This window comes from Rhinopithecus bieti, unplaced genomic scaffold, assembly GCF_001698545.2.
Source record: "Rhinopithecus bieti isolate Rb0 unplaced genomic scaffold, ASM169854v2 scaffold_13710, whole genome shotgun sequence".
In the NCBI taxonomy this organism is placed as follows: domain Eukaryota; kingdom Metazoa; phylum Chordata; class Mammalia; order Primates; family Cercopithecidae; genus Rhinopithecus; species Rhinopithecus bieti.
Genome location: NW_016807962.1, coordinates 1,666,388 through 1,736,750, shown reverse-complemented (window position 1 = coordinate 1,736,750; position 70,363 = coordinate 1,666,388). Strand labels below are relative to the sequence as shown.

Here is a 70,363-nt window from a genome sequence, read left to right as displayed (position 1 = left end):
CTTCCGGACCCGCCCCTCGAGGCCCCGCCCCCAGGTCTAACCTGCGGAGTTCACTTCCCGAGGTCCCGCCTTCAGGGCCAATCTTCCGGGCCCACCCCTCGAGGCCCCGCCTCCGTAGCGGCTGACACCCCAGTCCCGCCCCCCGAGGCCCCACACCCGCGGCTGACACTCCAGGCCCGCCCCTCGAGGCCCTGCCCCCACAGCACAGCACGCTGGGACCGCCCTCAAGGTCCCCGCCTTGGCTGACTGACACTCCAGGCTCGCTCCCTATGGGCGGTCCCCACCGCCGATTCTCGGAGACCTGCCCTGCCGCCCGGGGGGCCCCGACACCCTGCCTTACTCTCCGGGCCCGCCGCAGTAGCAATAGCATTGCTGCTGGTTGGTGCGGTGGGGCGAGTCCCACTCGAGCTCTTCGGGCTGGTAGGACAGCACCATCTTCACGGCCTGCAGCGTCCTGGCGATGGCGCCCTTCTTCAGCGCGCCGCCTTTCTGGGGGGAGACGAGGGCCCCAGTCAACCACCAGGTTCGGGTGGACCACACGAGTCAGGACACGGCTGTCTATCGAGGGAAGTGCTGCCAGGGTTTGGGGGACCCGCAGATATTCCAATGTAGTCAGAAAAGCAAGAAGTTTTTTCTCATTAATTCCAAACCCATCCCCTCTATCCCAGAAGGAACTCCGTTGATAACAGAATTAAGAGTAATAAGCGCAATAAAGGCAACAATTACCAACATGTATTTACATGGATTTTCTTTTTTAATAGTAAAGTATCATTTATTGGTCCTGTTATTCCCGACACCAAACCCATCTCCACTTTACAGTTGAGGAAACTGAGGCTCAGGGAGTCTACAAATCCTGGCCAAAGACAGTGGCAGAGGTGCTGTCTGTCTCCAAAGCCCAGGTGTGGCCCTTCTGCTTGGAGCTCAGGCTCTGTGATTGGAGTCTCTGGGCTGCCCCACTGGAGGAGGCAGGAGAGGCAGGGACTGGGGAGGATGAAAGGCTCACCCGCACAGCCAGTGCGAAGATGCAGCGTCGGCAGAACCAAGGTGTGAGCAGGGGCTGGTCGGCACTGCCCGCTATGGGGATGTGGCACTGCTGGTGGTAACCTATGGCAGAGGAGGGGGCAGTGAGTGCCCACAGGGACGCCGTGGCCCAAGGCCAGTTGGCCCAAAGGAGGCAGGACTGGGAAGGCTGAGGGAAGTCCTAGGAGCTCTGCCTGCCAGCTGCCGGGAGTCTGGCTGCTGATGCCCACCAAGGTGGCCAAGTCAGTGTCCAGGCTGGGAATTAAATGACAACATTGGCCAGTTGGAGCGGGGAGGGGGGGCACAGGAAGGTCTGACTTCAGTGCCTGAGCCCCATCTTCCCCACCCATCCTCTCCGTTTAGCAGGGCCCCAAATTACATACACCATCATACCCTCCCAGCTTTCCCCAGGATCTCCTCCCGAGCCCTCACTCACAGCAACTGGCCCCCTTTCACCCTGGAGTGCCAAGAGAAACAGGAAGCCAACAGAGGCCCCAACAGGCTGGAGCAGTACCTATCAGGGGCCAGTGCGTGGGGACCCATAGGTTGGGGCCTTCTCAGGGCCCTGCTCTCTCCACTCACCCAGGCCACACTTCCCGCAGATGAGGATCTCATTCAGCGGCCCTGATGTCTTCCCCAGGCAGATGTTGCACTTGGGCTCCTCTCCTGGAACGCCGGCTGAAAGAGAGGCCCTCGAGGGTCAGATCCAGCTCACAGGAATGAGAAGTTTTATACTCACTCTCCAGATGCCCAGCCTCTACTGTCTGCTAGGCCTAGCACTAGGACCCACATGCCACCTCACTGAATCTCCCCAACCACTCTGAGATGCCTATCATCATTACCATTCTAAAGATGGGGAAATTGAGGCTTTGAGAGGTTAAGTCCCTTGCTTAGCTAGCAAGGAGAGGGTGGGATTAAACCCATGGCTATCTGACATCAAACCCTTTGTTCTTTTGACCACATCATGCTGCCTCTCCCACCTTATTTAACTTGTTTTGTTAAATTGTCATTAAATAATTTTTTAAAACTTTATTATGGGATAATATACCTTTTTTGTTTTGTTCAGATGGAGTCTCACTCTGTAACCCAGGCTGGAGTACAGTGGCATGATCTTGTCTCACTGCAACTTCCGCCTTCCTGGTTCAAGCAATTCTCCTGCCTCAGCCTCCCGAGTAGCTGGGATTGCAGGTGCATGCCACCACGCCTAGCTACTTTTTATATTTTTAGTAGAGATGGGGTTTCACCATGTTGGACAGGATGGTCTCGAACTCCTGACCTCAAGTGATCCGCCTGCCTTGGCCTCTCAAAGTTCTGGGATTACACCCGTGAGCCACCGTGCCCAGCCTAGAAGTTATAATGAAACTCCATCTTTTCATCACTTATGAACTCATGGCCAATCTCGTTTCTACTATATTCCCACCTACTTCTCCTTCCTGTAATTATTTTGAGTCCCAGATACCCAATAGATTTTCCATAAATATTTCAGTATGTATTTCTGAAAGATCAAGACTCTTTTTAAAAAACATAATTACAACACCTTTACTGCACGTAAAAGTTAACATAATTGCTTAATATCATTAACAAATTCAGTTAATTTCTCATTTCCAATTGTCTCTTAAGTACAAATGCCTTAATACTTTTAAGTCTGTTCTTCTGAATCAAGGTCCCCAAGTAAAGTCCATACATGGTGACTAGCTGATGTTTTTAAAATTACTTTTAATCTACAGGTCCCCTCTCCATCTCTTTCTTTACGTTTTATTTTGGTTGAAGAATAAATATGTTTTTATGTGTGAAAGGTTTGTACATATACATTAAACACATTTTGATATGTGTTTCTGTCTTCTTTCTCCAGCACACTGAAAGTTTTGTAAGGGTAGAAATGGTATCTCTTCAGCCGGGCACAGTGGCTCACGCCTGTAATCCCAGCAGTTTGGGAGGCCAGGGTGGGCGGATCACAAGGTCATGAGTTCAAGACCAGCCTGCCCAATATGGTGACACCCCGTATATACTAAAAATACAAAAATTAGCCAGGCATGGTGGCGTGTGGCTGTAGTCCCAGCTACTCGGGAGGCTGAGGCAGAAGAATCGCTTGATGAACCCGGGAGGCTGAGGTTGCAGTGAGCCGAGATCATGCCACTGCATTCCAGCCTGGGTGACAGAGCGAGACTCTGTCTCAAAAAAAAAAAAAAAGGAGGCTGGGCACAGTGGCTCACGCCTGTAATCTCAGCACTTTGGGAGGCCGAGGTGGACAGATCACAAGGCCAGGAGATTGAGACCATCTTGGCTAATATGGTGAAACCCCGTCTCTACTAAAAATACAAAAATTAGCCGGGTGTGGTAGCGGGCGCCTGTAGTCCCAGCTACTCGGGAAGCTGAGGCAGGAGAATGGCGTGAACCTGGGAGGCGGAGCTTGCAGTGAGCCAAGATCACACCACTGCACTCCAGCCTGGGTAACAAAAAAAAAAAGAAAGAAAGAAAAAAAAAGAAATGGTACCTCTTCATCTCTGTATCCCCAGGACCTCACAGAGTGTGGCATGTAACAGGTGTTCCAAGACATGTTTGTTGAATATATGGCCAGGCAGGAACCTTGCCTCTTATTCCTGAACATGCTCCCAGGAAGGTGGTGTCCACAGTGCGTCTCAGTAAGTCCTCACTGGCTTAATGAAGCAATTGATCAATAACTACAGTGGTGTTCAACCTTATGCTCTAATCTCAGGAGATACCGGAGGGTCGCCATTCTGCCCAGAAGGGGCAGTTCTGGCTAGGAGACAAGCCATTCTTCAGCCGATCACTGTGGGTACCTCCAAGGAGCCTGATATGTAGTGGGCCTCCACAGGAGGTCAGCTAAGGTGCATGGTCATCTCCATCTAGCTCCTTATGCTTTCAATAAGGGGGTAAACCAGGAGAGGAGATCCTCATTGCTTTGGATATTTATATGATACATTTCAGGGGTTGGAGAGGAATCGGTCTGCACTGGCCACAATTTCTTGGAGAAGGGGGCAATTTGAAAGCTTTACTAACTGGCTGGGTTCTGCAGCCTCTACTTGGCAGGCTTCTTGGAATCATCTCTTACGGTAACAAATTCTTTTTTTTTTTTTTTTTTTGAGACGAAGTCTCGCTCTGTCGCCCAGGCTGGAGTACAGTGGTGCAATCTCGGCTCACTGCAACCTCTGCCTCCTGGGTTCAAGCAATTCTTCTGCCTCAGCCTCCTGGGTAGCTGTATTTTTAGTAGAGACGAGGTTTTACCATGTTGATCAGGCTGGTCTCAAACTCTTGACCTCAGGCGATTCACCCACCTTGGCCTCCCAAAGTGCTGGGATTACAGGCATGAGCCGCTGTGCCCAGCTGGTAACAAATTCTTGAGTAACAGCTTCTCTAAAACCAATAGCACTGAGCTAACCATTTTACATGGATTAGCTCACTTAAGCCTCCCAACCACCCTATGAAGCCAGTAATTTCACTTCATCTTTCACATGAAGAAACTAAGACTCAGAGAGGTCATATTACTTGCTCTGCAAATGCAGCTAGTAGTGGCAAAGCTGGTCCAAGGTCTACCTGACCCTAAAATCTGCTTCTTCCCCCTCTAGGGGCCATGTCTCTTCTTCTGTTAGAGTATAAATGGCAAACATGTTTCTCCTCTCATGCCAACTCTGATTGACAGGTAGTAGCTGCTTGGGGCTCCACGTTGAAAGCACATGTGTTGTCAATGGCTACTGATGTCTGTTGTGTGTATAGGAAGGGAGAATGGTGGCAAAGATGGCCCTGACTTGCCATCTCTGTAAGGGAGAGATGTCAGCTTTCTGAAGGCAGGGATGGCACCCAACCCAGATTCCTTTCAGCCCTGAAAGCTGGTCTAGCTCCATCCAGGCATGTCCAGCTTCACCCTGCCTGACTTATCTCTGCTTTATTGTTTTTTCTCGCATTCCTCCGGGCTCCTTGCCCCGTGGAGAGGGCTGCTTCCACTAGTTTTATTCATATGTTAAATCAGGGATGCTGTGCTTGTATCTAGAGCTGACAATTCTGATTACCTGGACACGCCCCCTTTTCTAGCCCAGACTGACCCAGAGCTTTGAGCAGCTGGAGCTATAGTGTAGCCAGGAAGCAAACACAGGCCTGAGGCCCAGTCTGGCCCTCCCAACACCTCCCTGAGCTACCTTCCCCACCTGCCCAGCCTCCCTCCTGGGGTATGAATCCTCAAGGGGATGACTGATGTCCTAAGTACCTTCCCAAGTCAATATACAACCAGATTAGATCATCATCACAGGGGGGCTTGGGGTTCATGGACAAGGGCAGATGCCAGGAGTAAGAGATGGAAGGAGAGGAAGAAATGAAGGCAGCAGAGGAGAGAAGACGTGGCGAGGGTGGGGGCTACCTGAAATGTTAGGAAAACTCACCATGCTGTATGTCCTTCCATAGGACCCAGTATTTGGAATTATCTTCGAAAGTCACGAGGCAGCTTTGCTTAGAGCTGCTGACCTGGGGCACGGATAGGAAGGAGCAAGTGAGAAAGGGTTGGGGAAAGCCAACCTGGAACATAGTCTTTCTCCCCCATTTTTGTCTCCATATGCTCCAGAAAGCAGGGCTAGAAGGGAAAGGAGGATGGCAGTTCCTGGACAGGGTGTACTCCTTGTACTCCTTGTCATTGGAGTTGCACAGCCAGGGACCCATGGATGAAAACTTGGTCAGAATGTTGAGGACAGAAGCACAAGTCAGATGCTCCTCTGTGATCCTCTCGAACCTGACTTTTTTGCTTTGCAGGCTCTCAGAGCACCTTTCTAAAGAACAGATTGGATGATGCTGACCCTAAGGATGGTTGGTGCCTGCAAGACCAGGCTCTGGCCCCTCCCACCATCAGCTTTGGGCATGAGGGACAAGAAGGGAATTCCCTGGCAATCCCCCTGCCCCCTGGTCTGACAGCCAGGCTGGAACATGAGCAGAGAGATGCTGAGCCTGAGAACAGGGGCCAGAGAGGACAGGTTTACCCTCTTGATCTTCCCGAGGTAGTACAGGCCATCTGTCCACCGGCACAGCACATACTGGCCCTCCGTCAGCTTGGACATCAAGTCTCTGAAGTTGTTCTTGACCTTCGCCAGGGCTCCCTTGTTGGGGAGGTGGCTGGTGGCACCATAGGAGTCCCGAGTCCCTGGATCCAGAGCTCGATTCTCCATCAGCTTCCCCTGACACTGGGAGAGACAGAACAGGGTTTTTACTTCTTGCTTCCCTGCTTCAGAAATCCCATTAGGGGAAGGAAGGAAACCACCATTTCTGTACACTGTGCTATAAGCCAGACTTGTTTATTATCTCACTGATTCCTTGTGGCCATCCTATGAGGGAGATATTATTATTCACGTCTTACAGATAGGGAAACAGGTGTGTCAAGGAGAAGAGGCTGATGGGCCAAAGGCAGAGCCATGGCCCATACCACACTGTCTTTTAAAGAGACTGGATCTCTCAACCCACACAGAACAAAGTCCCCTACCCAGCGGGCCTGAACCACTCCCTGTTTCAGGAGGCTGAGGTTTTATTCCTTAAGCAAACACACTCCATGTGCTCTGGATGGATGATCTTCTCCAGGGGAGCAGCTGGGTTTTATTTTTACCCCCAACCCCTGCAACCATCCCTACCCAGAGATCTGTCCAGAGAAAACTCACCTAGAAAGGAAAACTGGGTGGCTTGTAACTAGTGTAGCCTGGGTCATCTGTCTTCTGTTCTAAATTATGAGCTGATTGAATGGAAACTAATTCTGGGACATTTAAACCCACTTATGCTTTCACCCAGATACACATTTGCTCCAAGCAGTGAAGTCATCCATCCCCATGCCAGCCTCTCCACGCCTGTCTCTCACTATCCTAGTCAACGTCCAGTTCACCCATCGATTTCTCTCTCTCCCTGCTAGTGGCACTGCCTCCATGCATCTCAAACTTCTCTAAGCAATGAGTTGCGACAGCAGGCCATTTTAAGTGCCATGATTTCTGGTTTTCCAGCTCTAGCTTCCATCCTCCTGCCCTGGTCTGAGTTCAGGCCTCATCTTTTGCTTGGGCCATTCATTCATTCATTCATCACTCAGTAATAGTTTCCTGGGCCTTGTGCTCACCTCCACTAGGCATCTGGGGCGGGGAACGGTACTACCTGCACCCAGTGCTAAACAGGTCGCTCCTGCATTCCTGCTTCTCCACCGGACTCATCCGCAGGGCCACCAATGTCCTTCCAGAAACCTTCTGGGGCTCCCCACTGCCCTCACTGGTGCTCAAAGCCGTCCCTAACGCCCCCTCCTTCCCTGCTGGGCTCACCTGGTTCCATGCCCCTCCATACACTCTCCACTACAGCCACACACAGCCTCGCTCTTTCCCCGAGAGCCTACTCGGGTCTCCTCCTTGTGGCCATGGCGCTGGGCACCTGGTGTTATGACTATCTGTTCACAGGGAGAGAGTCCAGTGCCTGTTTCTGCGTGGTGCCTGTGTGTACTCCTGTGAGACTGGGCAGGATGATGTCTACGGAATTGTGCCAGGGAGTGTGTGAAGCTAAGTACGAGTTTACGTGCGGGGCGCTGGGGCGAGCCGGGCACTGCAGTGGTCTCGGCTCCCCAGATGGTGGCGTGGCCACGACCCTCTCCACCCCCACTCCCATCTCCTTTCTCTCCAGCGCAGAGTGCACAGGCTCCCGCGCAGGGGATTCGGTCTGAACCCCTGTCCTCTCCCTGCCACCTGGCTCGCCCGGCGCTGCGAGGTCCCCGCCCGCCAGGCCTGGGGCCAGGCCGGGGCCGCTGCAGGTTCACAAACTGACACTTCCTCCCCCGCTGCGCCTCTGGGAGCCGGCCGGGTCGCCGCACCCGCCTCCACCCTGGCCGGGAGGGGCCCCGGGTGGCGCCCCCCCAGCCCCGCCTCCGTCCTCCCGGAGCGGGCCCCCGCGGGCTGTGATTGGCTGATTCAAACCCATTTGCAAAGAAATGCCTGTTTGCGGGTTCACGTCTGCGTCCAGTTCAAATCCGCGGCACCGGGAGCGCGGGGCCGGGTGGGGGCAGGAAGCGAGGATGATTCATGCGCCGGGGCCTCTCCCAGGGCGGCCGTTGGCTTTTTAAAAAGGGTATTCAGGAGGGGTAAAATGCTTGCAGAAGCACCCCCTTCGGGTTCAGCGCTCCTCTCCTCAGTCGCTCGGACGCCAAGCCTCCCCCATCCCAACCCTGCTGCAGCCTGACTTCGGACGTGAGCGAAATGCCAAACGCTCGTCCGTCCTTCCCCCACCCCGACAGGAAAATTAAAGATCGGGGGCAAGGAAGAACGACCTGTCACCCACGCCCCCCGGGGCTCGGGAACCGGGGTGGGGCCCCTTTGCCCCGCAGGTACCCTGCACGCCCCGTCCCTACCCCCGAGCGCCCCGCTCCATGGGAGTCTCACCCCCCGGAGGCGTTCGGGCCGCCAAAGTTCAGGGAGATTTCGAAAAGAGAGGGATGAGGGCCGGGAGAGGAGAGCGTGGCGGGGAGTCCGCCCAACAGCGCAGAACTCACCGCGAGGCTGCGTGTCCGCCGGTCCCACTTGGAGTCTGGCCACCAGGCACATCGGTGGCGGAGGCGGCTGCGCTCGGCCCGCGGCTGCCCGGCCGAGTGTCCGCCCGTGGGGCCGGGGTCGGGGTCTCGGCGGGGGCGGAGCGGGGCGGGGGCGACCGCGGGGAGGAGGGAGGCGGCGGAGGGGAGGGCCGGGCGCTCAGGAAGGGCCCCGGGCGCGGGCGCCATCTTTTTCGCGTTTTCCCGCGAATTATTGACCGTCCCCGCTATGTAATTAGCGGGGGCCGCGCCGGCCTCGCCATTGGAGCCCGCGGCCGCCGGCCCCGCAGCGCAGCCCGCCCGCCCGCCTCGCGGGCGCGCATCCTCCGCGGCCACTTTCCCGGACTGGGCCCCCCCGCCGAGGAGCGCCACAACCGCGGCGCACACGGAGACGCCAGGCAGTGCGCATGGCGCACACTGCCGCTCGCACACTTGTTAGGAACACCAGCCTCTGCGCGCAGGCACCGGCGGACCCTGGCACAACACCACAGCAGGGCGGCGCGGACCCTTGGCGCAGACACGCAAGACCACAGACCCAGGACGGCCAAACGGGCCACACAACAGCTTGCACTCACAGCACAGGCCGTTCGCACAGAGACACAGCCCAGCGTATGTGATACACAAAACACACAGTGCAGCAGCGCCAGATAACAGGTCAGAACACACCGCAGCATGTACAGGACACACACCACAAAGAGAAGTACTGTACACACCAGCCATAGGCATAAGTACACAAGGGGGAACACACTGTACACAACAGAGACACAACAGAACATGCATGTAAGGTAGACGGACATAACACATAAAACCACAACGCAAGAACAACACAGGCAGGCAAGAGACACAAGTTTCCTGAAAAGGGGGCATTCAGATAGGTTGTGGAAATAGGTTGGTGGGTGTGCCAGGTGGAGGGAATTTAGTGGGCTAACAATGCAATTTTTAAAATATGGGTTAAGAATATCAAAAGGCAATTCACAAAAGAGGAAACCTACGTGGCCGAAATAACCCCAAACAACAAACTGCATAGACACAGTGCACAGAAATACATGGTACAATCGCAAATATATGCCACACGCATAACACGTCATGTAAATAAAGGGCACACAATGAAAGATAACATGCACAGAGTCATACGAATGGAAGATCGAGGCAGTGGGCAGAGCTCCAATCACAGGGTCCCTGCCCTGGGGGGGAAAAGGCAGACACGGTCTCACCAGACTCACTCTTGGGGGAAGGGGGGAAAAACACTTACCAATAACCCCACCCCCATCCTTGCCCTCAGTCCACGGCGCCCACCTCTGTGGCTACCATCCCACTCTGCAGACACCCCCACCAGACAGGGATGTGTCCTTTCATGGGTGTGGCCTGTGGCCTTCCCTGTTCACTGTCAGTTGCTCACTCTGGGCCCTCTGCCTCCTGGCCTTGGAGCATGATCTGTGCTGCCCCCCACCTCACCTTCTCAGCAAAGATCCAGGAATCCTCTCACCTCCTTCCTCACTTCCTTCCACTCCTTGATCCTCCTGCTCTCACCTGCCTCACTGCCCCGTTCTGGATCCTGGGCCTCAGCAGAACCTAGCACTGCTGAGCACCTGCCTGAACCTGGAAGGAAAGCCTGGGAGCAGCCTCATGGCACAAAATCTCCCAATCCTGGAGAGCACATTTCAAGTCCCAAAGGAGCCCTAGGATTGTTCTGCCCAGAGAACGTGTGTCCAACGCGGGTAGGGTTGATGATGGGAGCAGAACACTCCCACTAGCTTCTAAGCTGGCTGGGTCTGCCTTCAGGATGCTGGGGGACAGAGATGACAGAGGGAAGTGCTCACCTCTGAGGCTATAGGCCAGCTGCACCCACTACTGACCATGGGAGCCTGAGTGTGTCACTTCAACTCTTTTTTTTTTTTTAAACAATTCTTACTCCCGAGACTTTAACATCTTTTTTTTTTTTTTTTTTTTTGAGACAGAGCTCTTGCTCTGCCACCCAGCGCTGGAGTCGGCACGTGCCGGCTCTCAGTCACTGCAAGCCCGCCTCCCGGGTTGACGCCATTCTCCATGTCTCAGCCTCCCAGATAAGCTGGGCATACAGGCGCCCGGCCATGCTCGCCCGGCTGGTTTTTTGTACTCTTTTTAGTAGAGACGGGTTTCGTACTTAGCAGGATAGTTCTCGGATCTCACTGACCTCGTGATCGCCCATCTCGGCCTCCAAAGTGCTGCTGGGATTACAGGCTTGAGCTACCGCGCCCGGCCGACTTTAACTCTTAAGCCTCCGTGTCCTCACCTAAATAGAGTTCTTGGGAAGGTTAGAGTTAATATATGCAAAGCCCCTGGTGCCTGGTGGGTGTGCAGTAAGTGATCATTGTATTAATACTTTGTTAAGAAATTCTGTGTTCAGAATCTTGATGGCCCCACTGTGTGGGACTAGAGCACGGGGATGGGAGACACACAGGTGGATGGGAGACAAGGGACCGGCAACCTTGTGGAGGAGGTGGTGTTGATGCATAAATAAATAAGGGGATTGTGCTGTGAGCTGCACATGGAATTGAATTGTCCTGGCTTCAAGTCCAGCTCTGCCTCTGAGCCAGGATGGGGTCTTGGGTTAGCTAGACCCTCCTACACCATGTTTCTTTATCTGTTTAAAAGAGGGTAATAATACTACCCATCTCGTGGGGCTGTTGCATAAATGCTCAAATAATACAATGAAGGAGCAGGTGCTTTTGTAAACTAAAAAGTTTGATACCAAAATAAGAAGTTAAAACACTACAGAACAGGAAATTATAAATGCCACGAGAAAGGTACAGTGTCACCAGTGATTGTTTAGAGGCAACTCTAACTTTGAGTTGAGGAAAGAGAACAAGTTTCCCAGAAAAAGTAGCATTCAGTTAGGTTGTGGAAACAGGGAGGTGGGTGTGCCAGGTGGAGGGAGTTTAATGGGCTGATCAACGATCCAATTTTGAAAATACGGCTTAAGGATATCAACAGGCAACACACAAAAGAGGAAACCTAAATGGCTAAAATAACCTAAAATGTGAAAAGATGTTCAACCCCATTGGCCACGTGAGAGATGCAAATGAAGAGAACTGTGATACACCATTACACATCCACCAGATGGGCACAGTAGTCAAGTCTGTCAATACAGGGGAGTGGGAGGGTGAGGATGTCGCACGGTGGGAACCCTCAAATGCCTATGGAGATATGAACTGGCAAAACGATTTTGGAGAACAGTTTGGCAACATGTAAGAAAGTGGAAGACACTCATAGCTACAATTCAATGACTCCACTCCAGTCATTCAGCACATAATTGTGAAAATTTAGAAATTAATGAATTATCCATGAACAGCAGTCCAGATAGGCCAGGCAAGGTGGCTCATGCCTGTAATCCCAGCACTTTGGGAGGCCAAGGCGGGTGGATCACTTGAGGTCAGGAGTTCGAGACCAGTCTGACCGATATGGTGAAACCCCATCTCTACTAAAAATACAAAAATTAGCTGGGAGTGGTGGTGTGTGCCTATAGTCCCAGCTACTTGGGAGGCTGAGACAGGAGAATTGTTTGAATCTGTGAGGCAGAGGTTGCAATGGGCAAAATCGTGCCACTGCACTCCAGCCTGGGTGACTGAGTGAGACTCTGTCTCAACAAACAAACAAACAGACAGCAGACCAGATAGATTAACTGTGATCTAGTCATACAATGGAATAATATACTGGGAGTAAAAATGAACTAAGTCTGTAGCCTCAACATAGTTACACTCTAGGAAAAAAAACTAACATCAAGATGTGGCATAGGTACAGTGTGACACAAATGATACAAAATGTTTCTTAATGCATTCAGCTGGGCCCCGTGGCTCAAGCCTGTATTCCAGCGCTTTGGGAGGCTATGGTGGGAAGATCGCTTGAGGTCAGGAGTTCAAGACCAGCCTGGACAACATGGCGAAACCCCATCTCTACTAAAAATACAAAAGTTAGCTGGACATGATGGCATGCACCTGTAGTCCCAGCTACTTGGGAGACTGAGGTGGGAAGATTGATTGAGCCCAGGAGTTTGAGGCTGTGGTAAGCCATGATTATACCACTGCACTCCAACCTGGGTGACAGGGAGGGACTTTCTCAAAAACAAACAAACAAACAACAACAACAACAAAAACCCAAAGAAATACAAAATGAGCTATGTAGATATTTTGGGGCTACAGACAGGTAGTAAAAGTATTGAAACATGCATGGGAAATGAAAGACCCCAGATTTAGAATAGGGTAACCTTTAGGAAGGGAGAGACAGGAATGAGATCAGAAGGAAGAACACAGGGGGTTTAATTCTATCTGTATGTTTTATTTCTTAGAAAAAATATTAAAATCTGAGGCAAATATGACTAAGTGTCAAGATGTAACAGAGCTGGGTGGTTGATCTATAGTTCTTTCTGATCCCTCTCCTTCTCAAGTCTAAAACTTTTCCATGTTTGAGATATTTGGTGATTTTAAAGATGGAAGGGGCAGGAAGCTATGAGGAGATTGCAGCAGAGGAGATTTTGATGATAGCATTGCTTGTTAGGTGTGCAGGGTGGTTACAGTGCACAGTGTCCCCTCATGCATGGGACTGATCACCCTTCTCATTTGTTTGTTTATTTATTTATTTGAGACGAAATCTTGCTCTGTCGCCCAGGCCAGAGTGCAGTGGCACGATCTCAGCTCACTACAACCTCTGCCTCCTGGGTTCAAGCAATTCTCCTGCCTCAGCCTCCCGAGTAGCTGGGATTCCAGGTGCATGCTACCATACCTGGCTAATTTTTGTATTTTTAGTAGAAGATGGGGTTTCACCATGTTGGCCAGGCTGGTCTTGAACACCTGATTTCATGATCCACCCGCCTTGGCCTCCCAAAGTGTTGGGATTACAGGTGTGAGCCACTGCCCTTGGCCCACCCTTCTCTTTTAAGGCTTGTCACAGCTTGGTGAGCCAGGTGTGGCAGGCATCAGGTCCATTTTGCTGGGGATGAAATGGAGGTTTGGAAAGGTGTAGTGATATACTCAGCGTCACACACAATAGAGAGTCAGGGCTTGTCCCCTCTGCTTAGCAGTGTCTCAGCACCTGTCTGTCTGAGGAGACCACCAAAGGGCCAGAGAGCCCTGAGAGAAGGTCCCATGCCTCCCAGTAACCCATGCTGTTCCTTCTGCTGTGCTATTCTATGTTTTCTTTCAATTAAGGACAATTTGGAAAATGTCAAAAAGCATGAGGAAGAAAATAAAAGTAACTTGTGATTTTCACTGTTACTTTTAAAATCAGATTTATCAAAGTATGCTTCACACATGACAGATTCACTTGTTTTAAATGTACAGTCATTATTTTGAGAGAGCATCATTTTCTTTCAGAAATACTTATTTGAATACCAAACAAGTTAGCCTATATGAAAGTGCTCCACAGCTGGGCACAGTGGCTCATGCCTATAATCCTAGCACTTTGAGAGGCTGAGGCAGGAGAATCTCTTGAGCCCAGGAGGCATAGGTTGCAGTGAGCCAATATTGTGCCACTGCACTCCAGTCTGGGTGACAAGAGTGAAACTCCATCTCAAAAAAAAAAAAAAAAAAAGTGCTCTACACAGAAAAGGATTTTCACAAATATGAATAATTATTATTACATAATTTTTGAAAATAATTATTATGCAGGTGACAGGTTAGACGAGCTCATGTTCTATGGCCTGAATTTGGGGGTTGGTTTATCATGTCCTCAGCATGGAGGTACAGAGAGTTTTCAGATTATAGTAGAAAGCATGGTTATTAACACCAGTTTTAAAAAAAATGTTTGCCAGGGTCAGGCTGTGACCTGTTGGTGTGGTTGTGGCCTTGGTTAGCTGCCAAGCTATAAACACCTTTACCTGTGGCTTTTGTGGGGAAATGAGAGAAGTCTGCCTGCCTCCTCTGTGAACCCAGGGGGTGCAGAAAAGAAAATGGAGCCTTCACCAGACACTGGATATCCTATTTCCCTGCCTTGCCAGCTTGCTATGGAACCAAAGATCCCTTCCCTTGTCTAAATTTTAGTCTCCCCATCTGTTAAAGATAAAGTGGTGGTTTGTTCACCCTTTCAACATAGTGCATGTGTGTAAGGAATCATGCTGTAGGCAGGTACCATGCTAGGAATGACAGGTGTGGCATGAAGATGAATAAGATGCAGCCTTTGACCTCAGGAAGCTCCTGGTCCAGCCGGGCGTGGTGGCTCATACCTGAAATCCCAGCACTTTGGGAGGCTGAGGCAGGTGGATTGCCTGAGCTCCGGCATTTGAGACCAGCCTGGGCAACATGGTGAAACCCCATCTCTACCAAAAATACAAAAAATTAGCTGGGCATGATGGCATGCACCTGTGGTCCTAGCTACTTGGGAGGCTGAGGTAGGAGGATCGCTTGAGCCTAGAGGCAGAGGTTACAGTGATCTGAGATCGCACCACTGCACTCCAGCAGCCTGGGTGACAGAACAAGACCCCGTCTCAAAAAAGACAAAAAAAAAAAAAAAAAAAAAAAGAAGCTCCTAGTCCAGAGCTAGGAGGTGGGACTAGGGGGACAGACAGATTGATAGATAATTGTGGGAGGGTGTCGAGAAAAGGAGAGATCAGCTCTGTGCAAACCACAATGACCTCTAAGGTGTCTCTGACGGCAAAATTATTCGATTCTATGAAGTCAGTCTGAGCTTTGTTTCTCCTTCACTGGGTAAGCTAGGATAGGTCACTTCTCTAATCAGGGCTTCAGATTGCCTCACTGATCAATGTATGAAGTCTAGAACAAATGAGTTGCTCCCAGTCATTCTTCATAAAGGATGTTATATAAAGATTTGACCCATCAAAAGCTACACTGACTATTTGAGAGATATTTTGTCTTCTTGTTTTTATCAATTAGGTCTGCATACTACATTCAATTAGAGATTTTTGGGCCGATGTGATTAAAACAGTGTGATCATAAAAGACTGACTTAGATAGACAGATATAGTTATTAGAATTCTTGCCAAAAGTAAGGACACTGGGTAATTTGTCAATCTATGCCATTTTATAGCAGATACTTCCAGAGAAGATTAAAGCTATCTTTAAAGTTTTCCCCACATTGAAATACAGAGGAGCCATTTTATTAATGAATTCCAGTATTTACAAGGCATCTTTTCTGGGATCAAGCAATCCATGAGTTAATCCATGTGAGGTGGCTGAGCTCCTGGCCCCAAGCTGGGTGTGTAGGAGAAAGAGAAAATGTATGAGAGCTGTTCCCCGGGAGCCAAGGCTCTTGCTGGGCATTCCATGAAGGACAAGATATAACCAACTGCCCAGGATATAGCCAGAGGAGAGCAAATAAGAAGAGAGTGGATACAACAGCGTCATTTGTATGATTCAACTAGTATAGATGGAACTAAAGTTTGAACCCAGTTGATATGGTGTATTCAAAAGCTAATACCAGACTGGGCATGGTGGCTCACACCTGTAATCCCAGCACTTTGGGAGGCCGAGGTGGGCAGATCACGTGAGGCCAGGAGTTTGAGACCAGTCTGGCCAACGTGGTGAAACCCCATCTCTACCAAAAAATACAAAAAAAAAATTAGCTGGATGTGGTGGTGCATGCCTATTATCCCAGCTACTCCGGAGGCTGAGGCATGAGAATCACTTCAACCCTGGAGGCAGAAGTTGCAGTGAGCTCAGATAGCGCCACTGCGCTCTGGCCTAGGAGTGAGACTCTGTCTAAAAAAATACGTAATAAAAAATATAAAAAGCCAATACCAGCCGCTCCTGTAAATCCCAATTACTTGGGAGGATGAGGCAGTAGGATCACTTGAAGCCAGGAGTTCAAGACCAGCCTGGGCAACATAGCAAGACCACATCTCTACAAATAAAAATAAATTAGCTGGGGTGGTGACATGCACCTGCAGTGCTAGTTACTCAGGAGGCTAAAGTAGGAGGATTGCTTGAGCCCAGAAGTTCGAGGATGCAGTGAGCTATGATTACATAACTGCACTCTAGTGTGAGCAACACAGTGAGACCCTGTGTCTTAATGGAGGGGATCTTCCAAGTTAAGTTGCCCAACTTCTCATTTTCAGATGGGGAAACTGGTATCTAGAAAGCAGGCAAGGTCGGGCGCAGTGGTTCATGCCTGTAATCCCAGCACTTTAGGAGGCTGAGGTGGGCGGATCACGAGGTCAAAAGTTTGAGACCAGCCTGACCAACATGGTGAAACCCCCATCTCTACTAAAAATACACAAATTACCTGGGCATGGTGGTGTGCGCCTGTAATCCCAGCTATTGGGGAGGCTGAGGCAGGAGAATGGCTTGAACCCAGGAGGCGGAGGTTGCAGCAAGCCAAGATCTTACCATTGCACTCCGGCCTGGGTGACAGAACAAGACTCTGTCTCAAAAAAAAAGCAACCAGGAGAGGTCTGGCCAAACTCACGCAGGAAAGACTCGTTCAAGGTCAACTTAGGTAAATCAGCACATGAGCAATAAGTGGGTCCAGGCCTCTGCCCCTCCCCTGCCCAGAGATGTATGCCATGCCACTTTTATCAGGTCATCAGCAGTCCTCTTGATTTTTTTATTGCCAAAATTTATTTTAAAATCCTTCTGTTTGAGTGTTCTGTGACATGTGACCTTCTTATGAATTTCAGGGGTAATCCTTGCCTGGATGGAGGAATGCCTAAGTGACCTTCAGGACCTCTTTCAGCTTGGAGAAGTGGAGATTCTGTTGCCAGAATTCCATGGTTCTTTAAAGTTAATCTTCACTCTTTTACAGCTCTCAGAAGGAACTCTCAGGTCTGGCCTTTCTCTGTTGTCTGTTCTCCTCCCTGATCTTCGGGCTTAAGTTGGGGCAATAGTTTCAAGAGGTTTAGCTGGGACCATTCAGATCTGTGTCTTAGAGCTGCTTCTTCTAAGATTACATTCAAAATCCCAGATGCCTCCCCCCACAGAGGAGAGGAAACATCTGGGCTGGAGCTGCACAGAGGGAGCCCAGCTGTGTGGGACATCCCTTGGGATAGGAGCCTGATGAGCTGAGAGCTTTTCATTCCAGATGTGGTTCTGACCATCAGGGTCTTGGTCTCACTCATGAGGCTTTGGCAGGCCCCAGGTATGTGTGTGCAGGGAATCTGAACAGTCAGCAGGCAGGAAAGAGGCTCTGGGGAGTTATATGTGGCTGGTGGGGTGGCAAGCAGACTTTGTATGGACATCAAACCCAAAATAGAGAGATACGAAAGCAGCTAGACAGAAAGTGGGTGGGGGGAAGCATTGCAAGGAACAGAGCTCTGCAGCAAGGAGTTTGGTCTGTGCAGGTCACAGGGAAAGCAAAGAAGAACATAGGCTCAAATCGTGAGTCATTTATTCATCCTTCACAGCTAATCACAGCATTCAGCCGTGCACTCCTGGTGTGACTATGGAGTTCCCTTCCACAGCCAGATGACCCAATGGCAGCTGAGTGTTTCCCACTCCAATGGTTGGTTCACCCAGTCCCGTAGTCACCGCCCTCTGGCAGAGGCACCACTCTGGACTGACCCCTCTGTAATGGTCAATTTTATATGTCCACATGACTAAGCTATCATACCTAGTTATTTAATCCAACATCAATCTAGGTGTCACTGTCAAGGGATGTTAGAGATGTGGTTAACATTTATCATCAGTTGACTTTAAGAAAAATACCCTCGAGACCAGCCCGGCCAACATGGTGAAACCCCATCTCTACTAAAAATACAAAAAATTAGCCGGGTGTGGTGGCGCACACCCATACAGCTACCCGGGAGGTTGAGGCAGGAGAATTGCTTGAACCTGGGAGATGGAGGTTGCAGTGAGGCAAGATTGCCCCACTGCACTCCAGCCTGGGTGACAGAGTGAGACTCTGTCTCAAAAAAAAAAAAAAAAGAAAAAAAGAAAAAGAAAATTACCCTCACCCTCGATAGAGTGGGTAACCCACAGCCAATCAGTGGAGGGTCTTAAGAGTAAAAACTGAGGTTTCTGGCTGGGTGCAGTGGCTCACACCTATAATCCCAGCACTTTGGGAGGCCGAGAGGGGCGGATCACCTGAGGTCAGGAGTTCAAGACCAGCCTGGCCAACATGGTGAAATCCTGTCTCTACTAAAAATGCAAAATTAGCCAGGTGTGGTGGTGCGTGCCTGTAATCCCAGCTACTTGGGAGGCTGAGGCAGGAGAATCGCTTGAACCTGGGAGGGGGAGGTGGAGGTTGCAGTGAGCTGAGATCACGCCATTGCACTCCAGCCTGGGCAACAGAGTGAAACTCTGTCTCAAAAACAAAACAAAACAAAACTGAAGTTTCCTGGAGAAAAAATTCTGTCTCAAGACTCTAGCATTAATTCCTGCTGAGTCGCCAGCCTGCTGGCCTGCCCTATAGATTTTGGACTTGCCAGCTCCCACAATCATGCAAATTAATTTCTTAAATACATCTGTTTATGAACAAACATATATATATATATACACACACACAGAGATGGTCCCTGAATGATGAGAGCTTGCCTTATGATTTTTTGGCTTTACGACAGTGCAAAAGCTATGCATTCAGTAGAAATCATACTATGATATTTGGTAGGTTAGGTATATTAAATTCATTTTCCACTTACGATATTGGAGAAGCCCCATTGTAAGTGGACAAGCATCTGTATACATACCCAGTGTATCTCCCATTGGTTCTGCTTCTCCAGAGTCTGACCGACCTACCTTCCTTCACAGTCCCTGAGAACAGAGTTTGTCCCCCGAGCACCTAATGACACGTGTGCGGGTCTTTTGACTCCTTGTCCTCTTGCAATTCCCCACATGTGTGTCGCCCAGGCTGGAGTGCAGTGGTGCGATCTCAGCTCACTGCAACCTCCGCCTCCCTGGTTCAAGCAATTCTTCTCTTGCCTCAGCCTCCCAAGTAGCTGGGATTACAGGCATGAGCCACCACGGCTGGCTGATTTTTGCATTTTTTTTTTAGTAGATAGGGCGTTTCACTATGTTGGTCAGGCTGGTCTCGAACTCCTGACCTCAAATGATCTGCCCACCTCGGCCTCCCAAAGTGCTGGGATTACAGGGATGAGCCACTGCGCCTGGCCCAGCCTCCTTCTTCACACTTATCACCCTTAAAAAGCTAGCAGCTCCCAGATGGGAATGGAATTGCAGGGAGAACACGCTTGGTGGCAGTTCGAAGAGCTGAGAGGTATGGAACCCAGCAGTGAGCCGTCAGCTTATGTCTGCTTTTCAGGATGCAGGCAGCAGCCTGGATAGCTGGGTCTATCTGCTGTGATAAATCTTAGGCCTTGGCAAGAGAAGCTATGCCAACCTTTTCATGGCACCCAAAAACGGTTTTCCTGGGAAGAAACTACTTGGTCAGTGTCCACAGCACCAGAGGAGATGGCTATTTCCTGCCTTCTCTGTAAACAGGATGGAGACCTAGGACCTTGTATCAGTTGGAATTCTTGATTATGAGCAACCAGGACCAACTCTGTCTATCCAAAGCAAAAGGGGAACTTCCTGGAGGGTAGTGAAGGTACACAGAATGAACAAGAGGCTGGAGAACAGGCTTGGACAAAGGGCAGGACCAAGAGAGGAATTCTGGCCAAAGGAAGACTGCAGGCACAGTCTGATCCAGGGTTCTCTACTGAGGGTGAGTGATCTCCAAGGGTCCCCTCACCACTCACTCAACCCAAGAATGAGTATCTGATTGGCTAGTGTTGCATTTTCCATGTGCCTGTCCACTAGCCAGGCAGGATAAGATGCCGTGGAAGGATTTAGCTCCACTAGGATTTCACAGTGATGGTGGCCATGGGAGGTGGGTGCTAGTTTTATCCTTCCTCAAAATGGGGAGCTCCTCCAAAAATGAACCAGAATTTTAAGGTGGGGGTGGATGCTGGACAGATCATAAGTGACAGCAAAACCTCTTGGAGCTATTACCCAACTTTGGCCAATAACAGATGAGGCCAGGCACAGTGGCACACGCCTGTAATCCCAGCACTTTAGGAGGCCGAGGCGGGCGGATCACGAGGTCAGGAGTTTGAGACCAGCCTTGCCAATACAGTGAAACCCCGTCTCTACTAAAAATACAAAAATTAGCTGGGCGTGGTGGCGGGCGCCTGTAGTACCAGCTACTCGGGAAGTTGAGGCAGAAGAATCACTTGAACCTGGGAGGCAGAGGTTGCAGTGAGCCGAGATTGTGCCATTGCACTCTAGCCTGGGTGACAGAGCAAGACTCCATCTCAAGAAAAAAAAAAAGGACCAAGGTAGCCTGGGCGCAGTGACTCATGCCTGTAATTCCAGCACAGGAATTGGGAGGCTGAGGTAGGAAGATCCTTTGAGCCTGGGAGTTCAAGGCCAGCTTGGGTTACATGACAAAACTCTGTATCTATGAAAAATTTAAAAATTAGCCTGGTGTGGTGGCAGGTACCTGTAGCCCCAGCTACTCAGGAGGCTGAGTTGGGAGGATCAATTGAGCCTGGGAGGTTGAGGCTGCCTTTGGCGAGCCATGATTGTGTCGCTGCACTCTGGCCTGGGTGACAGAGCAAGACCCTGTCTTGAAAAAAAGAGAGAGAGAGAGAGAGGAAGAAAGAAAAGAAAGAAGGAAAGGAAGGAAGGAAGGAAGGAAGGAAGGAAGGAAGGAAGGAAGGAAGGAAGGAAGGAAGAAAGGAGGGAGGGAGGGAGGGAGGGAAGGAAGTAAGGAAGAAAGAAAGAAGAAATGAAAGAAGAAAGAAAGAAGAAATGAAAGAAGAAAGAAAGAAAAAGAAAGAGAGAAAGAAAGGAAAAGAAAGAGAGAGAAAGAAAGGAAGGAAGGAAAGAAAGGAAAGAAAGAAAGAAAGAAAGAAAGAAAGAAAGAAAGAAAGAAAGAAAGAAAGAAAGAAAGAAAGAAAGAAAAAGAGGAAGGAAGGAAAGAGTGGATAGGCTCTAGGATCTGGACTGGACTTGCACTTAGAATCTGGACTTGGATAACCTAAGGTCAGGTTCTGCCATGTATTAAGCAATGTGGATAATAATGGCACCCACAGCTCACAAAATTGCATGTGTAAACACTTTGTAAACTATAAAGTATTTTGAGCCCTGGAGGGCAGTGGGGATGGGACCATCATGCCTCAGGCAGCTTCTCATCTCAGTGCCCAGCTCAAGACCTGGCACCCAGTAAATGTCCCGTAAGTGTTTGCTGAGTGAATGGATAAACAAGTAATTATTATCATCATCCTTCTAACTTGACCATCAGCTTTGCAGAAGAAAAACAGGCAGAAGCTGTTGGACCCTGATTCAGCTTTTGCGAGCTGAGGCCTCACAAATGAGCCTGCTTTTTTTTTTTTTTCCCTGTTAACGCTTTTGACGTTTTCATTTTAATATGTGAAACCTGGCTACTTGTCTCAGGGAGAGTTTATGGAAAAAAAGCTTCCAGCTGGCTTTGGGCAGCCCATAAAAATGTACTGAAATGTCTAACTTTGACCAGTTAGAAATTAGAAGCTGTTGGGGGATGGAGACTGGTGACGCCACTCGCCCTGGTGAGGCCACTGAATTTCAGTAATTAGCTCTCTGGGCAGGAGGACGCGCTCCTAATTCCTTCCTGGTTCCGAGTTAAAGGATGAGGCCCTGAATCTGTTAAAGAGAAACCACAGCTTTCAGATAACAAACACATCTTTAACACACGCAATCTTTGATTCAAATAGTTTCAAAGGGCATGGGGGAGGGAAGGGTTTTTGTGAACTTTAACTGAAGCAGCTCATCAGAGTATCAGCTCTCCAAATCCTATCCCTCCCTCGGCTCAAGTCTGACCTCCTCCAGGAAGCCCTCCTTGGTAACCCCAGCCCATCACAGGTTTGTTCATCCACATGACTCCTTGCTTTAAAACTCTCCAGAGGGTCTGCCTAGCTTCATGGTCAAGTTCAATCTCCTTAGTTTGGCATACAAGGCCCTTTGTGATGTGACACCTTCTCACCTGTGCAGCCTCTTCTCCTACTACCCACCCTCACCCTTTAACCCAGGTGTGACAAACAACCTTCACCCTTCTGTCTGGAATTTGGGCCTCAGAGCCTTGGACTGTGTCTTTGCCTTCATGGGGATTTTCCTTCCTCTTCTTCATGTGGTTGGATGGTCCTTATTCCCAGAACTCACCCCAAGCCTCTCCTGCAGGGGTGGGGAGAGATTGAGCCCCCGGGGCTGGGTTAGGTATCCCTGCTCATGCCCCAGAGTGCCCAGGTTTCTGCTCATCACACTTACTGTAAGGATCTATTTACTCACCTGTCTCTCCCCTCCTCTCCCCTCCCTTCACCTCTCCTTCCCTCCCCTCCCCTCCCTGAGGAACTTGGTCCAGCTACAGCCGATATCTAGAGAAGGTATTGGCCTAGAGAGCCTTGCTCAATCTTAAGCCCTCACACCTGAAGTACTTTGGGATCACCCCAGGAACTTTAGCATGCTGATGCCTGTGTTCTCATCTTCAGAGATTCTGGTTTGATTGGCCTGGATGTGGCCTAGGCATGGGGTGAGGAGTGTGGGTTGAAAAGCTGGTTCTAAGGTGTAGCCCAGTTGGAGTGCCACCATAATTTACAGCACGCGACTCAAGACCCACCCAGCCACTTAGAGGAGCTGCACTCCAGGCACTTCGGGGAGTATAACCTTGAACTCGGAACCCCACCATATTTGCCGTATTTGTTGTGTTGGAAGAAAACTATTCATCTGTTTATCTGAGTCAGCAGCACTGAGCAGCTGTACAGTCCCCCACAGGCCCCACCCAGTCTTCCGTGCTTGTTAGGAGAGACGGAAGCATCACAGTCACCAGTTAGAAGGATGCCTGGCAGAGCCGCATCCCAAATTCAAGGAGCCAGACGGGGGACCCTGTGCTATAAACAAATCTCCTGGTGATCCTCCTGCACACAAATGTGCCAGGGCTCAAAACATCCTAAAACAGGCTGCAAACTCCCGACGCCTTGCACAGCCAGGTAGGAAAGTTCAAAGCAAAGAAGGGCCTTCAGGGGACCATCGGGGGACTGGAAAATGACTGGCTCTAGCAAATTCTTGTCCTTTGGGAATGTGGGCCCCATGTTGTCAAGTCCCTCTTTTTTAAAAAAGAGAATGCCAAAAATCTGAATTTTTAAAAAGGTGAAACTTGTTTAAAGTTGACAACTAATTCAAGCCATTTAAGTACAAAGCTCAGGCCAAACAAAACTTACCTGGGACCTGAATTTAGCATTTATTACCAATGTTTGCAGCAAACCCCATACGTGGATGAAGCTAGAGGGTGGTGTGCTTGCCTGGCCTTGTCGAGGCTCTCTCTTTTCTGAGCTGTTTTCCTGCTATGGGATTTGGGCCAGCACGGAGTGGTGTGGGGATGGGGGGGGTGTTCAGGGGGGGTGTTCAGGGGCGGTACAGGAAACAGCCCCTAAGACTTGTGCCGTACGTGCAATTGGGAGGCTGTTTGGGGACATTGTTCCTTATGTTTAACAGTGTTCTCTTCATGCCAACTCTCTAAAAAAAATACTTCTCGGGTCTCAGGCCTAATAGAGTTTTGATTTGCCTCAGCAATGCTGTGCCAGTGTCTTATGGGCACTGAATTGCATGGGATCAAGTTTCAGCTGCTAGAAAGGTCAGAGGACAATCTGTGGCCTGTCCCCATGGCATATAGGACCTCAAGGTCTGCACTTGTACACCTGTCATTCCTGGGTTCTTCTGACCTTTCCAACTTCTGTTTTTCATTTGATGCTTGTCACATGACCACTCCTGTAAAATTTTATTCTTGTATATCAAATAAAGAAGTGCTTTCTGAAATAAGGCATACTATAAATAAATAAGCCCATAAAAATAGTAAGTGCTCAAAAAAGGGTTATTGAATACATGACTACTTGAATGATTCATTTTGTGGTTGCACACAGGGCCTTGCACAGAGCAGGTGTTCAGGAAATGAGGGCAGGATGGTAGAGTGGAAAGCAGCGGTTTAGAGATGGAGAGACAATAGCCCTGCCATTTCCTAGTGACTGGGACCTTAGCCAAGCTGTTTAACCTCTCTTAGCCTCAGTTTCCTCATCTGTACAATGGGGACAATCTCAGTGCCACCTTCTCAACGTTGCTGGAAGGATTGAGTAAGATGATGTAATGTGCCTGGCATGTAACAGGCACTTAATAAGTGGCAGCTGTGATTATTTCAACACCAGAAATACCCTTATCTATGAATGTCATTGTTAAATGACTTAGTAAATGCAGTAATATGTGCAACATAAGTGAGGACACTCTCCCTTTGCTCAAGTCAGCTAGAGTATAACAGAGAAGCCACATGGACTCATTGGGTCAATAAAATGGGAGGCCTTCCAGAAGCTCTTGATTCCCTCAGCTCCTTGTCCCGGGTCTCTGCTCCCCTCCACACCAGGGCCCCTCTGATTACAGCAGTGATGGCAGATAGCTCCCTGTCCGAGTGTGACCGCCCCATCACTCCCCTCTCAGCATGCTCATGTGCTGAAGACTCTGTCCTGCTCGCCCCCATCATCCAACTCTCTAGCCCTAGCCCTACCCCTGTACATTCCCTTTCTGGAAGCCTCTGGCAGTTTTCTGCAAGCTTCCCAGTCCCTTCCCCAGCCCTGACTGATCCCTCTCCTGGTCACCACTTAAGTGAGCAAATTCATCTTTGAACTGTTCCATGACCTTTTGCTTGACAGGTGCACACATGCTTTAGAAAGTGCATGTCAGGCGGTGCACAGGAGAGGCACTCAGAGATGACTGAAGGTAGTGTCTGGGGCTCACTCCTCTGAGGGTTGGACACCAGGCAGAAAGTCAGGAATGCAACCCTCTAATACTGTTACAGGGGAGAAAATACATCATATAGATCCCTGCGATGGAAGGTGGTCTATGATGAGTTGTAGGTTTCCCTAAAGGCCTAAAATTTATTCACAAGAGACACTATTGCATAGAGCAGTGGTTCTCAAAGTGTAGCTCCAGACCTGGAGCATCAGCCTAGACTGGGAGCATCTTATAAATGCAAAATCTCTAGCCTCACTCCAGAACTACTGACTCAAACGATGTGGGGCCCACCCAGTGCTCCCAGTTTTCACAAGCCCAAGGGTGATCCCATGCAGGGCCGGTTTTTGGACCACTGGAGTGGTGGATTCATTCTAAACCCGTCACCTCATCTGTCAACAGGGACGACCCTCATCATGGCAGTGGCTTCTGGAAGGGCCACGAGATGAACGTGGGAAGCCTGCCTGGCACGTGGCTGGTGCTGAGCCACCATCCCCGGCGACCGATCACCCACTACCTTTGGAGGGTCAGCTACCGCCTGGCGCTGTTCTGTGTCAGTCCATGGAACCCAAGATAAGGGCTCCAGCAAAAAGGAGAAACAGGATGAAGATCAGGGAAAGCTGATTTGAAACTTAGGCTGGGGCCCTGAATGCCAACCTTAGGACCTCTCTTTGCCTCTGCCTGCGGCGGAGGCTCACGTTTCCATTACTTTTCTGTAATACAACAAAGCAACGGAATCCCAGGGATTCCGGCCATCCCGGGGGCATCTCCCGGGTCCACGGCGGGGCAAGCGCTTCTTCCACGATGCCCCCAACCCGCCTCTTCTGCTTTGGCCGCGCTCCCGCGAAGGCCGCGGCGGGAGGCCCCTGATAGGGCGCACAGGCCCCGGCTGCCAACAGAAGGCCGGGCGCGGGCCAGGAGCCGGCGCCTGCGAGCCAGGGCAGCCCCGCGCGTTTGGAATGCGAGCGCCGCTCGATGCGTTCCATATGGCGGCGGCGCGGGCCCACCCGGCCATCCGCGGCTCCCTAGCCGGGCGCCCGCCCCACAGGTTCTTGTCGGTCTCCCCGACCCGCCTGGGCGCTGGGGTGGGGACCACGGATTACCAAGACTAGCACAGCGCCGGGCACGTAAGAGGCATCTGGAGGCTTTGATGAATGAATGCTAAATACACGATTACTGGTAGAAGGCGTAAGAGAGTCGGCTCCTTAAATAACCCAGCACACAGTCCCCCAGCCTCGGCTCCACCAAACATTGCTGGGAGCCTGCCATGGGTGAGGACCTTCTTTTCTATCTGTGTAATCCCAGTGCCAGGTTCCCGACTGGTCGGGGACTTTGTTCTCCAGCTTTGCTCAAGATGACAGTTGGGCTCAGAGCTGGTGATGTGACTTGCCCAAGGTCACACAGGTAGCAAGGAGCAAGTCGGGATTTGAATCCGGGTTAAAGGACTCCACGTCCAGTACTCTCTTTCTACCCCAACTCCAGTGGGAGGGGACCCTGCTGAAACCTTAATCTACCCTGGCCTCCCTGGAAGTTTTTCTCACTGGAATCCCGGAGTTACTAAGACTTATAAAGGACAGAACTGTCCCCTTAATCCTGGGTGCGGTGGCTGACGCCAGTAATCCTGCCACTTAGGGATGGAGAGGTGGGAGGATGGCTTGAGCCTGAGTTCGAGACCAGCCTGTGCAACATAGCAAGACCCTGTCTCAAAAAAATACAAAACTATGCCAGGGTGACAAAGAGAAATTCTGTCTCAAAAGAAAAAAATAAGATAAAATAAGAAAACAAAAAACAAAAACAAAAACCCCAAAACAAAGCATAGAACCCCCCTAGTAAGCTCTACTCTGCCTCTCCCAGGGTTTTGAGCTTCAAATTTAAGGACAAGTGATTGCCTTAAAGAGAAGTCTGCGACTTTCATGTTGCATTTATCTAATTAGCTATAATGACTCTTTTTTTTTGTTTTTTTTTTTTTTGAGTCAAGGTCTCACTCTGTCACCAAGGCTGGAGTTCAGTGATGCTATCTTGGCTCACTGCAGCCTCAACCTCCTGGGCTCAAGTGATTCTCCTGCCTCAGCCTCCCGAGTAGCTGGGACTACAGGCATGCACCACAATGCCCAGCTAATTTTTTTGTATTTTTAGTACAGAGGGGGTTTCGCCATGTTGGCCAGGCTGGTCTTGAACTCCTGACCTCAAGTGATCTGCCTGCCTTGGCCTCCCAAAGTGCTGGGATTACAGATGTGAGCCACTGTGCCCGGCCAAATTATACACTTTAAGTGGGTAAATTGTATGGTGTGTGAATTGTATCTTTAAAAGGCTATTACCAAGAAACTCCAAGCTCTGCTGCTCCTTACTAGCCATGTGACCTTGAAGAGTGACCTCACTTCTCTGAGCCTCAGTTTCTTTATCTGTAAAATAGGCAGGATAAGAGTAGCTGCCTCAGGAGGTTGTTGTGACGTTTTAAGGGAAGGAATTATGTAACTAGTTAGCATGGTACTTGATATACAGTAAACCCTTGATAAATAATAACACTAGCTAGTGTTTACTGAGGGTTCACTCGTACCCGGTACTCCACTAAGCTCTTAGGTCCATGATCTCATTTAATCCTCTAACCACTCTCATGCCAATTGTGTAGTGGAGGAAACCGAAGCTTAGACAGATGAGGCAGGGATTAGAACCCTGAAGTTTGGATTCTGAACCATGAGACAGTCTTGGTTTTCGTGTAGTTTTGTTTTTATGTTTGTATGACTCTTTTAAATTATTGTAACCCGCTTCATTTGAAGATGTTGGGCTGCACACCCTGTAACGAAGTTTCATTTACCTATCTACCTCCCTCCAAATCGATTCTTTCCCTTTCTCTTGTGTAGAATACTTTATAAGGTATCAAACACCCCCAGTGAAAGGCTGCACGAGACCTGGCATCTGCCCAGAGTGTAGTGGGCAGGGCCCACAGCCCACCCCTGTGAAGTGTTAGGCCTTTGGGAAGAAGGCCCAGGCTAGATGACTTGCTTCCAAGCCCCGGCGCTGCCATCTCCTAGCTTCTAGAGACCTCCTCGCGTTGGTCTCTTCATCTGCAAATATGCGGATTACGATCATATGCACTTGCCAGGGATGTTGGGAGCTTTTGCTCACAGGCTCTCAGAGGCCCCAGAGCCTCACAATCGAGTTCTCCTGAGACCCCCATCGGCAGGGAGATGGCAGTCCTGGGGCTGGCCCACGCCCAGCAAGCTCCCCAGCCAGCTGTGCTGAGGCGGCAAGTGCTAAAAATAACAGTCACGTCTTGCAGGGACATAGGCTGGCCCAGAGGCAGATGGGAGTCGGGGAGGAAGGGGTAGGGATGCTTACGCACCACCAGGACTCTCCACCTGCAGTGTGCCGATGTGTGGGTGTGTATGGGGGATGATTCCTTTACCTAGTGCAAGGCCCCTAACTACAAAGGAGCTTGGTTTCAGGTCACATGGAGTGGATTGTTCCCTGCAGCCAAGGCAATGAAAAAGTCCTCTAGTGCTGTCCGGTGGAAATATTGCATGACCTGCATATGTAATTTTAAATTTTCTGGTAGCCATATTAGAAGAAAACAAGAAGCAGATGAAATGAATTTTAATATACTTTATCAAAACCTTTTTATCATTTCAACATGTCATCGATATAAAAATATGAATGAAATATTAAATTCTCAGCCAGGCACGGTGGCTCATGCCTGTAATCCCAGCACTTTGGGAGGTCGAGGAGGGCAGATCACTTGAGGTCAGGATTTCGAGAGCAGCCTGGCCGACCTGGTGAAACCCTGTCTCTGCAAAAATACAAAAATTGAGCCGGGCGTGGTGGCGGGCCCCTGCGGTCCCAGCTACTCAGGAGGCTGAGGCAGGAGACTCACTTGAGCCCAGAAGGCAGAGGTTGCAGTGAGCTGAGGTTGCACCACTGCACTCCAGCTTGAGCCACAGAGCGAGACTTCATCTCAAAAAGAAAAAAAAAAGGAATATTAAATTCTCTTTTTGATACTAAGTCTTTGAAATCTGATGTATATTTCAGACAGAACATCTCAATTTGGATCAGCCACATTTCAAGTGTTGCGTGAGTTTCCTGTGGCAGCTGTTACACATGATCACAACTTAGTGGCTTAAAACAGCACAGATGTATGATTTGGTACTTCTGGAGGTCAGAAGTCTGCAAAGAGTCTGATAGCTAAAACCAAGGTGCTGGCAGGGCTCTGGAGGAGAATTCATCCCTTGGTTTTTTGGGTTTTTTTTTTTTTGCTTTTTTTTTTTGAGACTGGAGTCTCCCTCTGTCACCCATGCTGGAGTGCAGTGGTACGATCTAGGCTCACTGCAACCTCCATCTCCTGGGTTCAAGCGATTCTCCTGCCTCAGTCTCCCGAATAGCTGGCGCGCACCACCATGCCCGGCTAATTTTTGTATTTTGTATTTTTAGTAGAGATGGGGTTTCACTATGTTTGCTAGGCTGGTCTTCCTCACCTCAAGTGAGGCTGCCTCAGCCTCCCAAAGTGCTGGGATTACAGGCATGAGCCACCGTGCCCATCCCATCCCTTGTCTTTTCCAGCCCAAATTCCATGGCTCATGGCCCCTTCCTCCATCTCATCATTGCAATCTCTGCTTCTTTTGTCATTCTCTCTTCTCTGCCCCAGACCTTCCTGACTCCCTCTTGTGATTACACTGGGCTCATCTAGCTAAACCAGGGTAAATGTGTCATCTCAAAATCCTTAATTTAATCACATCTGCAAAGTCCCAGGAAAAGTAGCATGTGCACAGGGTTCTGGGGTCAGGACGCAAACATCTTTGGAGGGCTGTTATTCAGCCTGCCCCTCCTGCTGACTGTGGGCCGAGCAGGGCTGTCCTATGGAGCTGCAAGGAGACCCCTGGGCCAGAGGAGTGGGTACCAGCATTAGTGTTGAGTTTCTAAAACACCTGACTGCAAGTCAAACAGGGATTAGGTTGTGCATAGTAACAACCTAACATGCTATTTACACAGGTTCCACACCAGTGGGAGGAAAAGGGGTGTATGATCTTCTTCCGGGCGCGAGAGACATAGGATTTTGTAGAAACAGCCTCGGAGGTGCACGGTGCCCAAGTGAACATTCACTCATTATGGCCTCCTGAGTGTCAGGCTCTCTGCTGTGTCTCGTGGCAAGGGGTGAAGAGGCTATGGTTCCCGCCATCTCACAGTCCAAGAGTCATTTTCTTGGCAGGGTGATGGAGGCCTAATGAGGGGAAGGGACTCACTTCAGGTCAGATAGTGATTCAGAGGCAGAGCCAGGACTAATGGGAAGAGGGTGTTAGGGCCTTGATTTATGGCTGCCTTCCTTGGGCTGCAGGCCAAAGGTTAAGATGATGGTAATGGTAGCAGTAGGAATATTAGGTACCATTTATAAAGCTCACACTACGTGGTTTCTGCTGAGTTCTTGTCATGTGTTGGCTTGCTTCATCCTCACAACACTTCTAGGAGGTAAGAGTTTATCATCGTCATTTTACAGATGGGGAAACTGAGGCACAGAGAAGTTAAATAACTTGCCCAAGGTTACACAGCTGCTAAGAGACAGAGCCAAGACTGGAACTAGACTGTTGGATTCCAACTCATGTGCTCCTGACTAAATGCAGGTATGAGGCTGGAGGACATGGTCTTAAATGACTGGCATGTACTGACCCAGGAGATGCAGCTCATGGGGTGTGGGGAAGCAACTCGTGGCCCTGGGAAGGCAGGTGGGGCCAGCTTCTAGCCCCCCATGAAGCAGGGACCAGGGCTAAGAAAAGATGTTCTTAAGACTCCCAGGGAAAAAGGGCCTCCCTCAGGCCCTTCGTGCCCAGATTCTGACATGGCCAGTGTGGAAAGAAATCACTTGTTTTAATAATATTGATACCAACAAGTTACAGGGTGCAGTGGGAAGGGCTGGGAGCTGTGGTCAGAAGACCCAGTTTCTAGGCTAGGTGCGGTGGCTCATGCCTATAATCCCGGCACTTTCGGAGGCCGAGGTGGGCAGATCGCCTAAGGTCAGGAGTTCGAGACCAGCCCGACCAATATGGTGAAACCCCGTCTCTACTAGAAATATAAAAATTAGCCAGGCGTGGTGACACACACCTGTAGTCCCAGCTACTCGGGAAGCTGAGGTAGGAGAGTTGCTTGAAGCCAGGAGGCGGAGGTTGCAATGAACTGAGATCATGCCATTGCACACCAGCCTGGGCAATGGAACAAGACTCTGTCTCAAACAAAACAAAACAAAACAAAACAAAACAAAACAAAAAAATACTCAAAAAACAAAAATGACCCAGGTTCTAGGTGGGCTCTGCCTCTTGGCAGCTGGGTGCCCAAACAAGTTACTTTTCTCCTTGAGCTCCTCCTTTTCATCCATACACACGGAATGGAGTCCTTGTTGCTGGAAGGAGGGATCCAACTGCCCCATAGGACACTGGGAGGGTGGGGGCAGTAGGTAGGGTGGAATGGCTCAGCCAACCTCCTCCCCTCAGAGAGAAGTCCCAGGCCACCACAGTCAAGTCAGCCACCCACCAGTGACCTTGCCTGGCGGCTACTTTGACCTCCCTGCTTGGTCGACTGAGACAGTTATGACAACCTTAGCACTGTACACCCAGGTTTTCCAAGGAGGAAAATGCCTTAAGATGGGTGGGGGTCAAGAAAAGGACTGAAAAAGAAGAAAGCCATGGCCCAGATGATTGGAACATCTGGTTCTCTAAATGGTCCCCTAAACCCAGTCTGTGCCACATGAATGTGCTTTGTTTAAACACACACACAGGTCCCAGATGCCGAGGCGGCAAATGAGACTCTGAGGCAGGAGAATCGCTTGAACCCATGAGGCGGAGGTTGCAGTGAGCCAAGTTCCTGGGAGGGTCACCAGCTCAGCTGCAGCTCCCCTGACTTCATCCTACCCCTTCCTGGAGGCCCATGTCAATCCCACCCAAGTGGCCCCCCAGTGTGGAGCACTCCAGGCAGGGGATGTCTCACCTGGAGAGGGGTCTTGGAGAAGAATGACTGGCAGCTGGTGCAGAAGGCACACTACGTCTTGTGTGACTCCTTCCTGCCAACACACAGCAAGAACTTAGCACAGAAACTACGTGGTATAAGCTTTAAAAATAGCGCCTGATACTACTACTGCTACCATTGTTGTTAGCCACCGGACAGCACACCACCGTGGAGCAAGCTCCTGGCTGTGGAGGCTGTGTGACCTTGGGAAAATTGCCTAGACTCTCTGAGATTGTTTGTTTGTTTGTTTGTTTGTTTGTTTTGAGATGAAGTCTCGCTCTGTCTCCCAGGCTGGAGTGCAATGGCACGATCTCAGCTCACAGCAATCTCCGCCTCCTGGGTTCAAGTGATTCTCCTGCCTTAGCCTCCCAAGTAGCTGGGACTACAGGCACCCGCCACCACACCCAACTAATTTTTGTATTTTTAGTAGAGATGGGGTTTCACCATGTTGGCCAGGCTGGTCTTGAACTCCTGACCTCAGGTGATCCTCTGCCTTGGCCTCCCAAAGTGCTGGGATTACAGGCATGAGATACCGCGTCCAGCCCTGAGATTGTTTTTTCATCTATAAAGTCAGGAAAATGATACTTTCCTCTGAGGTCCATTATCGGTATTAAGTGTGATACTTGCAAGAAAAGCATATGCTCAACAAATGAGTGCTATCATCATTTTATCATGGCTATTTAAACACATTAATGTGCAGTCTGTTCATAACTAAAACTGGACCTCACAGCTGATAGCTGGTTTTTTTTTGCTTTTTCCACAGTATTATGCTGCTTCTAGTCATGAATCAAATCACTGGACTTAAAGGTTTGAACTTGGCATAAACTGATCTTGATCCAATTCCTGGCTCCTGGTGCTTGTGTGACCTTGGGTGAGTGATTTTTTACCCCTTGAAGCCTGGGTGTTCTCTGCTATAAAACAGAGATGATAATAATCACACCTTCCTGATGGGTTTTTAATGAGTTTCATGGAGCAACGTAGGTAGAGCCTGCAGTGCTGTGTCTGGCACTAGGTAAGCACTCCATGATTGTTTAAGATTCTCTTATTCTGGCCAGGCTCGGTGGCTCATGCCTGTAATCCCAGCACTTTGGGAGGCCTAAGGCAGGTGGATTACCTAAGGTCGGGAGTTTGAGACCAGCCTGGCCAACATGGTGAAACCCCGTCTCTACTAAAACTACAAAACATTAGCCGGGTGTGGTGGCAGGCGCCTGTAATCCCAGATACTTGGGAGTCTGAGGCAGGAGAATCGCTTGAACCCATGAGGCGGAGGTTGCAGTGAGCCAAGATTGCACCACTACACTCCAGCCTGGGTGACACAACAAGATTCAGTCTCAAAAAAAAAAAAAAAAAAAAAAAAAAAAGATAAAAAGATTCTGTTATTCTTACACTGCCACCCCAACAATGGACAAAGCAAGCGGCTTCTGCAGTTGGCATCCTTACGACAATACGGTGAGGTTAGAATTTTCATTCTCATGGCAGAAGTAGAAGCTGAGACTTACTGAGCCTCTGCTCCCGAACTCAGCAGAGGAAAGTGTGGATGCTGTTTGTCTCGTTGGGGCTAAGCTGCTTTGAATGCAGAGGCTGTGTTATTCTCCCCAGCCCAGGCTGTAAGTACAGTGTCCTGCCCACAAGCTTCTACATCCATCAGCTCCTCTAGTCCCACAAGGCAAATCCCCTCCTCACTTCCCCCAGGGTGAGCCCCAGCATGACACTGGTGCAGGACACTGCCCTTCCGTGCCTCAGTTCCTCCATCTAAAAACAGTTGTGATAATTTCCGCCCTGGCGTTGGTATCAAAAGACCCAAGTGTGAATGCTGAGTTGGAGAGGCCTTGAGCAATTGACTTCATTTTCTTTTTTTTGAGAGAGAGTCTTGCTCTGTCACCCAGGCTGAAGTGCAGTAGCGCGAGCTCGACTCTCTGCAACCTCCACCTCCCAGCTTCAAGTGATTCTCCTATCTTAGCCCCCTGAGTAGCTGGGATTACAGACATGTGCCACCACGCCCGGTTACATTTTGTATTTTTGGTAGAGACAGGGTTTCGCCATGTTGGCCAGGCTGGTCTTGAACTCCTGACCTCAGGTTATCTGCCTGCCTCAGCTTCCCGAAGTGCTGGGATTACAGGCATGAGCCACCGCGCCCGGCCTTGACTTCATTTTCTTGGTTTCTGTGTCTTTGCTTGGAAGAAGGGCTAATGGTAGAATGTGATAACAGGATGTTAAGTGAAAAGGGAGAGCCCCAAACAGTAATCAACATGATTCTAATTACATTTTTAAAAGTCGATCTATATGTATGTGTTTGTATCTACTTTCTCAAAAATACAAAGAAAATCAACCAAAATGTTCCCAGTAGTACTCTCTGGACACGGGGCTCATGGGTGATTTTTGCCTTTCTTCTGTATATGACTTTTGTACTTTCCTAGTTTTTCTTTTCTTTTCCTTTTTTTGACAGGGTCTTGCTCTGTCACCCAGGCTGAAGTGCAATGATGTGATCACAGCTCACTGCAGCCTCCAACTCCTGGGCTCAAGGGATCCTCCTATCTCAGCCTCTTGAGTAGCTGGGAGTACAGGCATATGCCCCCATGCCCAGCTAATTTTAAGTTTTTTTTTTTTGTAGAGACAGGATCTTGCTATGTTGCCCAGGCTGGTCTTAAATTCCTGGCCTCAAGCAATCCTCCCACCTTGGCTTCCCAAGTGCTGGGATCAGAGGCGTGAGCCACTGTGCTCGGCCTAGTTTTTCTATAACGAGTATGTGTCTCTTACAATCAGGAATTAGTAATGGAAGTCAGAAATAATAGTTGCCCTTACTGCCCAGGGTTGCCTGAGGATTGCCTGTGGACACCCGTGAGGTGGCCTCTGTGAGCAAGCTTGTGTGGCACTGACTGTGCTTGCCCTGCCCTCCCGGGGTGCTGCCAGCCTGGCATCTGTAGGTCCTACAGGACTTGCCCTTTGGCTGGGGGCAGAGTGACCAACTGCTTCTATGAAGATATGATCTCATCAAAGCTGAAGATTTCACCCAGAAGGGAGAGGAAGGAAAGAAACTGGAAGCAAATACCTGATTTTCTTTTTTTTTTTTTTTTTTTGAGACAGAGGCTCGCTGTCTCTCCCAGGCTAGAGTGCAGTGGTGCGACCTCAGCTCACTGCAACCTCTGCCTTCTGGATTCAAACAATTCTCCTGCCTCAGCCTCCCGAGTAGCTGAAACTACAGGCATGGCCACCAAGCCCAGCTAAGTTTTTTGTATTTTTAGTAGAAATGGGGTTTCACTATGTTGGTCAGGCTGGTCTCGAATTCCTGACCTCAAGTGACCCACCTGCCTCAGCCTCCCGAAGTGCTGGGATTACAGGAGTGAGCCACCATGCCTGGCCGCAAATACCTGATTTCTAATGCCAGTCCCATCCCTGCCCCCTTGGGCCAGGCACTTGGCTTTTCTGGCCTTAGTTTCCTAATCTGTAAAAGAGGATTAAAAGTTGCTTGCCACACCGTTGAGGGAAGGGGTTGCATGTAGCCACTCGGACCCTTGGCTCATTTGGATTAGGAGTCAGAGAAACCAAATAAGGAGTGCGCCTGGCGTATGGTCAGACCCAGGGAGCCGGCAGCACCTGGTATTCTGAGCTCCCTTCAGAGGCTGTTCCCTGCTGAGGATCAGAAGTTCCTTCCATCCAGCAGGAAGCAGGGGAAGGTTCTGATGCCCCAGTCAAGTCTGATTGGCTGTTAGGGGCAAAAGGTGTGACTGGAGCACTGACAAGGTAGGTGGAAGCAATAAGTTGTAACACCCCCTCTGGCTTGGAAAGTTTTGCTTCATCAACTACAGCTGGAACCTCCTGGGGCAAGGCAGAAGGGGCAGAACAGGGAGGTCTCCTACTAAGGGGCTGTCATCGATGTCCTGAGACATTTGTGAAGCTTCTGGTATACACAGCGCAGACAGAGGTTCCCCTGAGAAGCTGACTGTCTAAAAGTGACACAAACCCTCTTCCCTGGTGCCTGTCCCGGAAACGCCCGTCAGAAACCTGAACGGCTTCCTGTTGCCAACTGAAGCAGTCCTCACCCTGCACATTAGAACCCCCTGCGGAGACTTCATCCTGATGCTCAGGCCTTACCACTTACGGGGGTGAGATTCTGTCGCTGGTGTTTTAAAAAAATCTCCCCAGCACCTTTGGGAACTGCTGGGGGTGGGGGACCTACTGAATCCACCCAATGAAACAGTGGCTTTGCCTGCATCTTGTCTCCCCGACCCTTGAATCACCTATAAAAGATGCGATGATACACTTAACATAGAGCTTTGTTGGAAGAGAAACCATTCAATCATTCAGCATCTTAAATTATCGTCTCATCCTGCTTTCAATAGGCCCAGGGGTTACCAGGAGGTGCTTTCCTGGGGAGGGGGAGGGGCACTGCTGCATCTGATGCTGTCTACACTCCAGTTCATCTGACCCTTCTGCCTCCCTCCTCCATCCTGCCACACAGACCCTGCCCTCGGCCAAGACTGCTTCCCATTTTCAAGTTGGTACGCTTCCCTTTTCCCCATCCTCTGCATTTCAAAATATTCTCAGGCTGAGTTTAAATGCCACTTCTTCCCTGAAGCCTTCCCTCCTTCACCCACTGGGATTCTGTGCTTTCTCTAATCTTCTCTTACTCTGTCATAATGATCCTATGTGCTCATTTCCTCCACTGAACTGAGGGTTTCTTGAGGCCAGAGTGCACATCTTGCCTTTCTCCCTTCAATGTCGAACACAGTTAACAGATCTAGGTGTCAATGAAACTTTGCTGAAAGAATGGCAGCATCTCATGCTCTTTGAAGAGGGTATGTATCTCTTGCCATCAGAAATAGACAATCAAAAGTGTAGAGTAACAACTGTTTCTCATGGGGGCTTGTTCTACAAATCCCCCTTGAGCTCAACACTCGGTGAGTAGGGATCCAGAGGTTATTGCTAGGACATCAGTTTCAGGGCCTAGACCCATCACTCGCTAGGCCAGACCTTCATGTGTGACGTCCAGCTGCCAGCGGGAAGAAGTCAGTCTCCACTGCCTCCACAGTCTCTGCTGCCACACTGTCACAGGTGGGAACAAGAAAAAGCAGCCCCAGAATGTTTGCTGCCATTGTGCATGGACGATGTCATTGCACATAAAAGCACTAGTGCTCCATTATTGCGATTGGGGGCTGGGTGTGCTCCTGCGTGTTGGGGAAGCTGAGCGCCAGGCCCAGGGTGGCAGGTGCCCTGCGGGCCAGGTGAGTCCAGCAGGGGTTATTGAAGGTGAGTGAGGAGCCAGGAGGGCAGAAAACTCCTGAATGTTTCCAGAAACCCTGTAGCTCTAGGACTTGCCTGGGCCAGGAGGCCTAGAATTAGAGACTTTCTGGGCTGGAAGGAATCTTAAAAGTCTTCAAATGCAACCCCCAATTTGAAGTCTCAGTAGAGCCCTCTGGGTTTGCTTGTTCACCTCCAGTGATGGGGGACTCAGTCCAGGCCTGGACAGACTGCATTCACACTGGCACCCCATTCCTTCCACCCGGTCCTGTTTCTGACCCTGGACAAAAAGGGCAGGCCTGTGTCCAGGTCTCTCTGGTGGCCCTGCAGAGATCTTCCCAGCTCGAGAGCTTCTTTGCTTGGGTCCTACGGTTCCAGACCTGGTTCCATTTTCTTCCCATCTTGGTGACAGTCCACCTCAACATTCAAGGCCAGAGTGGCTCCCTGGCCTCCGGGTGTTGCATTGTCCGTGCAGAGGGGAACAGCTCTGCCTGTCTCCTTCTGGACCCTTTGCCTTTGTGGGCCCAGCCCACGTCCTGCCATCCTAACCGTATGGCCAGCCCAAAGTCGACCCCTCAGTCTTGCTCAGATCGTGCCAACCTTCGCCCATCTTTGTGCCCTGGGGTCTTGGGTGCCAAGGGCAGGGCATCACAGTCCTCTGGCCAGCTCCCGTCTGAGTTGGAGCTCCCTCAGGAGCCCCGCCCACCCTAAGTGCTGGTCTCCACGATGCACTTGAGGAACATCGTGTCGTCCTTCACGTAGGCATGCTTGGGTGACTGCAGTTTGTTGAGGGGGAAGAAGAGTGGGCAGCCACTGGCCACGTTGGTTTCACTCTGGGGCCTCTGGAAGGACGCCGAGCTTAGGTCAGGCCGGAAGGCATCAATGGCGTGCTCACGGTTGTTCTGGTCCAGCAGCATGAAGGTGACCTGCAGGGAAGGGACAGGTGGGAGATCAGGCCCTACATTAGCAGCACAGCTTGGAGGCCCAGGCTTGGGCTCAGAGCTGTGCTCCACACCTACTGCCTGTGCAGCCCCTCGGACCCTTGGCTTATTTGGATTAGGAGTCAGAGAAGCCAGGCAAGGAGTGCACCTGGCATATGGCCAGACCCAGGGAGCCGGCAGCACCTGGTATTCTGAGTGCACTTCGGAGGCTGTTCCCTGCTGAGGATCAGAAGTTCCTTCCATCCAGCAGGAAGCAGGGGAAGGTTCTGATGCCCCAGTCAAGTCTGATTGGCTGTTAGGGGCAAAAGGTGTGACTGGAGCACTGACAAGGTAGGTGGAAGCAATAAGTTGTAACACCCCCTCTGGCTTGGAAAGTTTTGCTTCATCAACTACAGCTGGAACCTCCTGGGGCAAGGCAGAAGGGGCAGAACAGGGAGGTCTCCTACTGAGGGGCTGTCATCGATGTCCTGAGACATTTGTGAAGCTTCTGGTATACACAGCGCAGACAGAGGTTCCCCTGAGAAGCTGTCTAAAAGTGACACAAACCCTCTTCCCTGGCACGTGCCCCTGAAATGCCCATCAGGAAGTTGAATGGCTTCCCGTTGCCAACTGAAGCAGTCCTCACCCTGCACATTAGAACCCCCTGCGGAGACTTCATCCTGATGCTCAGGCCTTACCACTTATGGGGTGAGATTCTGTCACTGGTGTTTTAAAATTTCCCCAGCACTTTTGGGAACTGCCGGGGTGGGGACCTACTGACTCACACCCAGACCAAAGCGGCACACCCGCCCTGCCCCACCTGTTTCCCCACACCTGAGGTCTCTATTCTTGACACCCTCCACTCATGCAATGCTGCTGTTCACCCACAGGAAATGCCTGTCCCCCAAATCTGTCTACAGGAATTGTGGGGTTTTGTTTGTTTGTTTGTTTGAGACAAAGTTTCACTCTTGTTGCCCAGCTGGAGCGCAATGGCACAATCTTGGCTCATGGCAACCTCTGCCTCCTGGGTTCAAGCGATTCTCCTGCCTCAGCCTCCCAAGTAACTGGGATTACAGGCATGTACCACCATGCCCAGCTAATTTTTTTTTTAGTAGAGACGGAGTTTCACCATGTTGGTCAGGCTGGTCTTGAACTCCTGACATCAGGTGATCCACCCACCTTGGCCTCCCAAAGTGCCAGGATTACAGGCGTGCGCCACTGTACCCGGTGAAGAATTTTTAATCGATTGTATTTTTTAGAGCAGTTTTAGGTTCACAGCAAAATTGAGCAGAAAATACAGAGTTCCCATATACCTCCTGCGCCCACCCAATGCACAACCTCCCCGACTATCAACGTCCCCCGCAGAGTGGTAGTTTTGTAACAGTTGATGAACCTGCATTGACACATCGTTATCACCCAGAGTCCACGGTTTACACTGGCATTTACTCTTGGTATTCACCTTCTATGGGTTTTGACAAATGCATAAGGACATGTATCCATCATAACAGTATCAAACAGAATAGTTTCACTGCTCCCAAAATCCCCTGTGCTCTATTCATCTCTCCTGGCCCCTATTCTTGGACAACCACTGATCTTACTGTCTCCATAGCTTTTGTTTTGTTTTGTTTTGAGACTGAGTCTCACTCTGTCCCCCAGGCTGGAGTGCAGTGGCACGATCTCGGCTCACTACAACCTCCACCTCCTGAGTTCAAGCGATTCTCGTGCCTCAGCCTCCAGAGTAGATGAGATTACAGGCACACAGCCCAGTGCCCAGCTAATTTTTGTACTTTTTGTAGAGACAGGGTTTTGTTATATTCCCCAGGCTGGTCTCGAACTCCTGGGCTCAAGCACTCCACCTGCCTCGGCCTCCCAAAGTGCTGATATTACAGGCGAGAGCCACCGCGCCCGGCCTGTCTTCATAGCTTTGCCTTTTCCAGAATGTCATATAGTCAGAAGCATTCAGAACGCAGTCTTTTCACATTGACTTCTTTTTCTTAGTAATATGTGTTTAAGGTTCCTCCCTGTATTTTCATGGCTTGATAGCTCTCTTCTTTTTAGCACCGAATAATATTCCACTGTCTGGATGCACTACAGTTTATTTATCCATCCACCTACTGAAGGACATCTTGGTTGCTTCCAAGTTTTGGCAATTATAACTAAAGTTGCTATAAACATCCTTGGGTGGTTTTTCTGTGAACATAGTTTTCAGCTCCTCTAAGTAAATTCCTTTGAGTCCAAGGAGAGCAACTGGCTATATTGTTTGGTATGAGTATCTTTGGTTTTGTAAGATACTGCTAAACTGTCTTTCCAAGTGGCTGTACCATTTTGCATTCCTACCAGAAGTGAGTGAGAGTTCCTATTGCTCCACATCCTCGTCAGCATTTGGTACTGTCAGTGTTCCAGATTTTGGCAATTCTAGTATGTATTAATATGTAGTGGTACCTGCTTCCTTCCTTTTTTCCTGAAAATTCTGCTAGTTCAGGCTAGCCTCACGGCACCTCCTCCCAGAAGTTTTCCTTATTTACCCCATGATGTGAAGGGGGAAGAATAGTGGGCAGCCACTGGCCATTCATTCCATCCCTCCCTCCCTTTTTCCCTCCCTCCCTTTCTTCCTTCCCTTCCTCCATTTCTCTCTCTCTCTCTTTCTTTGAGGCAAGGTCTCACTCTGTCACCCAAGCTAGAGTGCAGTGGCAAGGTTATGGCACACTGCAGCCTCAACCTCCCAGGCTCAAGCAATCCTCCCACCTAAGCCTCCCAAGTAGCTGGGACTACAGGCATGTGCCACTACGCCCAGCTAATGGTTTTTATTTTTAGCAGAGATGAAGTCTTGCCATGTCTCCTGAGCTCAAGCAATCCTCCCACCTCAGTCTCTCAAAGTGCTGGGATTACAGATGTGGGGCACTGCACCTGGCCATGAATTTTATTTCTATACAACCTTTGGGAAGATTCCAGACATTTTAGCTCCTGGACTCATGGAACTGGAGGGAGCCCTAGTTACTAGATCTGATTGTTTTATAAAAAGGGAAACTGATAACACAGCGAGGGTGGGGGACTTGCCAGGTCACATGGCCAATTCATTGCCAAATCAGGACTAGGACTCAGGCTTCCATACTCCCCACCTTGCCCCCATCACCTCCACGCCCATACCTTGTTCCGGAAAGGCCACGGCAGCAACGCATCATACTCCCCTCTCATGATCACGATGAAAAGCGACAGGTGGGTCCTCTTTCCAGTGCCATCTCCATTCAGGTACAGCCGCAGGCATAACTTGTAGCCATACTTGCCAGTGTAGAAGGCTGAAATGCAGAAGCCACAGGCAGCTGGGAAGTGCGGGACTTTGCAGATGTGGGACTGGGATCCAGCGGTCAGGCATGCCCAAGGTCAGTGGCTCAAAACCGTGAAAGATGGGGTTAGAGCCCGGCATTCTTCTCGAGTAGGGTGTCAGAGAGGAATGGGCTCTTGGGGGTCATCTAGCTAAGTGTTTGTCAGCTGGCCATCCAAGTCATACACTGCCGGGCCCCACCCTCAGAGTTTCTTACTCGGTAACCCTGGGGTGAGAACTGAGAGCTGGCACTTCCAGCAAGTTTGCAGGGGGTGCCAATGCTGCTGGTCCTAGAACCACACTCTGAGAATCACTGATCTAACCAACCTATGTTTTACAGTCTGGAAACCAAGCTGAGAAAAAGACAGTGGCCGGTTACCATCTCACAGTGTGTTGGGGACCCAGCAAGAATGAGGGGCCAGGCTTCCTGCCTCCCAGCACCGGTTTCTTTCTGCTGCCTATGCCAACTGGTTGGGGTCCCCTGGAGGCTGGGGGTACATGGGGTTACTCACAATTCTGCCAGCCATTCTCAGGTGGCAAAACCCTTTGAGGGCTGAATCATCCCTGGTGAAGATGCACAGAAACCCCCTGGGCAGCTAAAGGGGCCATCCCATGAGAGCATGTCCTCTGGCAGAGCGCCCTTCTGGGAGAGGTTGACTGGGGACATGAATTGGGGCAGGAAGGAAGGGGTGGAGGGGCACAGGCTGGCAGTCTGACTCATCTCTGCCCATTACGTTTTGGTAGAACAGGAAGCTCGAGGTACTGCTTGCTTTTCCCTCTTTAAAAGAATCGAGGGAAAAAGGTCTACAAGTAGGGCTCGAGACCGCCCCATGAAGAGAGCTGTCCCAACACAGCAGGATGAGTGCTGCTCCTGCAGGAAAGGGGTCCCAGCCCTGCTCTAGGAGTGTGACACACTCCGCTGCCTCATTAAAAAATTTTTTTGAGAGAGTCTTGCTTTGTTGCTCAGACCAGAGTGCAGTGGCACCATCATAGCTCACTGCAGACTCAAACTTCTTAAGCCATCCTCCTACCTCAGCCTCTCAAGTAGCTAGGACCACAGGTGCAGGCCACCATGCCTGGCTAATTAAAACATTTTTTTGTGGAGATGGGATCTTGTTATGTTGCCCAGGCTGGTCTTGAACTCCTGGCCTCAAATGATCCTCTTGCCTCAGCCTCCCAAAGTGTTAGGATTATAGACATGAGCCACTGCACCCAGTCTGCTGCCTCATTTTTGCCCAAATATATGCATTGTTATACTAACAGATATCATTTAGTTAACAGAAACACTTGCCAAGTAATTACTTTATGCAAGACATTGTGCCAAGTCCAGGGGCCCCAGAAATGAGTAAGAAATGAGTAAGACACTCATTCACATGCTAACTGCAATCGTACACAAGTGCATGTGTCTTACTCAGTTCTCTAATCTTATTTCAGACTGTTGGCTCTCTGAGGCCAGGGGTCCCACGGTATTCACTTGTGAAAATCATCATTCACATCCATCTCGTCTGCACACACTGTGGCCCACAGCACACTTTCCTTCACATCCCAAACCCATGAAGTGGGTAACAGTTTTGATTCCTATTTGCAGAATGGGACTGACATTCAGGGAGGAGAAAGGGCCTGAATGTCAGTCAGCCTGGGCCACTGCTGTGTGTGGCTGTGAGCCACAGGGCAGAGCATGGTTCGCCCACCAACCTCAAGGTCCCAGCACCCAGCATGGTTCCCGGCCGTGGCGAGTGGCCTGAAAGGGCACTGGCCTAAACTGGACACAGCGTGGCTGTCACAGAGCTGGCTGTTTTCACTGCTTGCTTCCTGGGTCCTGTGGGGCCTGTTTCCCAAGAAGGTCTCTGTGCCTCTGGGAGGTGTTACCTGGGGAGAAGAGGCTGACGGTCCTGCCACAGGCCGACTCATGGCACCGCCTGGTAACATTGGTGATCTTCCACAGGAAGGTGCCATCGAAGGAGGCCTCCTCCATGAGGCGCAAGCTCTGCTCCAGCTTGCCCAGGGCCTGGTCTTTCTGGGCTAGGGTCTGCTGCAGCTCCACCACCTGTAGGGAAGACTGTTCAGCCAGGAACACCAGAACCTGGCTTGGGGATGGGATGGGAACGTCGGGATGTGGAGATTGATCTGCCCCAAAGGTGCTTTCCTGACCACGCCTCACTCAGGCCTGAGTCTGCATCTGAATGTGCTGCCCTCTGCCTGGCCTTCCTTTTCCTCATCCACCAGGAATCCAGCTCATATGGCCCCTCATCTGGGAAGCCTTCAACCACTATCCTAGCTCAGTTGCTCTGTTTCAATATGTTCTTACAGAGCCCTTACAATGATTTTATGACACGTACTTTTCTGCCTTACCTACCAGATGGTCTCCTCCACTGAAAGCTGGGCCCATGCTCATTTTGTCTTTGTGCCTGTGCCTTGCATAGTGCCTGGTATGTAAAAGTAGAGCTGGGAAGTTTGTGGGTGAAATGAGGATATAATTGTGGCTTTCAGGGAGGCTGCCTTTTAATTGGAGCAAGAGTTACATAAATAAAGGCTAGAGCCTCAGCCACTCCAACTCAGAGCCTGGCCCTTCTAATAGCTTTCCCCAATAAAGTGGAAAGAATACAAATTTATTCTTGGGTGTACTCAGGTAGGGAAGCCATGAATGGAAGTGAGCATCCTTAGAGAAAATTTAATCGTTAACTTTACTGATGGGGAAGGTCCTGAGAGGGAAAGTGACTTGCTCAGACCCACAGGGCAGGTGACTCTGAGTACCTGCTGTCATGGTAACTGTGAATGGTGAGGCAGATAATGGTAATGGTGAAGCAGGAACTAAAACCCAGGCCTAACTCACTATGAGCAATGATGTAACGTTACTGCAAAAGAAGCAATATTAGAATGGTGATTGGCTACATTAAGAAAAGTATAGGCCAGGCGCGGTGGCTCATGCCTGTAATCCTAGCACTTTGGGAGACTGAGGAGGGTGGATGACGAGGTCAGGAGTTTGAGACCAGCCTGACCAACATGGTGAAACCCCATCTCTACTAAAAATACAAAATATTTAGCTGGGTGTGGTGGCACGAGCCTGTAATCCCAGCTACTCAGGAAGCTGAGGCAGGAGAATTACTTGAATCTGGGAGTGGAGGTTGCAGTGAGCCAAGATCGTGCCACTGCACTCCAGCCTGGGCGACAGAGCGACACTCTGTGTCAAAAAAGAAAAAAGAAAAAAAAAAAAAGAAAGAAAGAAAAGAAAAGTATAAGCTGTAGAACAAGGGAGAAGACAGCCCTGTTGGACCAAGAACTGTGGCTAAGTGGATTATCTGGAGTCAGCCTGGGACCACACTCCAAGCATACTTCTGTATGCTTCTTTGGAGACTGAGCCAGATCATAGGAGGGCAATGTGAAGCAGCATGCTCTGAGGAAAAGGTGAAGGCGCCGAGGCTTTTAGCCTGAAAAGCGAAGCACTCAGGTAGGACAGAATCCGACTCTCCATCCCTGAAGGGCTGTCATGGGGACTAGAAGGTGGATTTGTCTGTGGGCTCTGAGGGCCAGGGCCAAGAACAATGCAGGGAACAGAGAGGCTGATTTAGCTTAGTATAAGGAAGAGTGGAATATGTCCTGCACTGGATTGAGCTGCTCAGGGAGGTGGTGTCTTATCACAAAGGAACCGAAGCACTGGATGGGAGGCTGTGACCTTGACTACAGCTTCCAACTCAGCATTCTTCCTGGAAGGGTGTGGGATAAAGGGGAGATATGTTTTGAGGGAGTGACTGCTCTAAGCAGGATGAATGATTAGTAGGAAGCCTGTCTGCTGCTCTGGAGACAGGATGGGGCTCAGCCGGGCTTGAAGGCAAACTTGCCTCCCACACTCACCCTCTGCTCCAAGCTCAGGATGCGCTCACGGTCCAGCTGGCTCTGGTGGATGGAGGTGGCCAGGGCCAGGTGGGAGGCCTCCACCTCCTTGTTGAGGACAGCAACAATGTTCTCAAACACACGCAGCTTCCCTTCCAGCTCAGCCAGAAGCTTCTCCTTCATGAAGTGCTGCAGGGCCAGCTCCTCCTGGCTCTCGGAGCAGGGTGCCCGGTAGCAATCGACCTCCAGGTCCCTCGCCACTTCCACGGCTGCCTGCAGCTGCAGGTCTGACAGGTTCTGCTCTAGAGCCATGGGCCCAGACTCCAGGCCAGAGGCCATTCGGGTCTTCCACTGTTTCATGAACCCCAACAGCAGGTTTAGGTGGGAGGTCTGGGAGGTGACCTCATGCTCTTGCACGGACTGTGGGCTTCCCTGACAAGAGAGTGGGGCTGATTAGTGAAAACAGAGGTGGAGTGAAGACAGGGGAGCAGTGGAGTGCCCTGCTATCAAAGGTCACCAAGGAAAGTCAGATTCATTCACCCAGCAAAGAGGAGTGGATTTCTGTACAGTGGGAGGGATTCAGAGGAAGACCCTGGCATCAGACATGCCCACGATGAGCCACATGCATTGCAGCTTCTAATTCTGCCCTGCCCTGGAGCGCAAGGATGATTCAGGACCATGGAGAGGGGCGGCAAAGGTGGGGGTCGTTTTAGTGATGTTCTGCGGATGCTTGGGTGAGACATTAAGAAGAACCTCCCTGAGTACTATGATGACTTAATAGTAGGCTCTGATGCTTGGGAAAGTCATTAGTACAAGAGACATCTGGAAGATGAGTGGACTGATGTTACAGGAAAATTCTGGAGGGGCTGCAGTGGGGAGACCTGGAGGTCTGGAACTGCAGTGGACAGATCTCCTTTCTCACACTCAGATGCTTACCTTGAAGGAGCAGCCGACACCTGCGAAGGGGCACCCAACTCCAGCCTCGGCCACCTCAGGATGAGCCTGGAAATAATAATCACATCACTGAATGTTATAGCAATCCCTGTGGCTACCCCGGGGGCTCTCTTCAATGCACCAGGATCCACCAGGGTAGGAGATGGCTTGGGCCACATGACTTTGCACATGCTGTCCCCTTTGGCTATCTCCTTTCCACCCTTCAAGATTCTGCCCTTCCATGACCTTCCTTCAAAACAGGACCTAGGCCCCTACTGTGATCCTGAGCAGCACTGCTATTTCTCCTTTCAGGGCACAGTCCACACAGCTCCGTAATCATCACTCACTCTCTGGTTGCCCCAACTGGTCGGGGAGGCTCTGTGAGGGTCATGGCTGTGTTCCCAGTGCTGAGGGCAGTGCCTGGCACAGCTGAGACACTCAGAACACACTGACTGCATGAGTAAATGCCTCCCTCCTCCTGAAGTCCATGGGGAATCTTGTGGTCACAATTCCCATCTGCATCCCTCCTTGGCCATCTATCCTAGACTAAGTTGTGTCCATTCAGCAGAACTTTCCCTTTCAGATAATGTCCAGTCCGAGGGAAGTGACACAGGAGGGTCTCAGTGCTATTACAATAGCAATTTGACCCCACTGTTAACCTATTTAGGTCTGAAGCATTTACCAAATGCTTTCAAGGCCGTAATTCTTCCTAGGGCTCCTCACAGCATGGTGGGGAAGAGAGGGTGGGTTTTTATTCCTATTTTACTGATGAAAAAACTGAGGCTCACAGAGGGGAAGGGATTTGCCCAAGGAGGCCGAGCTGGGAGGCAGCACAGCCCCAGGGCCCCTCCCACACACATCACTGCCTCTTAACAGGAGTCAGTCCAGGAGAGAGGGGAGAAAAGTTTTTCCAAAACATATACAGTCATGCAACAGGAATATGTTCTGAGAAATGTGCCATCATTGTGTGAACATCATAGGATGTATTTACGCAAACCTGGATGGTATACCCTGCTACACACTGAAACTCAGTGACGGTCTATTGCCCCTAGGCTACAAACCTGTACAGCACGTGACTATACTGAATACTGTAGGCAACTGTTAACACTGTAAGTACATGTGTATCTAAATATATCTAAACATAGAAAAGGTACAGTAAGAATACAGTACTATACTCTTCTGGGACCATCGCTGTATATGTGGTCCGGTGTTGAGTGTTATATGGCACATGACTGTATCTTCATAAAGGCTTGTATCCAGAATATATAGAGAACTCTTACAATCTAATAATAAGAGACAAATGACCTAATAAAAAATGGGCAAGGCCAGGCTCAGTGGCTCCACACCTATAATCCCAACACTTCGGGAGGCTGAGGCAAGAGGATTCCTTGAGGCCAGGAGTTCAAGACAGCCTGGGCAACATAGTGAGACCTCATCTCTACTTAAAAAATTTTTAAATTAGCCAGGCTTGGTGGCATACACCTACAGTCCCAGCTACTTGGGAGGCTGAGTTGGGAGGATCGCTTGAGCCCAGGGGTTCAAGGCTGCACTGAGCTATGATCACATCACTGTACTCCAGCCTGGGTAGCAGAGAAAGACCTTGTCTCTCTTAAAAAAAAAAAAAAAAAAAAAAAAAAAGCAAAACAACGAACAAATACAATCTATGAAAGTATCTTATAAAGTTAAATCATACTTATACAATAATTTACTTATAAACCATACTTATAAAGTTACCGTACAATGCACACATTTCACTCCTAGGAATTTACCTAAGAGAAAGTAAAACATATGTCTGCACAAAGGTGTGTATGTGAATGTTCGTGGCAGCTTTGTTCAAAGCAACCCAAATGTGTCATCAACTGGTGAGCAGATAAACAAATTGGTCTATATATACTATAGAACAACCAAATGGAATTAAATACCAGCATAAACAATAACATGGATGAACCTCAAAAACATTGTGCTAAGTGAAAGAAGTCAAACACCAAAGACTACATACTACCTCTTTCCATTCTTAGGAGCTTCTAGCAAAGGCAAAACTAGAGTGACAGTAAGTAGATCAGTGGTTGCCTGGAGCTGTGGGTGGGGAGGGGATTGACTATGCAGGGACACAAAGCAGCTTTATCCCGTGCAGAAACGTTTGCCACTTGACTGTAGTGGCGGTCACGTGATTATTTATATTCTTCAAACTGTATACTTCAAATGAGTGAGTTTTATTGCATATAAATAATATCTTGAGTCTATAAGCTCTTTATTTATTTATTTATTGAGAGAATAATCTCATGGAACCACGTGAAAGGGGATTTGGATGAAAGCAGGAGAGGACAGAGGTCTTTCGGACTGAGTAAATACAAAAAGCCACACTGTTATTATTCTTCAAAAGTAACATAAGCAGAGAGCTGTGGGCTTAATGAGTACAGTTGGTTTGGGACACAGACAGAACACAGCCCAGCAAAGGCCACCCTACCCCGCCCCCACCCCCCAACTGCCCAGGGCTTCAGGGACAAGTTGTTCCCAACAAATAATAGAAAACAGATGTTTTATGGAAGGCAGGCAGAGGGCGGCCTTGGCAGGGAGACTGTGCTGGCTTCAGGAAGTCTGTGGTGATGAAACCTCCCTGAACATGTAGCTTTTGACATGTGAGAACAGTGGAGGGAAGATGCTACGTGTGGACCTGGCTCCTGGGTGAACACACTTCGGGAAGCCTCTCAGGTCCCACCACTCCCTACAGGTCCATGATTCCAATCCTCTGTGGTTCTAAGGGTCAAAGCTTGGTGGGAGAGTCATAAAAGGGATAAGAAGGTGAAAATGATCGAGCTAAGAGTGAAATTCCAGACATCACCCCGCAGGGGGAGGGGATGTGTCTTTCAGCAGCGGAGCCGTCCTGGTGTTGTGTGAACAGCAAATGCCTGTTTCAGGAAGTGAAATGCTATTCAGATGTAGGGACATCCTTTTGTGATGTGTGCCCAGATGTGGACTGTGATGCTCCTTGAATGGTTGCTGCAGAAAGGGGCAGGGGTGACTTGAGAGGGTTTCGGAGGCTTCTCTGTCATCATTATTCATTCCTCAGAGTGCACGCAAGTTCAGGGTGTGGCCTCTGGAGCCAGCCTTTTGGGGTTCAGAGCTTGTTTCTGTCACTTCACATACTAGCTTTGTGGCCCTGGGATAGTTATTAACTCCTCTGTCCTGCAGTTTCCTCATCTGCAAAACGGGGATAATAATAACATCCCCGTTACAGGGTTATTGTGAGGATTAAATAAGATAATACATGTAAGCACTGGTATTAGTTACCTATTACTGCTGTAACAAAATATCACAAACTTAATGGCTTAAAACAACACAGCTTTATTATCGTACAGTTCTGGAGGCCAAGGGTCCTAACATGGAAACGTCAGCAGGACTGCGTTGCTCCTGGAGGCCCAAGGGGAGGATGGCTTCCTCCCTTCCCCAGCTTCTCAGGGCTTCCTGCACTCCTTGGCTTCTGGTCCCTTCCTCCATCTTCAAAGCCAGCAGTGGAGCATCTCCCCATCTCTCTGACTCTCCTCTCCCTCTTCTGAGGACCGTTGGGCCGCCTGGATAATCCAGGGTCACCTCCCCATCTCAGAATCCTTCATTTAATCATGTCTGCAGAGTCTGTTTCGCCATTGTTATAGGCTCAGCACCCCCCACCCAAATCATATGTTGAAGTCCTAACCCCCAGTATCTCAGAATATGGAGACAGGGCCTCTAAAGAGCTAACTAAATTAAAATGAAGTCATTGGGGGCGGGCCCTAATGCAATGTGACTGGCATCCTTTTAAGAAGGGGAAATTTGGAGAAGGACCACATGAAGACATAGGGAGGGGACAGCCATGTCAAGGCAGGGAGAGAGGCCTTGGAGGAAAACACTCGCCAATACCGTGCCTCGAACTTCTGATCTCCAGAACTGCGAGGAAATACATTTCTGTTGTTTACACCACCCAGTCTGTGCACTTTGTTATGGCAGCCCTGGCAAATGCACAGAGCCATGTGAGGTCACATACTCACAGGTCCCGGGGATTCACATGGGGACATCTTTGGAGGACATTATTCTGCCTAACACAGTGTTCAATAAATATGAGCCATTATTAGTAATAATAATTATTAGTATTGAAATTATTCAGTACTACTACTGAATACTTGTTGAATACTACTACTATTAATAACTCTAAGAATACTAATTGTAGTAATATTAATACTATTACTACTAACTACTACTAATACTATTACTATTACAAATACTATTATTAGTATTACTACTAATTAGTATTCTTATTCCTATGGATTAAGCACACTGCCCCTGGGACATCCCCAGTCCCAGTTCTCCAGTGGCTGTCATATACATGCATCTCATTTAATCCTCACATCATAAACTCTTAACAACGAATTCTCTAAAATTCCATTTTCCCACTGGATTTCCTCAAGGCGGTGAGGAATATCCCGAAATGAACAGGACCAAAACGTGTTTGAATGTTGTCCCATAGGATCCCCGTGACAATCCTCTGAGGCAGGTGGGGCTGGATTAGTGTCACCTTAATACCAGCAGAAACAGAGGGAATGGCTTAAGGTCACGCTGAGCTTGTGAGTGGAGGAGGTGGGTGCACCTGTGTGTTCTCCCCCATGGTTGTAAGCCTCTGCAAGGGCTCACTGCTCTCCTGGCACTCATGTAGACACTGTCCCATCAGATCCTCACAGCCATGATGGGGAGGCTGGGGCTCTGAGGTTCTGCTTCCCTCGGGTAGGTGGAGAAGCTGAAGCCCAGGGATGATCAGTGACTTGTAGGAGGCAACGGGGCAGGCGAGGGCAGCCCAGGAGCCTGGAGTCCCTGTGCAGGCTCTGTCCTCCCCACCATAGTGTCCTTGCCTGGGGTGGCCTCATTCGAAGGCCAGGGACCAAGGAGACAGGAGAGGTAATCAGGAATCAGACTGCGTTGCAGGAGAAGAACAGAGGATGTGTCCCAGGCCAAACCCATCTGGTGTCACAAGTGGCCCCTGTGTGAGTGGCCTCACTGCTTGCAAATTGCTAAAAATAAAGTGTGCAGTGGAATTTCCTCCAAGGAGGAGACAGAAACAGAGAAAACAGATTCCCAGCCCTGAGGGAACACTCGTTCTTCTGTCTGGGTCTGAGGAGTCTCTGCGTGTGTGGTGTTTCCGGTCACCCCGGCTACCCAGGCCCTTTGTGGTGGGGTCACAGTGGGCCCTAGCGGGAGGCCCCATTTGGAGACCCGGGGCCTCCGGGAATTTGACTGTTAAGAGGGTGCCGGGAGCATGAGTGCCACCTCTGCAGCACCTGCACAAAACAAAGAGGATCTGAGCAGGCCAGGCACTGCCTACCCCCACACTGGGCTGAGGTCAGAGATGCCCAGAGGGGCTGCTTTGGCTCAGGTCTCAGCTGGTGCTGAGGGGGTGCTCTACATGGGGAGCTCGGTCAGCCTGCCACTGTCAGCCCGTTCCTGCCCTCCTCTGTAACTGGGCCAGTTTAGTCTCTGTCAGCCTCTGCTCAGCTCAACTGCCGCCTCCTCCAGGAAGCCCTGCCTGATTCTCCTGGTTGAAAGTAGTCTTGCCCATCCCTGTTTTTTCCATAGCACTTGGTGGACTCCTGCACTAAAGCCTGACTGTGTTACTTAAGCAGGTATGAAACATTTAGGGGAGGATTCCTTGTGTAGAGGCAGCATAGAGAAGATGCCACCACCTCAGGAGCCATGAGTTAGAGCCTAGCTTTGCCTCCCACTTGCTGTGTGACTTTGGTCCAGGCACACCTCCTCATGGAGCCTCAAAATATTACCTATTGGTAAAATAGGGCTATCACCACCACCCACCACACAGAATGTCACAGGATCGGGGCGATTACGGATGAACACTGTCAAACTCAGAAGTGTAAGGTTTGGGGGTTTATTCCCAGGTATCACACTCCAAGGAACACAGATAAACAGAAGCACATTTACCCCAAATGCACAGAGACTGGCGAAAGACTGCTCAGTGTCTTTCCACGGAGGCAGGACTGACTCCGGGGACAGGGGGCTGAGTTGCCTTTTGTGACCTCAAGGGAGACAGATTTCAGCTCAGTACAAAGAAAGAGGAGAATGTTGCATCCATCAGAGCGCCCCAGGGTGGGTGTGGTTGTTTCATGGAGTAATGAGCTCTTTGCCATTGGAAGGACATGGAGCTACATAGCAGGAATCCAGTACAGAACAGAAATTGGACTAGACAGCTTAAACTTCTGTCATTTTCTGACTCTAGAAAAATTAAGGCTTTACTGTGAGCTATTGGCATCAGATGTCAGCTTGCCTTTGACCTTCCTGAATGGGCCTCACGGGGAAGAGAGTGGGAGAAACTATCCCATTGCTGATCCTCAGCAGGCAGGACTGAAGGTTTTTATCTCCCAGCCCCCCCCGGCCGTCCCCTCCTTCACTGTCACTTCTACAGGAAGATCATGCGAGGCAAGTATCAAGTCTCTAACTAGGTCAACATTAATCCTTTAATATCCGCTTCTTATATCAGGTAATCAGTCCATGGCTCTGGGCACTTCTTCGGGAGATAATCATCTAATGAAGTCAGAGGCTGAGGACAAACTGATAAGCAGATGGTGTGGGAAGTGTTTGCAAGGAGGGCTGGTCCTCAGCCCTCTACCCCGCCTCCATTTCCCAGGTTGCCCTACATGTGCAGGCAAACGTAGGAATTACCACACATGCAAAGTGTTGACTTTTCATCAGCCATTTTCCTTTGTTCAAAAGTCCCCCAAAGTTCCCACTGGGGCAAAAGTCAGAGGAGTCCCTGGTCCTTCCCCTATGTGACTTTGTGTAGGTGATCAGACCATGATTACCACCCCTCCCCACCCCAGCTTTTCACCAGGAGTCCATGACTCCACGAGGTGGGGAAGCCAGCAGGGAGGGGAGGGGGCTGCTGCCTCTCAGAGGTATGCCTGCATTAAAGAAGCCTTCTTTGCTCGCAAATACAGGCAGCTTCCTCTCCCATCCTATAGCCTGTTAAGGTGCCTATAATTCTACCATGAATTATAGTCCCTTCATTTGGCTCAAGGCAGCGAGTATCAAACTGTGCTCTGCAGGGCCCTAGGAGTCCCCAGAACCTCTTAGGGGCTGGGATAAGAGAAAGAAATGGGGCAATTAACAGGCCAGGGCTCCAGGCTCCCCCTCCATCAGAATGTTTCTACTTTCATCTGATTGAAAAAGATGAAAAAAAGCCATTGGATTAGGAGATATTAAAACATCTATGTGATCTAAGATTTACACAATAGATGTATATTAATTTTGTTAAGAGGAAAAAATAAAACAAGCTAAAAACAACAGTCCTAGAGCATTCAAGCAGGTAACAGCCTTTTGCAAGTGAGGCACAGTGGCCCACAGAGAGTTGAGGGTCTGCTTGTGTCTCACAGCCAATCCACCAGGAGCCAAACAGGGAGGCTCAGGGAGTTACTCCACGGAGCAGTGTATCATATTAACTCTTACCATGTTGCAGAGTGTAAAGTTCCAAGAACATGCACTTGATCCTTACTCTTACTCCCTGAGGGCCTGCTGATGGAGAGGCTGCTGAGAAGCAGATGGGAGAGTGCTCAAAACCAGCTCTGGGTGGGAGAGGAAATTCCCCTGAACTCTCTGAATGAGAAGGGCCAGCTCAGAGAAAGGAGAAGGAGGTGTGGGCACTCGCCTGCCTCTGGTCCAACGGTAGGGGGATAGCTGCCCTGCCAGCACTGCTATCATGGTCTCCTGGAAAGGCCTTGCAGAGCCGGCTTAACATCCTCATTTTACAGATGCAGACACAGGGCCTGGGAATTGCTGCCAGCCGAGCAGAGAATTATGCAGAACTACCCTTGGACATCAGGCTCCTGATCCCTGGGCAACAGTTTGCTGCAAGAAGAGGGCTTTGGCTGAAAGGAGCCAGGCACCTCACAGTGGAGGTAGAGAGGGTGGCTGAGCAACGAGACTCCTCTGCAGGTCTCAGGGCCCCATGTGTAAGCAAGAGGATTTGATTTTGAGCAGTGACTCCTGCCTGTTTGGATTCGTGGACCAATATGAGTGTGTGTGTGTGTTTTTTTTTAAATTGAGACATTAACAAAGAGATTGCCATCTTTTAATTTTCTTAGTAAAGGCTTTACCAAAAACTATCATCTATTATTACATCCTCTCATTTATATAGACACGCATAGGACAGACACAATCTCAGAGTAAAGGTTGGTTTTAGAAATGGAAAGAATTCAGTTTACATAAACTCATTTATAGAATTGCCTTATTTTTATCATTTTGTCATGAGCTGGAGGGAATGGATCAGTTCTGGATAGCACGTGGGAACCTTTGAGCAGGACATGTAACCTATGAGGGTCCTTCCAGCTTGGGAGGGTCAGGGTTCTAACCTGCAGCTCCTGAAACTGTCTCTGGCCTGTCACACTTCCAAATGTGTCTCTTATTCCTAGAAGCACAGTTTGGCAGAGCCCAAGAGGTGAGCTGATAACGGTCTCTCCCTGCCTAAGGGCAAACAGAGGCAGGCAGAACCATCTAGTTGAGGAGTTTGCTAACTTTTTTGTAAAGGGTTGGATAGTAAATATTTGGGCTATGAAGTCTTTGTTGCAAGTACTCAATTTTGTATAATTTTCATGTGTCTCAAAATATCTTTTTTTGTTTTTTTTGAGACAGAGTCTCATTCTGCTACCCAGGCTGGAGTGTAATGGCACAATCATGGTTCACTGCAGCCTTGACTTCCCTGGGCTCAGGTGATTCTCCTACCTCAGCCTCCAGACTAACTGGGACTACCAGCACGCGCCACCATGCCAGGCTAATTTTTATATTTTTTGTAAAGATGGGGTTTCACCATGTTGCCCAAGCTAGTATCAAACTCCTGGGCTCAAGCTCTTTGCCCACCTTGGACTCCCAAAGTATTAGAATTACAGGCATGTAATTCTATGTAATTCGAATTCTAACACTTCAGCATTACAGGCACATTTGTCATTTGCCAAAGGGTTTATATTTGTCATTATGAGAACTTTTTTGATTATTATTGATTGGGCCTCATAACAATTCTGTGACGCAGAAAACATCTTCACAGACAAGCAAGCTGTGGCTGGAGAACATCAGCAGTGCACCGGGCCACACAGTGAGAGACTGGCCTCACAGCCTCAAGAATTACAGGTCATTACACATGGCCTATCATTCTTCTGATCTTTTCAACCATTTGAAAATATAAAAACCACTCTTGGCTCGTTGCTCAGGAGGTGGGCCAGATGTGGCCCATGAACCGTAGTTTGTGGACCCCCGGTCTGGACTGTTCTCACCCTAAGTCTATTGCCAGGTGGCTTCAGGCAAGACACTTCACCACTGTGAACATCAGTCTCCTTACTCTTTATAAAGTGAATTCAATCTGGACTCGGGACTAGTTGGGAGGTGCCTGCCAGGGGCAGAGTGCACAGCTGTCTACTTGGCCTCAACCTGGAAAAATCAAGACAACCGACAAATGCTTTTCCGTGATGTACCAACGTACCCTCTCCAGAGTTCGAAGACGGCTTCCTGGGCTTACAGACTGGAGGTCTTCCCCTCTGCATTTGGGGCAGATCTGATCCTCGCCGTTCCTGGGGAAACATGGACAAAGCCTTGGAGAGAGGCACTACAGTTCCCTGCACCATCCACTCTCCTGACAGCTCCAGAAGCCTCAAGTGTCAGCAGGTTGGGGATCGTGTATGTCCACAATCCCAGAGCCACAGTTCCTAAATTGCAAAAGTGCCAAGCATCCCACGTTTTTTTAGTAATTTGCAGTGAGCTTCCTGGGTTGCCAAACCTGCCCTGACTGCACTGACCAGAAGCTATTACAGCCCTTACTTACCCCACTTAGTGTGAATATATACATATTTCATTGCAGAAACATTAATGTGCTTGATTACAGGGCACTGCCCCATTCCCTGCCAGAATTACATAATGCCCTGATTTGCTTTCCCAAAAAAATTCTGAATTACAAAACACATCTGATCTCAGGGGTTTAGGCAAGAGATTGCTGACATGTGACTATACTTGCTCTTCTCATTTGGTCCTCCATTTGGTTTTGGTCTCATATGTTTAGTAATTACAGAGGATCATGGCCTATTAGAACAAGAAAGGGCCTCAGAGAACATCTGGCCTGGAGGTTCTTAATCAGGAGTGGGTGTCAGATTCTAATGGGTAACACCTGGGTACCTGTGGATTTTTGTTTTGTTTTGTTTTTTTGGGGTTTTTCTTTTTTGGAGACAGGTCTTACTCTGTCGCCCAGGCTGGAGTGCAGTGGCGTGATCTCGGCTCACTGCAACCTCTGCCTCCCAGGTTCAAGTGATTCTCATGCCTTAGCCTCCCGAGTAGCTGGGATTAATGGGATTACAGGTGTGCACCACCACGCCCAGCTAATTTTTGTATTTTTAGTAGAGACGAGGTTTCACCTTGTTGGCCAGGCTGGTCTCAAACTCCTGACCTCAAATGATCCTCCTGCCTCGGCCTGCCAAAGTGCTGGGATTACAGGCATGAGCCACTGTACCTGGCCAGCACCTGCGTTTTCACAAAGCTCCTGGTGTCTCTGACCTGTTACTGAGATAGTCCATTTTACAAAAGAGGGAATGAGGCCCCAGAGGGCATGTGGATTAGTCAAGGTAGAGTGAGTCAGGAGCACAGCTGAGTAGAAGTTCTTCAGGACTTAGGCCTCAGGCCTCGGCCCTCCAAATTCCAATCAGCTCCCTCCTCTGCCAGGTTTTGGAAGGAGGGAGAGGAGAAACCAGGAGACCCACCACCAGCGCCTGAGCTGAACCCTGACAATCAGCTTGATGGTAGAACCAGACAACCTCTGCTCCTCCACCCTCTGGTTGGCCTTTCCACAGTCACAGCCTCTCCTCGCTGTTCTCACAGCCTCCTCCTTTGTCATCATGTTTGAACTTCTCACTTGCCTGATTCAGCTTTCCCACCTTCTTAAGCTGTAAAACCTCAAACAAAAGGTCATCACATGAGGCAGTTTAAGGGCATGTTTGCCAGGAAACTGACCAAAGCTGACCTAATCTATTAGGTCTCAATGTCCTCATTTGTAAAATAGGATCATAATAGTATCCACCCCCTAAGCTGTGCTGAGGACCTGAGGGCAGAGCATTTGGCACACAGTAGGCACATAATTGCTTAAAGAGGAAGGTTGATGATAGTACTGATGTCATGCCTTTCTGGGTTAATACTTTAAATATCATTAAATACATAAATATACATCCATCTCTTTGTCCCCTCCAAAAGGGTTCCCAGCAAACAGTCTGAGGTGATGAGCAATGCTGTGGAAGGAGAGATATTCGTCTAACAGTTTGTCATTCACCAAGGGGTTTATATTTGTTACTATAAGAACTTTTGTGATTATTATGCATTGGGCTTCATTAATAATTCTGCTACGCAGAAAATAGCTTTGCAGACAAGCAAGCTGTGGCTTAGGGACATTAGCAGTGCCCCAGGCCACACAGTGAGACTGGCCTCACAGCCTCGAGGCTCTCCTCGGTGTGATGGCTTTCCCCTGTGGGAGCTGACACCTTTCTGTGGCTTCCTCTCCTTCCACCATAGCCAGAGGGGCAGTGTCAGGGAGTGTGAGAAAAGGGTGTGGAAACTGAGGCCCAGACAGGAAAAGTCACCTGCTCGAAGTCACAGGCTCCTCTGCCCCTCACCTCCCATCGGGGTACCTCCCTGGCACCCACTTTCTGCCCACCCTCCGCTCCTCCATCACCTCACCTCAGGTTCTCAGAGAGACAGCCTGTACAGCAGAGAGCCCTAGGCTCCTTTGGGTCCTGGCAGACGGTGGGAGGGCACCCAAAGGGGAACTCATTCTCATCAGGGGCCGGGCGTGGGCTGCTGCCTGAGCTGGATGCCATCTCAGGGTCCCAGGCTGGCCAGAAGGCCTGTCTAAGTTCCTTCAGGACAGGGGACCAGCCCTGTGGAGTCCTGGCCTGGGCCTCACTCTCTGGTGAGTAGGAGCTCTGATGACTTTATCTTCTCTCTGGCTTGTGTGGTTCAACGTCACAGCTGAGTCACAGCAGGGATGGAGCAGGAATTACCCTTTGTGGTGATAAAAATCCCCTGGATGGTGACTGAAGGCTTTAGGAGTGTCCAGTCATTTTTTTTTTTTTTAGAGTGAGAAAAAGCAAGAGAGCAAGTCAGAGAAAATGACCCGTGTCACAGACTGTCAGAAAGCACAGTGAGAGTTCCCCTGGCTGAGAATCGCAGGCTGCCGCTGGCTTCCCCCACCTCCCTGGGCACATCGGAGGAGAAGGCCATAGCTGGCCCCTGGTCTGTGTTCTCTGGCACCTCTGAGCAGCCTGGAACTCTCAGTGGGGGTGCTCACCTTCCTGGTGGAAATCCCCAGGGTGTTGAAGGCAAGTCCAAAATTTCAAGTTCTAGGCACTTTTGCTCTGCTCTGTGTGGAGTGTCTGGATGATCTCAAAGAGAAGCCACTTCCTCACAGTGGGTTCTGATGACCCCATCTGTAAAAAAGAAGTCGCAACAGGTGGCCTCTAGGCTGTAAGATTCTGGGACCCTATCTTGCCTGGGACTGAGGCAACCAGAAGGAACAGGAAAGCCCTGATGAAATCCAAGGCCTTAGGACCACAGACTCCTCAGGGCCCTCCCTGCACCACCCCACTCAGGAAGTCATAGGTGGCTACATGCTCCGGTCAGGTGCCACCACTTTGCTGCCTCAAGGAGAACAAAGCACTAAACAACTACAAGATCATGGTAGCTGGTCTCAGCAGCCAAGTGGGACATAGATCCACGTTTGCAGGAAAAGTGCACCGTAGAAACGATGGCTCCTGGCATGTGTACTGTGTGCTGGGCAACAGTTTCCCTCCAAATCCTTACAGCAACCTGCAAGGAATTCTTCTGCAGCTGTATATAGGGTCAGAGAAGCAAGATGCCTGGTCCAAAGGCACACGGCCACTGGTGGTGGAGCAGGATTCACTCCAGGGCTGTGGGGCCCCAAGCTCTGTGCGTGTGATCGCTGATGAAGATCAGAGTACCCAGCTCTTGTCTCATCTATTAAATGGAGAAGACGATCCCTACACATCTTTCCATCGAGTTCGGCTGCTACAGAGGTTTTGCAAACTTTCACATTGGTTTCAGATCATGGGTTTTGAGGTCAGACAGAGCTGAGTTGAAATCCTGGGTCCACTGCTTACTAACTGCGGGCCCTGGGACAAAGTCCTTAACTTCTCTGAAACTCAGATTCTGCATCTGTAAAATGGGACAATAATACCTATTTCACCCAACTGTTGTGATGACTAAATGAGATCGTGGATCAAAGTGTGGTGTGTAGCCCACGTGAAGTACTTGAAAGACTTTGACATTTGGCTCAGATGGTGACTACAGGTCTTCCAGCTCCTCAGAGAAAAGGATGAAAGTGGTACATTATGCTTACACTGTGTTTTCACATCTATCTACTGGAGCCTCACAGGTGGGCACTGCAGGTCATCGTACCTGAGATACATTAAACTGCCCACCTGCCCTGGTGTAACACCGGGGCTGCCACAGGCTGGTGGCAAAGAGGGCACGGCATCTTATAGCCACAGTGTACATCAGGACCTTCACCCCCATAGCAAACGACCTCCAGGCCTGCATCAAGACCATGAGAAGACACTCCCTTTAACTGTGTACCCCATAGGTGCAAACTTTCCAACAGCCCTACCTGTTCCCTCCTTCCCCTGGGGTTTGGGATAAAACAGACACCAAAGACTTCTCTCCCCATCTGTGGGTCCCTTCTCTCCCCTCCGGCTTCAATATCACCCTCCCTACCTGTTCATTCCCACGGGCATCAAAATGTGCCCAAGCTGCTCTAATAAGAAAAGGGAAAAAGAATTAGTACTACTTTTGGGTGCTGTGTTATGTAATTTTACAGACATCATCTCATCTAATTGTCACTCTATGAAGCAGGTATTGCCATCATCATCCCCATTTTAGAGATGAGAAAACCGAGGCACAGAGAGGCTAAGTGACTTGCTCAAGGTCTCACAGCTAGTGAGTGGGGACTCCTGAACCCAGAGCCAGTTCTCTAACCACGCATGCTTTTACAACACTCTATTCTCGTCTCCAATTTCTACATCTACCGTCTCCTCACTTAATGGTAGAACCCCTAGAAAAGATTGTCTACACAGGCACTTGGATCTCCAGGGAATCATCTCTCCAAGTGTATATGAATGTCGAGGACGTCAAATGCCCTGGGACCTTCCCAGTCTCTATCCAACCAGCCCTTCTGCCAGCACCTGATCGGCTCTCAGCCCTTCCTTCCGGATTCCCTTCCTTTCCCCGGCTTCCCGCATCCTCTGGGGGGAATTCCCCCTGCGTCTCTGGTGGCTCCTTATTCGTCTCCTTGACCCCTTTCTCTTCCACACTGGGCCTCCATCGGCTCCATCCACGAGGAGTCTCTCTGTGCCGCGTGTCCCCATCTCCCACTCGTCCTTCGGGGCGCCCCTGCACTAGACCCCACTCCCATGGGAAGTCTTCGTGGGCCCCATGATGACGCTGGGCGCCCCGCTCTGTGATTTCTCGCGCCTGCCGGCGCCAGCACAGCCCCCGCCGCCCGGCTCTGCAGGCTGGGTTGCCTGTTTGAGCCCCCAGCCCAGTCCGTGATCCCTCCCAGGGCGGGGAAGTGTCGCGTCGCCACCTCAACATATCCAGTTGCGAGCGCAGCGCTAGGAGCCAGGCAGCGCCGGTGCCCGCGGAAGGAGGAATGAGCCGCCGGGGGGCTGGGGCGCCTGCGGCTGGGCTGGGGGCAGTGAGTCCAGGGGCCGGCTCTGCAGCCGAGGTTCCACGTCCCCAGCTGCGCCCGGGGAGTCCCCGCTTCAGCTAGGGGGAGCTGGAGCGGGACGTCCGGGACAAGGAAGGGGGCCGTGGAGCCGCCCTGCTGTCCTGGGGCAAGGGTGCAGGGCAGCCAATCTCGTCGCCGCCTCCGCCACCGCCTACCGGCGGCCGGGCCGGGAGCTTCCGGTGGAGTGTGGAGGACGCAGCCGCGCGGGCGGAAACCTGCAAGGCAGGGCCGGGGCGGGGGACTGCTGCTCCGCGGGCCGCCGCGGGCGTGGCGAGCGATCCCCATGCGGGGAAACTGAGTCCGAGGGCTGGGTCTGCGGCGCCACGAGCACTGTGCGCCCAGTTAACTGACACGCGTGCACGCCGCTCCTCCGCGTGCGGGGCTCCTGGCACCTACTGCAGCAACTGCGCGTATTTAGTGCTCAGTAAAATGCCCCCTGAAAAAACAAACACGAACCGGGAATTGGAGCCCCCACCCTGGTCCCCTGCCTGCCTGAGATCCGAGTAGTGAGGTGAAGAGCAGTAAAACCCAAGTCTTACCCTTCTTGGATTTCTCCAGAAGATCCTAGCACAGTGCCAGGCTCTCCCAAGCTTATTGGGTTGGAGCAATCAAGTGATAGTACTTGATAGTACTTGATCAAAGTGATAGTACTAAGTGGTTCCAGGCTCTGTGCTTTCACAAACTGAGTATTTTAAGGAACCGTTTCTGTTTTCGTCTAAACACACACACACACACACACAGTGCTAAATCCTTAAGAATATATTAATCAAAATAGTTACGGAAGTTAGTGTTGGGGTAGAATTTTAGATTAAAAGCTACACAACCTTTATTTTTGCGAACTACCAATTTGACAAAGGCTCCTTCTCTGTCAGATGTCTTAACATTGTAGGACTGATGGTGGAGGGAGGGATGAGACTCCCCACCTTGTTGGTTTGGGTTTAACACCTCAAAAATCTCTTTATGTGTTAGGGTCCTTTTTTTTTTTTTTTTTTTTTTTTTGAGATGAAGTTTCACTCTTGTCACCGAGGCTGGAGTGCAATGGCCCAATCTCGGCTCACTGCAACCTCTGCTTCCCGGTTTCAAGCGATTCTCCTGTCTCAGCCTCTTGAGTAGCTGGGATTACAGGTGCCCGCCACCACGCCCAGCTAATTTTTGTATTTTTAGTACAGACGAAGGTCTCACCATGTTGGCTAGGCTGGTCTCGAACTCCTGACTTCAGGTGATCCACCCACCTCCACCTCTCAAAGTGCTGGGATTACAGGCGTGAGCCACCGCACCTGGCCTAGGGCCCCTTTTTATGGCCCGACTCTCAACTAGATTGTAAGAGCAGGGAACGATCTTTTACGTGTTTATTTTTTAACCTGGCATGCCTGTAAGTCTCTCACTTATTGGAGGCAGAGCTGCTGTCCTCCAACTTCCACTAGACAGGCGGAAGCTGTGGGACACAGGGTACCCTAGTCAAAGGGGGACCTCAGGGGTCCACCTGGGAGATGCTGCTTGTGGACAAGCAGAGGATCTCAGGGGCCTCTAAGAGAGAATGTCTGCAATCTATGGGAAGTTGACCAGATGTGGCCTCTGTGGGGCCTTTCGATTCTGGGGGAAAAGGATTCAAAGAATTAAGTGTCTGAATTAAAAATTGATGGGCTGGGCGCGGTGGCTCACGCCTGTAATCCCAGCACTTTGGGAGGCCGAGGTGGGCGGATCACGAGGTCAGGAGTTCGAGACCAGCCTGGCTAACACGGTGAAACCCGTCTCTACTAAAAATACAAAAAATTAGCCGGGTATGGTGGCAGGCACCTGTAGTCCCAGCTACTCGGGAAGCTGAGGCAGGAGAATGGCGTGAACCCGGGAGGCGGAGCTTGCAGTGAGCCGAGATCATGCCACTGCACTCCAGCCTGGGCGAGGGAGGGAGACTCCATCTCAAAAAAAGAAAAAAAGAAAAAATTGATGGACTCTGAGTCAATTAGTCTGATGGTTTTCCCATCATCAGAAAACATTTATTTATCTTTGACCTTGCCTTTTCCTGGGTGTTGTGAAGTTAGAAATAACAATTCTAGCAAAAATTTGGGAAGAAATCTGGAGTTATTTGTTGAAGGGAGTTTCTAAGTCTAGTGATTTTTCCCTAACTCAACAGATTTCCAGATTTTAAGCAAAAAAACAAAGCACCTCTGAAGTTATTTGAATTCTAGGCACCAAGCAATCCCTGGGGTTTTTCTAGTTGTTTATGGGACTGGTCACTTTGAAGGCGCAGTGGGGATTTCAATTTCTGATGGAAGTGCCAGTGACACTCATAGTCAGGGGACGTCGTTCAGGGGAAGAGCTTGGCAGATGGATCCTTTGACAGGGACATGCTCTAAGATGCCAATGATGAGGAAGACATTGATACTAGCCAGCTCACTGCCTCTCTTTGTCATCTGTAGCTACCCATGTGTCCTGTTCTAAGAGACCAATTTTTCTGTGTGGCAATTCTTTCTTTCATGGACTCTGGAAACAAAGACTCTTCCAAAGGTGGGCACACTGCACAAGGGCCTTTTGAAGAAAAATTTCTCAAGGATTTGGGGCCTATAAAAGCCATTCTCCTCTGTCCCACCCACCCCTTCCTCTCTGCCCTAAGCCAGTGTAAGTGAAAAGAGCAGGCAGTCTGACCTCACTCTCTTCATGTGCCACATCCTGTTTTCAGATTAATGAGCTCATTTGCTGGAAATTTACCAAGGGAAATAGTTTAATTTTGGAAAGTACCAAAAACTTATCTGTAGTCATTCGGCTTCATTTGGGGGGCTCTTGAAACGGAGGGGCATCACCGGAGGACCTCTGAATGCCCAGGGAGCAGCAAGGCAACAGAAATTGAAAGCCGAGCCCAGTGAGGCTGAACCTGACTCAGAAAGGAAATAAAATCTTTTGGAGGCCACTCATGTCTACCCAGTTGAATTTTTTTTTTCTAAAAATAACTTTGAAAAGAGAAATAGTTCATCTGGCCAAGGCCTCATATCTGGTGGTCTGACCATGGAGCCATAACTGAGGAACAAGAACATGAACACAGGGAAGTGGGCAGTGTTTGAGCCTCCACCCTCTACCTTCTTGTGCACGTATTAATATGTTTGGCTTGTTCTAGGAGGCACGGAAAGGCTTTCAGTCTCTAGTTTCGCCCCAATCCCTTAGCAAACCGACCCTTGACATTGAAGTTGCCTGCCTAACCTAGTAGCCTTCTGAGCTTGTGGCTCCTGCAGCCAGGGGGATTCTAGATAATCACAGATTTGCACGCCATTCTGCATTGGAGATGATGAGATGATGGAACACAAGTGATGTGCACCCTAGACTTTGCCTCTAAGCATCCAACCATGTCCTGGCCTGCACTGTTTCCCAGAGTAGAGATTTATAATCCATTCTAAGCCGAATGAATGGAACACATCAGTGAATCCAGCTGGCTAAAGGCAGCCATTTGGGCAGGCTCCTGTTTGTCAACAGCCCTTAAAATGTGGAGCCCAGAATGGTTATCACTCCCTCAACCCCAGTGAGCGCTTTGGTGCCTTCTTCTCATTGCCAGCAGCATGCCTTGTCTCTGTCATACGTCTTGTGTTCAGTAAAAACAATTAGTGAACAGCTTTCCTGTTAGCATCATCTTAATCTGCTCTGATAACTTCTGATTCCTGAACCAGGAAATTTAATTAAACAGATGATTACAAGCTGTCAGCAACCTATCAGATTAGAAGACCAAATGGTACTGGGTTCTTCAATCCAAATTCAGTATCTCCCTTTGGTACATTACATAGAACTGGTATCAACAACAAAACAAAGAAATAAAACATGATCTTATAAAAATGATAGCATAAGACGTGTACTTTTTGCTATGGTCTGATGATTAAAATGTCCCAAATTTCCTTCTGTTAATCTTCATCTTGGTTCTTATTACATTTATAATAACTAGCAATTTTTAAAATGTGCCTGTTTACAGGTTTTTTTCTTTCTACCACAGAATTATGAATACATGAAATTGAAGGAATATATGAAAATGTGTATTAGGAATATATGAAATTAGATGAATTAAAACCATGAAAGTAAAGCTGTATCTGATTTCGTTGTTGTTCCCCCTGGCATAGCAGGATGCTAGGTACATAGGAGACATCAATAAATATTTATTCAATAAATGACTAATATGCAAGACACTATTAATACAAATTTTTACTTATGGTAATAATAGTTAATGATTATTTCCCCACCATCAGAAAACATTGATTAAGTATCTTCAACCTGGCCTTTTCCTGTGTGTTGTGAAGTTAGAAATAGCATTCTGGCAAAAATTTGGAAAGAAATCTGGGGTTGTTTGTTGAAGGGAGTTTCTATGTCCAGTGATTTTCTCTATCCCAAGAGATTTCCAGATTTTAAGAAAAGAAACAAAGAACCTCTGAAGTTATTTGAATTGTAGGCACCAAGCAGACCCTGGGGTTTTACTAATTGGTTACGCACTTTGAAGGCGCAATGGGGATTTCAGTTTCTGCTGGAAGTGCCAATGATACTCATGGTCAGGTGACGTGGTTCAGGGGAAGACCTTGGCAGATGGACCCTTTGATAGGGATATGCTCTAAGATGCCAATCATGAGGAAGACATTGATACCAGCCAGCCTACTGCATTTCTTTGCCATCTCTGGCTACCTATGTGTCCTGTTCTAAGAGACTGGTTTTGCTGTGTGACAATTTCTTCTTTCATGGACTCTGGAAACAAAGACACTCCCAAAGGTGGACATTCTGCCCCAAGGCCTTTTTCTGGGCTATGGAATTATTACTCTTTCTTCATACTCACCTTTGTGAGGCTTGGGCTCCCTGGCCACTGGCTAGTACAGAACAAGAATAACACGGTGTCCGAACTCTACAGCTGTTAACATCTGGCTGAGGAAGGGTACAGTGTGGAGGTTCCCATCTCACTCTATCTTGAGGACTCAGCCTGAGAGAGAAAAATCAAGGAGTAGGGAAAGCTGTTACTCAGAAATCAGATCTGCTCTGATGTTGGAGGACTGTGGGGGAAAGTTCCTCCCATCCTTGAACGTTATTTTTCTTACCTGCAAAGTGGGAGAATGACTTCAGAGGAATCCTTCAGCATGAACGGTTTAATTCTTTAAACTTTAATCATTCAAGCCCTGGTGCTGGGGAAGGGGCACATTCTCCCACCTGTACTTGGGGTGGTACCAGGAACCCCTATAACGGATGTTGGAAGCTTCCAGTAGAGGCATGGTCTTTTTGGACTCCAAACATTTTGTGTGTTTTCTTTTAAGGGAAGCTATGTGAAAAACCTCCTCTGATGGATTTTTTTCAGAGCTCAAGCCAGGCGAATTCCCAGCACAAGCCAAGGCTTGGGAGCAAGAATATGTAGCAGGAGCAAGAGGTTAAGAACCAGGGTACAGCCCTCACTCTCTCAAATAATGCACAGGCTGGGGGCCAGGAGGGTTGTGAAAGTGGAGTTGATGTTTGCTCATCTCTTCTGACCTCCCAGTCTTACAAAAGGGGAAATGGGGGCCCAGACAGAGAAAAACTTGCACAGTCAGTCCAAGGTCCAGAAGTCTCTTCCCCTGTGTTCTGGTGCCCTATTATCTTAAGACATCTTAGTAATAACTCTGTTCTTTTATTCCTGCATTTGTTTCTCCCTGGATATGTCTCCACAGACTGAGTTTCCTGAGGGCCAAGAAGCAGGGCACAGACATCTCTGTAGGCTCCTTTATGCCTAGCCTGCATCTTATACACAGTGGGGGCCCAGTAATGATATATTAAGAGGGACTTCTTTACCATCATAAGAGGATTCAGGGATACTAGGAAATATTAACCCTACCTTTCACACCTGTGGGTTACCCAGATGTATTTAACAAATATGTGTTTAGCTTCTACCATTAGCCTTTTCACAATTTTTTTTTTTTTTTTTTTTTTTTGAGATAGAGTCTCACTCAGTTGTCCAGGCTGGAGTGCAGTGTTGTGATCATGGCTCACTGCAGCCTCCACCTCCTGGGCTCAAATGATCCACCCACTACACACTCCCAAGCAACGGGGACTACAGGCCAGTGCCACCATGCCTGCACCACCATGCCTGGTTAATTTAAAAAAATTTTTTTTTTTTTTTTTTTTAGAAACAGGGTCTCACTTTGTTACCCAGGCTGGTCTCAAACTCCTGGGCTTTAGTGATCCTCCCGCTTCGGCCTCCCAATGTGCTGGGATTATACGCATGAGCCACTGTTCCTGGCCCTTTTTGTAAATTTTAAAAAGACTTCTAGCATATATATCTAGCAACACTTTCTGGAGATCATTGTCTTAATCATTTCAGATCTGTATTTGTAACATTTTTAAATGCAAAATCGAATAGATAAGAAAGGCCATTCTGTCTAACTGCCATCCTTGGTTACTATCTTCTGTAACCAGTGTGCAGCTGCACAGCCAGAGAGCTGTGGGTAGGGCCCATGGCTCTCTCTGGCCCCTGTGATTGCTGAAACTGGAACTGCTTGGGGAGCCCTGAGGCCCTGGCAGCAGCTCTTGCTCAGTCCTGCTTCTCCTTTCACAGGGAACAAGTCTACACACCAGCTCTCCTGAGCAGTCTTGGAACCCCTCCAAGGACAGCCCTGGACACTGGCCAAGAGGGAGGGTGCCCCTGGGAAGGACATATCTATCAGGAAGCAGAGACTGTGGCAGGCAGACACTCACACGCACATGCTCGCAGGATGGCTGGCTTATCCAAGATTTCAAGAGAAGTTGGAAATCTGGATTTTTATGTGAAAGTCTTGATTTTTAGAATACCCTATAAGCCAAAAAATAAACCCAAACCAAATGAGCATCCCTACGAACTGTGTCTGTGGGCCACTATTTGTGACCTCTGGTAGAGCTTGGCACTGCATAAACACAACGAAAGCAGATGTGTGAACGTGCCCACATGTAACTCACCCGGGCTGTTCACATTGTTCATCCAGATGTGGACCCTGCACACACATAATAGAGACCTTCATTGGACATTGACACACACAGAGTATCTCCTGGGATGTGTTTTTAATATTTGCACTTTCCAGCTAAGGAGATTGAATGTCAGAAAGATCTCTAAGATCATGTCAAAATCTAGGCTGCCTGACCACAAAGCCAGTGTTCTGAACTGCCACACAAACCACCACCCAGATGCCTGCACTCTGAATTAAAATTGCCTGTTACTTTGCATCCTTCTCTAAACTAAGCTTTATGAATTTAGAGACTCTATTTCATTTGCTGGTGCATCCCATCACCTGGCACTATGCCCAGCAGAGCACAGAAGGTGCGTAATATGTACTGGTGGGACTGTACTCACAGGCTCATACAAACGTGTACAGACAGGGCACATGTAAACCCACACAGCCCCACCATGCTGAAGAACACGTGCACACCGACGTTCCCACATGCACACCGCCCACCTCCATCTCCCACCCCCAGGGCATTGGACCCTAAGCTGGGGCAGCCCAAGTTTCCCCTGCCAGCCCCCTGCCAGCCTTGCCCAAAGCCTTCAGAAATAGTTCCCTGGAAATCTTGAGGAGGCTGTGGAGTTCTTTTTCCTAACTCAGGAGACAACTCAGCAGTTTTGTTTTTCAAAGTCTGGGACTCATAAACCTGGAATCCTTTCTTCATTTTTTCCACTAGAATTTTCCTTGGCCTGTTGCCTTCCCCCGGGGCCTTGGCTAAGAGGTTACACTCAGAGCGCCCTCTGCCGGACACTGTCCTCCCAACCTTGTGGGCAGTTGCCGATGGGACCTGCCCCAGGCTGCTTTACAGATGGGAACCTAAGTCAGACGGTGGTAGTGGGGAGGGGTTAGAGGATACTGGACCATTCCAAGTGTGTGCCAGTGTTATTACTAGTAAGGGGTCTTTTGTGATTTTTTTTTACAATTTTGAAAATAAAAGAATAAATAGCTTCCAGAGCTCAGATGAAGGCCCTCTGCTCTCCCAAGGGCCTCTGTGTGGGGCAGATGACAGAGGTGTGGGAAATCACCTCATTCAGCTTTATCCTTGGGTCTCCATCACATTTAATAAGTGAGGAAACGGAGACACAGAGAGACTTTGGGGGAAGAGGTGCGAGGACGCTGTATCGAATGGCCGCTGCGTGGAAGGCATGCTTACACATCTCTACCATTTCATCTTGGCAAGCCACCCTGTAGGGTAGGTGCTTTTGTTTCCATTTTGCAGATTACAACATAGAGGCCCAGTGAGGTCTCTCAAGGTCAGAAAGGGAAGGGGAAGAGCTAGGATTTGAATCCAAATCTTTTTCTTGGCTTTGTAGCCTCCTGGATTTTTTCCATTTGGCTGCAGGTCTGAGTTCAGTGGGGCCCAGGGTGGAGCCTTTATGGCTGGACTCATCAGAGGCCAGGGTTCCTTGGCCCTGCTGCCCAGAAAGGCAAGCCTTTCTCCTTGTACACTTCCAGAGAGCAATCTTTGGGGGACACAGTCTTTGGGGGACACAGGGAAATGGGTCAAGCAGCTCCACCAGGACTCAGAGCTGGGAATAGGCTCCTGGGACTGGCAGCTATGCCAAGTCCTCTTAACTAAGAGTAAAAAACAGGATCAAATGCCTTTATCAACCAAACACATGAGAGGCTCCAAAGGGCAGGGTTTTTTTTCTGGGAAAGAAAGCAGGTCCTGAAAGGTTTTTGTTTTGTTTTTCTTCTTAATGGGACACTACGTTTCACCAAGAGTTAGTCACTACCCTCCCTAATCCATCCTCCATCCTGTAGCGCCATCCAGAAACTTTCAAAACGTCTCAGTTCCTGCAGGAAAAAATCCAAAGCCTTTATCTTGTTCACTTTTGGTCTGGCTTGGCCTTATCTTCCACTTGCCTCATTTAAGCGAACTGCTTAAGGGCCTCTGTCTGCGCCTCCCTGGAGTCCCACTGCTGGGTGTTTGCTCACATTACTTCTCCTTTCAGAAATCACTTCGTTTCGGTGGATCCAAGCCTTAGTCATTCTTCCAGACCCAGCTCAGAGGCCATCTTCTCCATGGAGCCTTCTCCACTGCAGGCAGCGGAAATGATCCTGCCTTGTACTTGTCTTATGGGCACATGCTGTAGTTCCCCTAATAGACTGAATCCCTAAGAAACAGTGTTGGATTCATCTTTGATTCTCTT

General features: G+C 49.5%; 2 protein-coding genes across 10 annotated transcripts in view; both read right to left on the bottom strand.

The window, feature by feature from the left end:
• Nucleotides 1-8,838, bottom strand: part of PHF19 (PHD finger protein 19) — a 23,780-nt gene extending 14,942 nt beyond the window's left edge. The window contains exons 1-6 of one of the 5 annotated variants that reach the window (XM_017884220.1): nucleotides 8,525-8,838; nucleotides 6,003-6,203; nucleotides 5,415-5,496; nucleotides 1,603-1,698; nucleotides 1,004-1,104; nucleotides 341-489 (exon numbers count right to left, since the gene is read on the bottom strand). In XM_017884220.1, the coding sequence (XP_017739709.1) occupies nucleotides 341-489; nucleotides 1,004-1,104; nucleotides 1,603-1,698; nucleotides 5,415-5,496; nucleotides 6,003-6,203; nucleotides 8,525-8,749 (854 nt within the window). In that variant the 5' untranslated portion in view covers nucleotides 8,750-8,838. The other 4 variants (XM_017884221.1, XM_017884224.1, XM_017884223.1 and 1 more) reach the window with 4 other exon arrangements.
• A 27,630-nt stretch (nucleotides 8,839-36,468) lies between these two features.
• TRAF1 (TNF receptor associated factor 1) lies at nucleotides 36,469-66,172 on the bottom strand. 5 transcript variants are annotated; one of them, XM_017884256.1, is made up of 8 exons: nucleotides 66,053-66,172; nucleotides 58,191-58,939; nucleotides 55,960-56,047; nucleotides 46,458-46,523; nucleotides 45,543-45,953; nucleotides 43,560-43,737; nucleotides 41,516-41,664; nucleotides 36,469-38,374 (listed from the first exon to the last, which is right to left on the bottom strand). In XM_017884256.1, exons 2-8 carry the CDS (start codon nucleotides 58,328-58,330, stop codon nucleotides 38,156-38,158), a joined length of 1,251 nt encoding a protein of 416 aa, XP_017739745.1. In that variant the 5' UTR covers nucleotides 58,331-58,939; nucleotides 66,053-66,172; the 3' UTR covers nucleotides 36,469-38,155. The 5 variants fall into 5 exon arrangements, with proteins under 5 accessions (XP_017739745.1, XP_017739742.1, XP_017739740.1 ...); XM_017884253.1 differs by lacking the exon at nucleotides 66,053-66,172 and adding an exon at nucleotides 61,794-61,889; XM_017884251.1 differs by lacking the exon at nucleotides 66,053-66,172 and having other exon boundaries at nucleotides 58,191-58,553; nucleotides 58,801-61,374.
• Nucleotides 66,173-70,363: the final 4,191 nt, after the last annotated feature.

Bases quoted from the DNA above. Each gene is read 5' to 3' on its own strand.
- TRAF1 (XM_017884256.1), bottom strand. From the start codon at position 58,330: ATGGCATCCAGCTCAGGCAGCAGCCCACGCCCGGCCCCTGATGAGAAT. The intron at 46,524-55,959 runs GTACGTTGGTAC...TATTATTTCCAG, and splicing joins GTCTTCGAACTCTGGAGAGG to GCTCATCCTGAGGTGGCCGA. The intron at 45,954-46,457 runs GTAAGCATCTGA...CTCTCTTGTCAG, and splicing joins GTGTCGGCTGCTCCTTCAAG to GGAAGCCCACAGTCCGTGCA.